At 47.5% G+C, this 54405-nt stretch overlaps 3 protein-coding genes and 1 long non-coding RNA gene across 12 annotated transcripts in view; 3 read left to right on the top strand and 1 right to left on the bottom strand.

Moving 5' to 3' along the window:
• Positions 1-2426: 2426 nt before the first annotated feature.
• AURKC (aurora kinase C) lies at positions 2427-7376 on the top strand. The gene is made up of 7 exons (XM_035287005.3): positions 2427-2664; positions 3453-3498; positions 3708-3899; positions 4302-4440; positions 5418-5566; positions 6715-6889; positions 7075-7376. Exons 1-7 carry the CDS (start codon positions 2607-2609, stop codon positions 7243-7245), a joined length of 930 nt encoding a protein of 309 aa, XP_035142896.2. The 5' UTR covers positions 2427-2606; the 3' UTR covers positions 7246-7376.
• A 2952-nt stretch (positions 7377-10328) lies between these two features.
• On the top strand, positions 10329-32449 carry ZNF805 (zinc finger protein 805). 8 transcript variants are annotated; one of them, XM_078358893.1, is made up of 4 exons: positions 10329-10598; positions 14209-14335; positions 18554-18649; positions 23296-32083. In XM_078358893.1, exons 3-4 carry the CDS (start codon positions 18596-18598, stop codon positions 24952-24954), a joined length of 1713 nt encoding a protein of 570 aa, XP_078215019.1. In that variant the 5' UTR covers positions 10329-10598; positions 14209-14335; positions 18554-18595; the 3' UTR covers positions 24955-32083.
• A 10417-nt stretch (positions 32450-42866) lies between these two features.
• LOC144580873 (uncharacterized) lies at positions 42867-49866 on the bottom strand. Its single transcript, XR_013531153.1, has 4 exons — positions 49803-49866; positions 48185-48268; positions 45293-45451; positions 42867-44063 (listed from the first exon to the last, which is right to left on the bottom strand). It is a non-coding gene; the product is annotated as an uncharacterized LOC144580873 (long non-coding RNA).
• The window catches only part of ZNF460 (zinc finger protein 460), a 13828-nt gene continuing 8875 nt past the window's right edge, over positions 49453-54405 (top strand). Inside the window, exons 1-2 of one of the 2 annotated variants that reach the window (XM_008988742.5) lie at positions 49453-49645; positions 53332-53458. In XM_008988742.5, the coding sequence (XP_008986990.1) occupies positions 53425-53458 (34 nt within the window). In that variant the 5' untranslated portion in view covers positions 49453-49645; positions 53332-53424. 2 annotated transcript variants of the gene reach the window in all.

A 54405-nucleotide genomic window follows, 5' to 3' on the forward strand; every position in this document is an offset into this window, starting at 1 on the left:
GATGGGGTTTCACCGTGTTGGCCACGCTGATCTCAAATGTCTGACCTCAAGTGATCCACCCACCTCAGCCTCCCAAAGTGCTGGGATTACAGCGTGAGCCACTGCACCCAGACGGGACTTGTTTCAAATACTACAGATTTGCTGTTCTCAAAGAGTTACATTCATTTCTTGAATAAATGTTTCTTAATTTGCTATATAACTCTAGCACCATTTCCAGAGACATTAAATGTTTGCATTTGTGTTGGTTAGCATATTTGTTAGCTTTTTTCAAGGGGTATCACTACCTGGTTCATGTATGTTTTTAATAATTTATTTTTCTAATAGAGATGGAATCTCACTTTGTTGCCCAGGTTGGTCTTGAACTCCCGGGCTCAGGAGATCTTCCTGCCTTGGCCTCCCAAAGTGCTGAAGTTACAGGAGTGCCACCATGCCCGGCCTTTTAAGTATTTTCACCACTTTCACTGGGGAATCTACAGGGCACTTCTCACTATAATCATGCAAGTCCCTCCTTGTTATTGCTCAAACTTTTAACTTTATTATTCATTTGAATAAATAAATAAATACACGGGGTCTTGCTCTGTTGCCCAGGCTGGAGTGCAGTGATGTGATCATGAGTCACTGCAGCCTCAACCTCCTGCACTCAAGTGCTTCTCCCACTTTGGCCTCCCAAGTAGCTGGGACGACAGGCATGTGCCACAACGCCCCCCTAGTTTTTTTACTTTTTATAGAGACAAAGTTTCTCACCATGTTGCCCAGGCCGGTCTCGAACTTCTGAGTTCAAGTGATCCACCTGCCTTGGCCTCCCAACGTCTTGGGATCACAGGCCTGAGCCACCACACCTGGTGACTGTAGGACTAATATTGTTTACTTTGAGGACATGTATGTAATGGGTTTTATCTGATAGAGAATATCAAAAAGTGAGATTTATTTTTCCCTGTCTTTGCTTTTTTTGTTGTTGTTTTATATTTTCTGTTTTTCTGTCTCTGCAATGTCTTGCCATATTTCCTGTAATGCACATGACATTCCGGTTTGATGTTTATTCAATAAAGGGCTTTCCGGGTTGGGAACAGATTTTGTTTTGAATTCTGTTTTCCCAGATGAGTGATGACACCCAAGCACATTCTCTTACCACTTTCTTCTCTATCTATTCCACTGAGCACTTAGTATTACCCTAAATCATCTTGCTATATATGGTGAGGTTTTCTGGATTCAGATTCTGTTTTCAATTACATATATATCTTATTTATTATTTATTATTGAGCAGAGTCTCACTCTGTAATACAGGGTGGAGTGCAGTGCCATGATCTCAGCTCACTGCAACCTCTGCTCCCTTCAGGTTCAAGTGACTCTCCTGCCTCAGCCTCTCGAACAGGTGAGATGACAGGCATGCGCTACCACACCTGGCTAGTTTTTGTATTTTCAGTAAAGATGTGGTTTTGCCCTGTTGGCCGGGCTGGTCTCGAACTGCTGACCTCAAGTGATCTGCCCCCCTTAGGCCTCCCAAAGTGCTGGAATTAGAGGCGTGAGCCACCACGCCAGGCCATCTATTGCAAGATCTGTTCCCTGTCTAAAATAATTCAATTCTAAATGTTTTCGAAACTTCTGTGCTTGCTAAACAAATAAATACGTGGGCTGATGTTACGATCTGAGGCAAAAACCACAATTGATGTAAGGGTCCAACAAATATTCAGCAAGTAGGAGGAGAGGGGTAAGTGAGCTGGGCTCCTGGCGCCCTGGCTGTGAGCAGGCACAGCCACGGGCTTCAGTTTAAAAAAACATTTAAATTTGAATTCTTATAGACAGGAAACAAGTGTTGCGGAAATATAATTGAAAACCTGGCGTGGTGGCTCACGCCTGTAATCCCAGCAATTTGGGAGGCGGAGGCAGGCAGATCACTTGAGGTCAGCAGTTCAAGACCAGCCTGACCAACAGGGCGAAACCCCGTCTCTACTAAAAATACACCCAGCGGTGACCCTGGAGAGTGGCTGGAATCAGCAGTGACCTTGAAGCAGGGTGGGTTAGGGTCGCAGGCTGCACCGGGCTCCACCGCATCAGGAGTGGCGTGTATGTTCATTACCACGTGCATCGCGGGTCCTTCCTAGTTCACGCATGCGCACCCCGTGGATGTTTGCGATGTTCATTCCCTCTGGTCCGCTCCCATCACCGCCTCTCTGCACCCTCTGTATCCTTCCTTCTCGGGACTCACCCCTAGAACTCGCTTTCAGCCTCCCGCCCCTGTCGCGGCAACGCTCCACTTCCGGCCCGGTCCTGACCCAGACCTTGAGCGGAGGTTCCCATTTCTGTCTTTTCTATTGGGCGTGCTTGCGATGACGTCAGGAATTTCAGCCAATGGGAGCCAAGCAGGAAGTACCGCTCTGCGCGGGAGGCGCCAGGTATAAAAGGAGGCCGCGCAGCCCGTGCTGCTCACTCTCGACGCCGCGGATCCAGGAGACTGTTTACGTTGGTGCCTCGGTGAGGCCGCTGGACGAGCGGGCCTGGGGGCGCCCCTGCTGGAAGGTGACCCCCAAGCCCTTTCAGGACCCTGTGAACGGGAACAGCCATCCAGAGAGCTCAGGAAGGCGTCCGCGCCCTCACCTCTGATCCCCATGAGCTCCCAGGGAGCTGCGGTCCCGCCGGGCAGAGCTCAGCCTGCAGGCGAAGCGGGTGAGAGCCGGAGCCCGAGAAAGGACGCGGAGCAGGCGGGGGGGGGGGGGGGGGGGGAGAGGAGCCGGGGTCGGGGGCACAGAAGGCACCTCTGCTGACTCCTCACCTCCCTCTCCTCCTCCCCAATCCTCTCCGTTCCTCCCCACTGTTCCCTTCCTCCCTCTCCCTCTCCCTCCTTCCCACTCCCATTCTTCTCTCACCCCTCCCTCTCCTCCCCTTCCTTTCTCTCTGCCTCTTCCTCACCTCCCCCTCCCCCTCCCTCCCTTACCTCCCCTCCCCCCTCCCTCACTTACCTTCCCCTCCCCCTCTCTCTCCCCCACTCTCTCCTCTCCCCCCTCCCCTCCCCGTTACCTTCCCCTCCCCCCTTACCTTCCCCTCCCCTCTCCCACTCTCTCCCTTCTGCCTCCCTGTCTTCCTCCTCTCTCTCTCCCCCTTTTCTTCCCCTCCCTTCCCCTCTCCGTCCCTTACCTTAATATATTTCCTCTTCCCCTCACCTCCCCTTCCCCTCTCCCTCCCTCGCCGCTTCCTCCCCGTCTCCCACTCTCTCCCTCTCTCCCTTCTGCCTCCCTGTCTTCCCCTCCCCCCTCTTTCTCTCCTCCTCTTCTCACCTCTCCCTCCTCTACTCTTTCCCTCTACTGTTCTTCCTCTTCCTCCCTTCCACTGTATCTCTCTCTCTTCTTCTCACCTCTGTCTCTCCCCCTCCTCTTCTACTGTTCGCCCCCCCTTTCTCTCTCCTTTTCCTTCCCTTCCCTCCCCTTCCCTCTCTCCCTCCCACTCCCCTCTTTCAGTGACTGCAGCAAGCCAGACAGCCCAGCAGCCCCGCAACCCAACCGTGTGAGCGCCTTGGGTTTGGTATCCGGATAAGGAAGGGAGGTGGGATGCGGGGATGAAGGACAGGCGTGCTAGCTCCTGCGACCCAGAACTGTCCTGAGGAATGTAGGGTACGGATGCAGTGAAACAGGGACGGGAGCATTGGGGTCCCTGGCTTTCCCTCCACCTCCCCTACCTCCCAAGCTGAGGCTCTTTTCTTCGTCTTCTGTCAGGCGGCGCCTCACAATCGATGACTTTGAAATCGGGCGTCCCCTGGGCAAGGGGAAATTTGGGAATGTGTACCTGGCTCGGCTCAAGGAAAGCCACTTCATCGTGGCCCTGAAGGTTCTTTTCAAGTCGCAGTTAGAGAAGGAGGGACTGGAGCACCAGCTGCGCCGGGAAATTGAGATCCAGGCGCATCTACAGTAAGGACAATCCGTGCTTCCTCTTTCATCTTTGACGTCTGAGCCCCGCATTTGCCCCGAACTCTAACCCCAACTAAACCCTTCACGTCTACCTCCAAGACTTTTTTCTGCAGTTCGTTCCATTTACGCTACCTAGAGCTCCCACCCTGGGGCAGACACCCGAATCCTGGTTCCTGTCCTCTGTTCTCCCCTCACTCGCTCCCAGATAGGGCTGTGGTGATTCTCGTCCCAGCATAATTTGCCGTTTGTGTGACCAAGCAGTGACAGTGGCATCACGTGATAGGGAGAGATCTCTCATCCATTCGTCCTTCAGACACCCCAATATCCTACGCCTGTATAACTACTTCCATGATGCGCGCCGCGTGGATAGGGAGAAATCTCACTCTTCCATTCGTCCTTCAGACACCCCAATATCCTACGCCTGTATAACTACTTCCATGACGCGCGCCGCGTGTTCCTGATTCTGGAATATGCTCCGAGGGGTGAGCTGTACAAGGAGCTGCAGAAAAGCGAGAAATTAGATGAACAGCGCACAGTCACGGTGAGATGGGGGACTGCAGGCTCTGGGGTGTAAGAGTTTATTGTGGGCTGGCTGGCATGAGGGGCCAGATTGCCCTTTGTATTTTTATTTTTTATTTATTTATCATTATTTTTTTTTTTTTTTTTTGAGAAGGAGTTTCGCTTTTGTTACCCAGGCTGGAGTGCAATGGCGCGATCTCGGCTCACCGCAACCTCCGCCTCCTGGGTTCAGGCAATTCTCCTGCCTCAGCCTCCTGAGTAGCTGGGATTACAGGCGCGCACCACCATGCCCAGCTGATTTTTTGTATCTTTAGTAGAGACGGGGTTTCACCATGTTGACCAGGATGGTCTCGATCTGTTGACCTCGTGATCCACCCGCCTCGGCCTCCCAAAGTGCTGGGATTACAGGCGTGAGCCGCCGCGCCCGGCCATAGGTTTGGATTCTTGGGTTGTAAGCAGCAGAATCTAAGTCCGCTGCCTTATGTAAAGAAACGTATTGAAAGACTCTGAAGGAGTTCACTGAATACGTGGATACAGCCGGCTTAGAGATAGGTACAAAGAGATTTCTAGAGGGTTCCAGAAAGGGAAGCACTGCAGTGATCTTCCCAGCAGTAATGGTCCACTTAGCTTGTTCTGTCAGGTTGGATGGCCTTCTGTCTTTCCTCCCATTTCTGTGTTCATTTCCTCGGGCCTCAAGTCCTGTGAGAGATCATCTGAGTGGCTCAGGGTGGGTTCTGTGTCTGGCTCCTTGCTGTACTAGGACAATAGGGAGGATCTGTGTCCATTTTACCATCGTCCTCTAAGACCACACAAAAAGGAGAGGAAATCCACCCCCCACGCCCCACACACCAGGATCTATAGTACAATTTTAAAAGGAGGAAATAGAGTTCATGGGTTGTATGAGTCCAGTGCAGTCGTACAATTCATGATGAGTTTTCCACCCCAGACCGAAACTGTGGCAGGCTTCACTTCCAGGTTGCCCTTTCTGTGCACCCACAGATAATAGAGGAGTTGGCAGATGCCCTGACCTACTGCCATGAGAAGAAAGTGATTCACAGAGATATTAAGCCAGAGAACCTGCTGCTGGGGTTCAGGGGTGAGGTGAAGATCGCAGATTTTGGCTGGTCTGTGCACACCCCCTCCCTGAGGTAGGTCAGGTAGTGGTGGGGGAGGGGAGTTCTCAGTAACAGTTAAGAATGATTCAATGTATTGTATTTCACATGTCCTCATGCAAAACTTAGATACAAACGTGGGGGTTGTATTGGAATACTGCCTTTTTCTTTTTTTTCTTTTTGAGACAGAGTCTCTTTCACCCAGGCTGGAGTGCAGTGGTGCAATCTAAGCCTCCCAGGTTAAAGCAGTTCTCCTGCCTCAGCCTCCCAAGTAGCTGGGATTATGGGCATGTGCTGCCACACCCAGGTAATTTTTGTAATTTTAGTAGAGACAGGGTTTTGCCATGTTAACCAGGCTGGTCTCGAACTCCTAACCTCAGGTGATCGATCCACCTCGGCCTCCCAGAGTGCTGGGATTACAGGCGTGAGCCACCACCACGCCTGGTTGGAATACTGCCTTTTTCTTCTCTTTTTTTGAGACGGAGTTTTGCTCTTGTTGCCAAGGCTGGAGTGCAGTGGTGCAGTCTCAACTCACTGCAACCTCTACCTCCCGGGTTCAAGCGATTCTCCCACTTCAACCTTCCAAGTAGCTGGGATTACAGGCAGGGGCCACCACACCCGGCTAATTTAGTGTTTTTAGTAAAGACAGGGTTTCACCGTGTTGGTCAGGCTGGTGTCGAACTCCTGACCTCAGGTGATCCACCCACCTTGGCCTCCCAAAATGCTGGGATTACAGGCGTGAGCCGCCGCACCTGGCCAGTAGGTAACTATATCAGTAGGTTTGCATGTAAATAAAGTCATCGCTCCATAATTCCAGGAGTGTATTTTTCCACATGAATAATTTTCATACAGAAATTTTCTTAACATAATTACTTGGTTCGTGTTGATACAACATCAGTTTGTTCTAGATCTTTCTTAACGCTGAGACTGTTCTTGTGAAAACATTCTAGAGCATGAGCTAAATCACTGTATGAATAATCCAGAATAGGGATTCATTAACAGTAGGTCCCAGTACTCAGCTTCTACACACCATGGTCCATGTTAAAAATTTGTCTCTCAAAACCCCTGTGCTTGGGGGAGACTTTGCAGGATGTCCTAGGGTCTCTATGTCTCAGTGAAAGCTGGGGAAGGAGTTCCCTCACCCTGGGCCTCTGCTTAATGCTCCCTTTTCTGCCTTCCTCCAGGAGAAAGACAATGTGTGGGACACTGGACTACTTGCCCCCGGAAATGATTGAGGGGAGAACGTACGACGAAAAGGTGGATTTGTGGTGCATGGGGGTGCTTTGCTATGAGCTGCTCGTCGGATACCCACCTTTTGAGAGCACCTCCCACAGTGAGACTTACAGACGCATCCTCAAGGTGGGACAGTCACCTTTGGGCATTCATGGGGGAGTCGGCCAGTGATGCCTGCCGGGCTGTGGGAACTGGAGCACACACACAGGTTGTCTACTGTGGTCCAGAACGGTGTCTTAAAAAGACTCAAGAGGGAGAACACTGACCAAAGAAATTAACCAGATTTCTCTCTTTTTTCCTGGCCTCATCAGGTGGATGTGAGGTTTCCACCGTCAATGCCTGTGGGGGCCCAGGACTTGATTTCCAAGCTTCTCAGATACCAGCCCTTGGAGCGACTGCCCCTGGCTCAGATCCTGAAGCATCCCTGGGTTCAGGCCTACTCCCGAAGGGTGCTGCCTCCTTGTGCTCAGGTGGCTTCCTGAGCCCTGTCTGCTTCTGTTTGTGTTTGCTCAGGGAGATCTCCTAGCTCTGCCACCTCCTTTGTCTTTATTCTTTTCTCTTTTAAGATGTAAGATGCTAGTTAGTTAATAAAAGCTGAATCATTTTGTACCAGCTCCTCATAGTTGTGAACAAATACCCAGTATGTGACTGGGTAGAATCTTTTTTTTTTGTGGGAAATCTTTCCCATGAGAACTGCCCAAGGTTGTTCTCCCTGCTGCCCCCCTCCTTCCACCCTGGAAATGCTAACTTGATTCTCCTTGAAAACTCTTGCCTACTTTCAGGTCAGGCACGGTGGCTCACGTCTGTAATTGTAGCACTTTGGAAGCCCGAGGCAGGTAGAACACTTGAGGTCAGGAGTTCAAGACCAGCCTGGCCAACATGGTAAAACCCTGTCTCTACTAAAAATAGAAAAATTGGCCAGGCATCGTGGCAGGTGCCTATAACCATAGCTACTCAGGAGGCAGAGGCTACGGTGAGCTGAGACCGTGCCATTGCACTCCAGCCTGGGAGACAGAATGAGACAGTATCTCAGACAACAAAAACCCTCTTGTCTTCTTTCTACACATAAATGCCCTGAGGGTATATAACCTGCTATGTATCACAGTGGCTCCTCGATCCAACGTATTTCTCCAAGTTTTCAGCAGTACGCCATTTGTAAAGTGACTGTCATCAACCCAAAAGTCCACTCTCTTTTTATGGACATCAGTATGCTGCTGTCTTAGAAGTACAGTGTTTCTCTGCATTGACAATGAAGGCTCTGTAACAACAGAACACGGTGTCCACTGCACCTCAGTGCAACCAATTCTCACATGAACACTGGCAACTCTGTGTGTGTCACACACTGATCACATTCGAGGAAGTCATCCCTCATAATAAATACCACGTCACCTCTTTTTAAATCATCCCATGCTGCAGTTTGGGGAGTGGCCTTCCAGCCTTCTGTAACTTCCGTGCCAGCTGCCCCCTGTGCCCATTATAAACTGTACCACAGCAAGCATCTAGACCCCTCAGCTGTAAGCTCAAATATGTTTTTGGATCAATGCAGTCAGTTACAGCAGGATTTCTTCGGACTTTACTTGTCAAGCACTTTATATGGAGTTTGTCTTGTTAATGCTACTTCTGTCACTGTGTTCCACACAAGCTCCCCATTGTGAAATGTCCAGCAGTCGCAGGAATGATTTCTGTTAGGACCAGACCGACGACTCAGGTATAAATGATTCAGCCACTTCACTCAGATGAACAGCTCCCATTATGGCAGACCTGCCAGTTAAATACTCCAGGACATCGGTTCATGGTTTTTAAGCTGCACATTCGGTATTTACGTGTCTTTTGGTTTGTTTTTTCTTCCTTTTACCTGCGTGAGGAGACATAGTGCTTGCTTCTACATGCTTTTCTTCATCCTATCGGTTTTCCTGAGTTAACATTTCAAAAACTTGGCAATTTCTGATGAATTAACCAGTTCATACATATAAACTCTGCTATTTACACACTTGAGTTGCTGGAAAAGGACATCACTGGGCAATTTTTTGGCAATTAAGTAAGGACAGAAAAATCACTAGGGCCTCAGCACTGATCACCAGATGATATATGTTTAAATAATGAAAACTCTCTGACATAGTTTACACGAGGGATTTAAAAGTGTCTCCAGGCCAGGTGTGGTGGTTTATACTTGTAATCCCAGCACTCTGGGAGGCGGAGGCAGGCAGATCATTTGAGATCAGGAGTTCGAGACCAGCCTGACCAATATGGTGAAAACCCATCTCGAAAAAATAACAAAACTTAACTGGGCATGGTAGCTTGTGCCTGTAATCCCAGCTACTCATGAGACAGGCAGGAGAATCGCTTGAACCTGGGAGGCAGAGGTTGCAGTGAGCTGAGACTGCACCACTGCACTCCAGCTTGCGTGACAGAGTGAAACTCTGTCTCAAAAAAAAAAAAGTGTCTCCAGTATCTATATAGCTTTCCTCACCTGGACTGATTCCAGACATTCTGGTCTCCTGTGATGGAATATAAACATACTAACTTTAATATCTGTTTTGCGGCCGGGCGCGGTGGCTCAAGCCTGTAATCCCAGCACTTTGGGAGGCTGAGGCAGGTGGATCGTGAGGTCGAGAGATCAAGACCATCCAGGTCAACATGGTGAAACCCCATCTCTACTAAAAATACAAAAAATTAGCTGGGCATGGTGGCACATGCCTGTAATCCGAGCTACTCGGGAGGCTGAAGCAGGAGAATTGCCTGAACCCAGGGGGCGGAGGTTGCGGTGAGCCGAGATTGCGCCATTGCACTCCAGCCTGGGTAACAAGAGCAAAACTCTGTCTCAAAAAAAAAAAAAAAGAAAAGAAAACATGATGCTAAGTAAAAGAAGCCAGACATGGCTAGGTGCAGTGGCTCATGCCTGAAATCTCAGCACTTTGGGAGGCCGAGGCAGGTGGATCACGAGGTCAAGAGATCGAGACCATCCTGGCCAACATGGTGAAACACCGTCTCTACCAAAAATACAAAAAATTAGCTGGGCGTGGTGGCGCGTGCCTGTAATCCGAGCTATTCGGGAGGCTGAAGCAGGAGAATTGCCTGAACCCAGGAGGCGGAGGTTGCGGTGAGCCCAGATCGCGCCATTGCACTCCAGCCTGGGTAACAAGAGCGAAACTCCGTCTCAAAAAAAAAATGAGGATCGGGAGGGGAGATAACACAAGGTGGAAATCAGGGTCCGGAGCCTGCTCCAGAGTCTCTGTAGTGGCCCTGACCGTGGCACACGTCGCTGCCTTCTCCTGGGGCTCGATTTCCCCCGGCGAAGAATGGACGGTTTCAAGCTTGCCCCCTGGCCTCCGACTTGTGCCCCCGGGACAGAGGCAGGCGTCTTTTACGCCGAGGCCTACGGGCTCAGGATGAGTCCCCTCTGCAAGTGTTTTTGTAGAGAAAAACTACATTAACCAGAAGGCATTGCCCGATACGTGGCGGGCTCTGGAGCCAATGATGGTCCAGGACAGGGGCGTTTTCTGTGGGCCGCGAAGCTTGGGGCGGGATTTCCGGCATTTGGGTGGTGGCGTCATTTGAGCGCGACGGTTCTGTCCACGCCGGCTCTAGAGAGGGGGCGGTGGAACGCCGCCCCCTCCCGGGCGGCTCTGGGGAAATGAGCAGGTAGGAGGCAGACAGCGACCTCTGCGTCTCGGAGTGAACGGTGAGCCTCCCCATCACGGGGTAGTTCGACTGTCAGCCAAGGTCACCGCGCCCTGCGCAGGGAAGGGGTGGGGCTCGGCCGAGCCCGCGGGACCCGCCCCGCTAGGGCTGCAGGGTCCCAGTAATGGCGACGGCATTGACGGACCCGGCGCAGGTGAGTGGACTAGGTTTCGGCTTCACTGCTTTTCTCCTAGTTCGGAGAAGCCTCCAGGGCAGGCTGGCAGCCAACACAGTCACAGGATTCCTCTCTGTAGTCTTGTCTGTTTACGAAACGTGGAGCAGGCTCGTCACTTGGTTGTCCCCTGTCGCGGTGGCACCTGAGAGACGGAATAGTCAAGTCAACGGTAGCGAAACCATACGTAGAAATAGGGCGGCGACGTACAGTCGGTAGCAACGTTCCCGGGAAACCAGCCTCCTTTTCCGCAGTAGACAACCCTGGGAGCCCGTCTGCCCTAAGTTAGGCTTGCAAGGAGCTAGGTTGCTCTCCGGTGACACTTCAGGAAGCTAAGCGCTGACTTGTGGACGGTAGGCCCCAAATAGGACTTGATTGAGAACTGACTGTGCCCCTGATTTTTGCCTCCGCTTCCAACAGAGGACCAAGAGCAGAGAACGCCGATCACATGACACGCGCCACTTGTAGTTTAGCCCTTCTGTAGCTTTCCACCGCCGGAAGTGTCAGGCCTCTGACAGGTGCTCAATCATCGGTTGAAGGATAGATGAAGCTCCACTCCAGGGACTCCCATCACACACATAAGCCGAATTCTCGGCCGGGCGCGGTGGCTCACGCGCCTATAATCCCAGAACTTTGGGAGGCCGAGGCGGGTGGGTCACGAGGTCAAGAGATCGAGACCATCCTGGTCAACATGTTGAAACCCCGTCTCTACTAAAAATACAAAAAATTAGCTGGGCATGGTGGCGCGTGCCTGTAATCCCAGCTACTCGGGAGGCTGAGGCAGGAGAATTGCCTGAACCCAGGAGGCGGAGGTTGCGGGGAGCCGAGATCGCGCCATTGCGGTCCAGCCTGGGTAACAAGAGCGAAACTCCATCTCAAAAAAAAAAAAAAAAAAGCCGAATCCTCAGCCATGGGCTGCCCAAGTCCCTACCCGGTCCTCTGGCTGACCACCTCCGTCCTTGTTTCATTCCTTTCCTCCCTGGCTCAGCTGTTCAGACACACCAATCTGATCACGCGGAATTCTTTTTCATCCCTCAGCCTTCACCCTTACAGTTCATTCAGCTTCACACATTGTCCTCAGATCTCTGCAAGACCCTTTCACATCTTGTTGGCTCTGCTCACATGTCACTTCTTTGAAGACGCCTCTCATGGCAGTTCAGACTAAAAGTAGTCCCTTTGTCACCTGCCCCAGGTCTGGCGTTTTTGTATAGAGAATCTGGCAAAAGTTTTAGACAGCTACTGAGTTGAGGTCTTAAAGACTTTGTGGGGACAAAGAGCATGAATAATGAGGTGGCTCACGCCTGTAATCTCAGCACTTTGGGAGGCCGAGGTGGGTGGATCACGAGGTCAAGAGATACAGACCATCCTGGTCAACATGGCGAAACCCCGTCTCTACTAAAAATACAAAAAATTAGCTGGGCATGGTGGCGTGTGCCTGTAATCCCAGCTACTCGGGAGGCTGAGGCAGGAGAATTGCCTGAACCCAGGAGGCAGAGGTTGCGGTGAGCCGAGATCGCGCCATTGCACTCCAGCCTGGGTAACAAGCGAAACTCCGTCTCAAAAAAAAAACAAACAAAAATAACACAAGAACTGTAACGGCCTTCGTTAAGTCCTTGATGTGAACTGAGAGGTGGGCGTTATTTATCATCTCATTTAATCCTGATCTCCTTAAAGGGACATTCTGTCATCAGCACTGCTTTACACAAGAAGAGGTCAAGACTCCAACCTGTTCCGTTGCCTGCCGAAAGTCACAGTACTTAAGTAACAGAAACTCGTATTTCGTATGTCGGCCACCAGAGCCTTTGTTTTTACAGACAGCTGGCTGAGAAGCCCTGTAGGTGAAATTCGCAGTTTTCCTCCAGCAAGTCACAGGGGCCATTGGAAGCGAAAGGCAGGTGCTCAGGTAGAGAGGACTGTGTAGACCAAGGCAAAGTGTGTTGGTTGTTTAAGGAGGTCCAAGAGGACTTGTGAGGTTACCGTGGTTTCCCCCATCCCCACCAGCCGAGACGTGGCCTGGAAGAGCAACACCCCGTGGTCCTTTGTTGGACATTCCTCCTACCTCAGCCCATACGGCATTTTGGCCAGATTCTCATAACCACAGCCTGCGTTGTCCTCAGCCACTTGAGTTTCCCGGTCCTGAAGTACACTGGCATTAGGGATCCCTGCCGGCAGCACTCAAGGAGGGAAAAGGCTGATGGTTCACTGTGCAGTCTCCCTGGGGTCCAGGGGAGAGAGTGAGCTGGTCCGGGCACTGCCACTCCTCAGGCATTTGGCACTCCTAAGTTTGGTGATGAGGGCTTTGCCCATGTCTTGGGAATAGTTTCAGTAGCTGCTAAAATAGATTAAACAGCAAAAATATGTAGAAATGCTAGCTACTCAGGAGGCTGAGGCAGGAGAATTGCCTGAACCCGGGAGGCGGAGGTTGCGGTGAGCCGAGATCGCGCCATTGCACTCCAGCCTGGGTGACAAGAGCAAACTCCGTCTCAAAAAAAAAAGAAATGCTTCACAACTTTATTATCGTAGATTCACGTTGGTGATGGAGGATTGTTGGGGTCACAGTATTAAACCCCGAAGCAGAGGGACCTGGGTTGAAATCCTGTGTCTGCTTATAAGATATGAAACTCTGGCTGGGTCTGGTGCTCACACCTGAAGTCCCAATGATGTGGGAGGCTGAGGTGAGAGGATCACTTGAGGCTAGGAGTTCGAGACCAGCCTGGGCAACATAGCAAGATCCCAGCTCCACCAAAAAAAATAATAATAATAGTTGGACACAGTGGCACGTGCCTATAGTCCAGCTATTTGGGCTGAGGCAGAAGGATTGCTTGAGCCCAGGAGATTGAGGTTACAGTGAGCTCTGAGCATGCCATTGCTCTGCAGTCTGGGCAATAGAGTGAGACCCTGTTTCTTAAAAAACAAAAATACAAAAAAAAAAAAAAACACTGGGAGAATCTGTGGAGCTCCCTTAGCCTTAGGTCAGTGACTGCGACATGGAGGTGATGGGTGGTGGTGTTTAGTAATACTTCAGGGGCTGTGGGAGGATTAATAAGATCTCATAAGCCCATCAAGCTCTGAGGAACTCATGTCTGTTACTGGGAGATGTGGGAATTCTGGAAATTGAAGCAGAAATGAATGAGGTGCCTAAGATCACAAAAACTGGCAAGTGTCAGTTTCAGGAGCTTAGATTAAAACTGGAGGATTCTGACTTCAGAGTTGGGGACTTGTAGTTGCTTTAAAACAGAACGTGAAGGCTTCAGCATGAGCCGGACCAGTGAGGCTCAGGCACTGTCGTGGTCAGCATTATTGCTGTTCTTATTGTCATTGTCATGATTTTCTCATTCCTCTGCTGCTCTTGAACTCTAATTGTCTGCATCTCACAGTCTGCAAGTTATTGCCATTGTCTGCTGTCATTCTCTGGTAGCTCCTGTGTAGGAGGCTTTAATCTGTCCAAAGCAGTGGCCACCTTCCGCCTGGTACAAAGTTGGGCCCTCAGGAGGTCCTCAGTGAGTTGGGCCTTGATCTTGCTTCACCTTTTCCAGCAACGCACATATGACAGTCCCGGGGCAAACTCTACTCCCTCTATTTGACATTTCAGGTGTCTGTGACCTTTGATGATGTGGCTGTGACTTTCACCCAGGAGGAGTGGGGGCAGCTGGACCTAGCTCAGCGGACCCTGTACCAGGAGGTGATGCTGGAAAACTGTGGGCTCCTGGTATCTCTGGGTAAGGCCTTCCCTCTCCACGATGCAAGGGACCTGCCACCTCCTTCATTCCATCCTCTGACTCCACGCCTGACGGGTCAAGAAGGCCTCTTGAACCTGCTTTGCCTCATTCCCACACTTCAGTCATTTTCTACACTCACCTCTTTTTTTTTTCTTTCTTTTTTTTTTCCTTTTGAGACAGAGTTTAGCTCTTGTTACCCAGGCTGGAGTACAATGGCGCAATCTCAGCTCACCGCAACCTCCGCCTCCTGGGTTCAGGCCATTCTCCTGACTCAGCCTCCTGAGTAGCTGGGATTACAGGCACGCGCCACCATGCCCAGCTAATTTTCTGTATCTTTAGTAGAGATGGGGTTTCACCATGTTGACCAGGATGGTCTCGATATCTTGACCTCATGATCCACCCGCCTCGGCCTCCCAAAGTGCTGGGATTACAGACGTGAGCCACCGCGCCCGGCCTACACTCACTTCTTATACAGTCTCCCTGTATCTCTTTGGCTCCCAGCCAAAGGAGAAGGGGTTGGGAGGAAACAGGGTGTTTTGCAGACCCCAACGGTAGGCTTTCCACCTGTGCATTACAAGGGGCTGGTGTAGGAACTGAGAACCACCACAGTAATGTCCTGGCTTCTCTGTCTGCTCATGTCTCTGTCTATTCTGTATGGTTCTTTTCTACCTCAGCGAGTTCAAAGGAAGAATAGCCACCCGAGGCTTTATTCTTCGTGATCTCTCCTTCCCCTCCAGATTTCTTGTCTGTTTCTCTGGCCTCGACGAGGTGTGCTTGAGGCAGCAGAGGCTGCTCCATCTCCAGCTCGTGCTTCCCTCCATCTCTCACCCACTGCCCAGCATAGATGGCCTCTGTCTGCAGTTCTTTTTTTGAGTTCCAGAGCAGGATCTGCCTGGGTGTGGTGCCTGGTTGCTCATGTATCTGCTCCACAGCCCAGTTAGTGGCGTGGCAGTGGGATGTTTTCCAAGAAGGGTTGAGTCAGGCAGGTCCCCAGGAGACATTTACCTTCAGTACCACCAGGTATTATTCTAAACAACCCTTCGATCGCCATCACGTTCTCCGATTCTAAAGTCACTCTGCTGCAGCCTTGCTGGGCTTCATGCTGTTTCCACAAGTGCCCACCCATCTCAGGCCATCGCATTTGCTGTTCTCTCTGATGCGTGTTCTCAGGGTAATGCAGCATTTCACATGGCTGCTCCTTTTCAGCACCATTGGCGCCTCCTCACGCAGCTCTTCCCTGACCACTAAATCTCAGGGAGGCCCCTTTCTCACCATACTCTCTTACCTTTACCTTGTTCATGTCTTTCTAAGCTAGTGGTTCTCAAGCAGGGACGATGTTGATCTTCAGTGGATGCTGGGGTGTGCGTGGAGACATTTTGGTCGTTAAAACTGGAAGATGACGTTGGCATGTAGTGGGTGGAGACCTGGAATGCCGCTAAACATCCTTATTGTTTTTTGAGACGGAGTTTCGCTCTTGTTACCCAGGCTGGAGTGCAATGGCGCGATCTCGGCTCACCGCAACCTCCGCCTCCTGGGTTCAGGCAATTCTCCCGCCTCAGCCTCCCGAGTAGCTGGGATTACAGGCATGCGCCACCATGCCCAGCTAATTTTTCGTATTTTTAGTAGAGACGGGGTTTCACCATGTTGACCACGATGGTCTCAATCTGTTGAATTCGTGATCCACCCGCCTCGGCCTCCCAAAGTGCTGGGATTACAGGCGTGAGCCACCGCGCCCGGCCAAACATCCTTACAATGCACAGGACAGATCCTTTCTCCTCCTCTTCCCCGCCATTTCCCAAACAAAGCATTCTCTGGACCTAAATGTCAGTTGTGCTCAGGTTGAGAAACTGTTTTTCGGAGAGTGCTTGGACAGACACTTTCTGAGCTGGTAGTGAGAGACACCCCGAGGAAGTCGTTCTTTTATTTCTTCTCTTCTTGCCTCCTTCACATTTGAGGCGAAGTCTGGTTTAGGGCCAGGTCTTCACATCCTGTAAACTGCTGGTAATTTCCCCTTTTCTACAGAGGGAGCAGCCTGAGGCTCACAGCCCTGAACAAGCAGCGTGAGCTCACAGGGACCAAACAACATTGTTTGTTTGTTTGTTTTGAGACAGAGTCTCGCTGTTGCCTAGGCTGGAGTGCAGTGGTGTGGTCTTGGCTCACTGCAACCTCTGCCTCCTGGGTTCAAGTGATTCTCCTGCCTTAGCTTCCTGAGTAGCTGGGATTACAGGCACGCGCCACCAAGCCTGGCTAATTTTTATATTTTTAGTAGAGATGGGGTTTCACCATATTGGCCAGACGGGTCTCGAACTCCTGACCTCAGGTGATCCGCCCACCTCGGCCTCTCAAGGTGCTGTGATTACAGGCGTGAGCCACCACACCCAGCCTTCTTTTGTAAAATATTGATGAAAGTAGGTACTACTCGTTATTTCTGTATATTAGAGACAGAGTCTCACCCTGTCACCCAGGCTGAAGTACAACAGTGCAAGATCATAGCTCACTGTGACCCTCAGACCCTCTCCAGTAGCTGGGACTACAGATGTGAGCCACTGTGCTGCTATATGAAGTTTCTGTAAATATCCTCATGTCATATCACAGTAGGATGTTCAGTTTTTGCGTATTTTAATGGTTCATGAAATGCTGGGTCTGGAGTCACTGCACCTGCCCCTTGCTCTGGTCGCTGGTCCTTAAGGGTGAATCCTCCCGCTCACGTCTCTGCATCAGCACCACCCTCTGCCACCCGCCGTGGTGCTCGTGGTTTCCTCCTTAGTGTGGTGCTTGGGAGACCAGGGTTTGGAGCCAGAACCCTGGTGTCCAGTCTCCGCTGTGTTCTTTAAAAACGGTGGCCTTGGGCAAGCTACCGAACTTGTCTGTGCCTCAGTGTTCTCCTTGTTCAAATGAGGACTTACCGTATTTGCATCCCAGGGCCATTGTCAGGGTCAAGGGTCATTATATGAAAAGGGCTCAGAACAGCACCTGGGAGACCAGGCTGTGGGCAGGGAGCCATTGCAGTCTCTGTTGCCACCAGTACTGTTACTGTCATCCCATCACAATTATTGTCGTCAGCATGCCTGGACCTGGCACTTTCTGGGCAGCGTTGTGGAGCTTTGTGGTTAAACAGCACAGACAGAGATGGCAGGAGCAGGTCCTTACTGACTCAGCCATTCCCGGTTCTGTGCTCTTCAGCAAATCACTTTACCTCCTGAGCCTGGGTTTCTTTGTCAACAAAAGGGTGTTGATTATGATATGGACTTCCTGGGGATGCTGTGGGGTAATCCTCAACTAGAACCCTCATTTAATGGCTGGGCACCATGGCTCAGGCCTGTAATCCCAGCACTTTGGGAGGCCGAGGCGGGTGGATCACCTGAGGTCAGGAGTTCAAGACCAATCTGGCCAACATAGTGAAACCTCATTTCTACTAAAAATACAAAACAAATTAGCCAGGCATGCTGGCGCACACCTGTAATCCCAGCCACTTGGGAGGCTGAGTGAGCCGAGATCATGCCACTGCACTCCCGCCTAGGTGACAGACTCATTGAGTCTGTGGTTTAGAGAGAGAACATTATAAAACCTTGCTTAGGATGTTAAAAAAAATAAAAGACTTAGACCAATGAAGACACATACCTTGTTTTGAATGAAAAGAGTCATTATTTAATATGTAAACACATCAGTTTTTCTCTAAGGTATTCCATAAATACTCACTTTTGGAATGACATAATGCAGTTAACTTGTGTGGCCCAGTCCCCCAGACATGGTTACAGCCTGTAAGTCCTCGTTCTTGACTTACTGTCAGGGGTAGAGATCCCACGGCAGCATGGCATGGCCTGCTCTTGTTTCCAGGTCACACGCCAGCTTTTCGTTCCCCTGGACATGGTTACAGCCTATAAGTCCTCGTTCTTGACTTACTGTCTGGGGTAGAGATCCCACGGCAGCATGGCATGGCCTGCTCTTGTTTCCAGGTCACACGCCAGCTTTTTGTTCCCCTGGACATGGTTACAGCCTATAAGTCCTCGTTCTTGACTTACTGTCTGGGGTAGAGATCCCACGGCAGCATGGCATGGCCTGCTCTTGTTTCCAGGTCACATGCCAGCTTTTCGTCCCCATGCACAGGAGCAGCTTCATTCCAAGGTCTGGTCCCCATCCTGAAGTCCCAGACTAGATTGTACGTCTGTATGTCCTTTCACCAACATGCATGTGTCCACTTTCTTTCTCCATAAACAGGGTGTCCTGTTCCCAGACCAGAGCTGATCTGCCACCTAGATCATGGGCAGGAGCCATGGACCGGGAAGGAAGACCTCTCCCAAGGCACCCGTCCAGGTAGGAGCCAAGATCTGGGCAAGTGGGAATCCCTGCAGGTTTGAGACTGAGGAGACCACTGGCCCTGGGATCTCTTGGGAAGCTTCTCAGTGTGGCCTGTCTATGTATAACTCTTACAGTAGATCACAGTAGAATGCTCCATTTGAAGAGCCATGGAGCCGTTTGACCTGTGGTTTCTCTGTCCTCACACTTGTCACCACTCCTGGGGAGGAGTGAGGTGTATGAACTGAGATTGTCCTGGGGCTTCAGCCTTGCGGGCCTGGAACCTGGTTTCCCAGCCACCTACTCTGTGCCCCTAGTGAAGTTTGCATATGAGTTCGGCTGAGTTAACACCGGCTGCTGTATCCAGCAAACTCCAAAATTTAAATGGCTCACATGTGAAAATTCTTTCACTCAGACTGAGGTCTGTGGGCCAGCAGGGAATTCTCCACCGACTCAGGGCCCTTCTGTCATTAACCTGTTGCTTTCAGGTTGTCCTGACATCCTCTTGCTGGTAGAGAATTAAAGGAATAAGGGAAGTCACACCCACTTCCAGAAATACCATCTCCCCCGATATTTCATGCAGGGGAACTGGGCATTTGGCTGTACGTGGGCTCGTGAGTCTCCGAATTGTGGCCGAGTTGCCTGCCCAAGGAGAAGAGCAGATGTTTGGTGAGCACCTGCTCAGTCCACTGCACTCAGTCTGCTCCTGAAACATGCTATTAGAAATTATTTTTATTTAGAAAAAGAAAAAAATATTGTTATGCCATTGGGCAGTTTGAAGATGTAGTTATTTGATACATTAATGCATAAAGCTTCATAGTTTCGGGTAGTAAGTGACTCATCACAAAGTCCTTATTAACCCTGAAGAGTGATGCTGTGGCACATTTCCTTCTGAACTCTGGGGAATAGGGCCTTTCTTACCCTCCCAATTTCTCTTTCCAGTTATATTCTGCCTACCAGCCTTTCCCACCTTCTCCTTCCACCCATCCCCTGAGCATCAGTCAGACACCCAGAAGCAGCTTTTTTTCCATATCTTCCTATATCTCCTGTTTTCCAAAAACCTCATGGTAACATATGACCTTTCTGTCCCACACCTAGGCTGCTAAGGGCACTGAGACCGTCTGTCAGGCGTGTGGATTGGTGCGATTGCAGAGCCATGGTCTCTGCCTGCAAAGGTCCCTTGAGACATTCATCCAGTCCACGAATGTCTGTGCAGTCCCTTTTTAGCCTTTCAGAGTCTGTTCCAGGTCATTCCCTCCTCAGTGCCACATCTCCACTTGAAAATTTGAAAGGCACAAAACTCAACATGCCTAAGAAGGAACCCATGACCATGCTCGTTCCCACCACCTGCCAAGTTCCAGTGAATGGTTCTGCCACCCAGAAGGATTATTAGGGGACTGGACGCAGCCTCAGACAGGTCAACCACTCCACCTCCTACGTGAGTCCCTGCATCCAGCCATCTCTAGATCCTTTTGATTTCACATAATACATGTCTCCTGAATTCATCCCTCTACCACCTCCATCAGACCTATCCTTCTGCTTTCTTTTTTCTTTTACATGGAGTTTCACTCTTGTTGCCCAGGCTGGAGTGCAGTGGCACAATCTTGGCTCACCAGAACTTCCTCCACCTCCCAGGTTCAAGCGATTCTCCCGCCTCAGCCTCCCGAGTAGCTGGGATTACAGACATGCGCCACCACGCCCAGCTAATTTTGTATTTTTAGTTGAGAAGGGGTTTCTCCATGTTGGCCAGGCTGGTCGTGAACTCCTGACCTCAGGTAAGCCACCTGCCTTAGTCTTACAAAGTGCTGGGATTACAGGCGTGAGCCACCACACCTGCCCTCCTTGTGCTCTTCTAAGTTCTTACCATCTTTTTTTCTAGGGGATGTTAATAGATTCCCAAAACCTAATATTTGTATCTGCTTTATGCCTCTGGTCAGCTCTTTTTCCTGCATGGGGTACTCCAGCATTCAGGATATTAGTATCTGCTTTATGCCTCTGGTCTGCTCTTTTTCCTGCATGGGGTACTCCAGCATTCAGGATATTAGTATCTGCTTTATGCCTCTGGTCAGCTCTTTTTCCTGCATGGGGTACTCCAGCATTCAGGATATTAGTATCTGCTTTATGCCTCTGGTCTGCTCTTTTTCCTGCATGGGGTACTCCAGCATTCAGGATATTAGTATCTGCTTTATGCCTCTGGTCTGCTCTTTTTCCTGCATGGGGTACTCCAGCATTCAGGATATTAGTATCTGCTTTATGCCTCTGGTCTGCTCTTTTTCCTGCATGGGGTACTCCAGCATTCAGGATATTAGTATCTGCTTTATGCCTCTGGTCAGCTCTTTTTACTGCATTCAGACCTTTCTTCCCCACCCACCAGTGTCTCAGCATGACTGCCGCTGGCGTATCAGCAGGTTTTCATGTTGGCAGCATCATCTACTTACACTGCTTCGTCAGCAACCCTTACTCATTCATCTCAACCTCCCCCATCAGTAGCTTTCCTTTCCCCTGGTGGAAGAGGTCTTGCCCTTGGCCACGGTCCGTTTTTTCAAGAGTTTACATCACGCCTTTTCATGGACATGTTTTCTTCACGTATATTCTGCCTGTTTTGTAACTTGATCCTTTCTGTACTCAACATAAAAACATGCTCAACTTCCTCACCTTTGAAGAAAATAAAACAAATAAATGTCCATGATTCACTATGTATTCCTATATTCATTCCCTGCCTGAGGATTAATTGTTTACATGTTTTTATCCTCCATAGTCAGTGATGCTGTGGACATTCATATATGTTGTTCATCTTTCACATGTGTAGGGGCACATTTCTCATGTTTCTGGAGTGAAATAATTGGATTATGGACTATGCAAATGTTGTAGTTTGCAAGATCATTTCCACTGTTTTCTAAAGGACCTATGTCAAAAAATTTCTCTCAGGAATTTTTAGATGTTTCCATTGCTCGGTGTCCTATGTAGTACTTGAAACTAGAAGGCCCCTCCATTTTTGCTGATCAGATGGATCTCTTGTGCTCTTGATTTGCATTTTCCTCATTGGTAAGGTGCTTTAGTGTCTCACGTGATTCTTGGTCAATCTGAATTTTCTTCTGTGGGGTGTTATTTGGTGATAAATGCCTATTTTTCCGCTAAGCGGTTTGGCTTTCTCTTTTTGATTTGATTTGTATACATTCTGCGTACCTATCGCTTATCGGTTATATTTGCTGCAGGTGTATTTGTCTAGTTTTTAATTTTGTCCTTCCACTCTCTGAAAGTATCCTTTGTTCACTAGAGTTTCTAGTTTCTTACATAGTGCAGTCTGATGTATGGTTTATTTACCTGATTATTTTGTGCCATGTGGAAAACATGTTGCCCTCCCCAGTATCAGAAAGGTATTCTTGCTTGTTTTATTGTAAGGTGTAAAACCTGCCATTTGGCCTTTGAGTCTGTATCCGTCTGAAGTTGGTCTTCAGCATGGAATGTGGTAGAGTGCAGTATTCCATTCCTCACGTGGGCAGCCATTGTCTCTAGCTCTGTGTCCTCAGTGCTCTCTCACCACTGAGGTGCCTCCTTGCCGTGTACCAAAGCCCCAGCCGTGTGTAAGAGGATTTCCGAAGTCTCTCTTTTCCTCTATTCCCAGTTTGCATTACGTCTGTGCCAGTACCACACGGCCTTAGGAGCCCTTTCCTGGGAGTGGCACTGCTCTTCACAGCTGTCACCTAGTCAGAATCTTGGGAATCAGCTCCCCTCTGCCTCTCACCAACACCATCCACTCGTGTGCTGTAGCTCCTTTGTACGTTCTGTCTGTCCCACTTTGTCTTGTGACCAGTAGGACTTACTGCATTGGGTACCTTCTACTGGAAAGCTGTCTTGATGTTCTTCCCAGGATCAGCCAAACTCAAGATTGAGGACACAGTCCTCCGGGACTTTCAGGTCTACCCAAATCCTCTCACTGCAACTGCAAATTCAGGGACTTCCTGAAACCACCCTCAGCTTTCATAACTTGCTAAAAAGACTCACAAAATTCTCTAAAACCTATTATGCTCACAGTTATGTTTATTACAGACAAAGCATACAGATTAGAAGAGACAGGATGTGGAGCTGACACAAAACTTCCTCAGTGACATGTCACCCACCCAGCAGTGATGTGTGAAAAGATGTGCACAGAGTATTGTGAGCCCCCGAAGCCCACTGAAGCTCTGCTTTTTAGGGTTTATTGAGCTTTATTACGTAAGCACAGTTTATCAAATCATTGCCCACGTGGCATTGCCCACGTGGCATTGCCCACATTGCCCTGTGAAGTTCCCAGCCTTCATTCCTTTTCTAGAGTTCAGCTGGTATCTTGTGGCTCAGAGGCCTAACCTTTCTGGTGCCACCAGACGTCAGCCAGAGTCGTCTATTTAGGTTAAACTATTTAGGAGCCCATAATGAGTTACCTTTATATAAATATTCAGTCTCTAATTGAGGCGACAGCTCCACTCTAGTCCCTGTTCCCTCACCTGATCTCTCTGCTTGGTCTCTTTTTCAAGGAGTCAGAAATCCAAGGAAAAGAGAAGAAACAAATTATATATCTGGGGTTCAATATGGCAAAGTATAACAGACATAAAGGCACCGTTTATAACTTCATTTTCTTTCCTGAAGTGGTGATTTTGTTTCTTCTCTTTTTACATTCCTAACAGGCCCTCCTGTGTGTTGGATTTCTTTCAGGTGACAAAGGAAAAGCCGAGAACACAGAACCTACCACTCGCGAGCCCGGCTTGTCTGGAGGAAACCCATTCTGGGGCCGACTTGGACAAGGTGCTTCCGGAGACTTCCAGTTGGGGCAGCCCAAGGATCAGGATGGGTTTTCAGAAATGCAGGGAGAACACCTGCAACCAGGGACAGATTCCCAAAAGGAGACACTTCCTAGAAAAATGAGCCCCAAACTTGATGGTTTAGGGACAGCTGAGAGTGCGTGTCCAAGGATTACACAGGATCAAGTCTCCTTAGGAGATGATGTCCATGACTGTGACTCACATGGATCAGGTAAAAATCCAGTTATTCAAGAAGAGGAAAATACTTTTAAATGCAATGAATGTGAAAAAGTGTTTAACAAGAAACGCCTGCTTGCTCGGCATGAGAGGATTCACTCTGGAGTGAAGCCCTATGAATGCACAGAGTGTGGAAAAACTTTTAGCAAGAGTACATACCTCCTGCAGCACCACATGGTCCACACTGGGGAGAAGCCCTATAAGTGCATGGAGTGTGGGAAGGCTTTTAACCGCAAATCACACCTCACACAGCACCAGCGGATTCACAGTGGAGAGAAGCCTTACAAGTGCAGTGAATGCGGAAAGGCCTTCACCCACCGCTCCACTTTTGTCCTGCATAACAGGAGCCACACTGGGGAAAAACCCTTTGTGTGCAAAGAGTGTGGCAAAGCCTTTCGAGATAGGCCAGGCTTCATTCGACACTACATCATCCACAGTGGTGAGAATCCCTACGAGTGCTTCGAATGTGGCAAGGTCTTCAAACACAGGTCATACCTCATGTGGCACCAGCAGACTCATACAGGGGAGAAGCCCTATGAGTGCAGTGAATGTGGGAAGGCCTTCTGTGAGAGCGCAGCCCTCATTCACCACTATGTCATCCACACTGGGGAGAAGCCCTTTGAGTGCCTCGAGTGTGGGAAGGCTTTCAACCACCGGTCATACCTCAAGAGGCACCAGCGGATTCACACTGGGGAGAAGCCTTATGTGTGCAGTGAGTGTGGAAAGGCCTTCACCCACTGCTCTACTTTTATCTTGCATAAAAGGGCCCACACTGGAGAAAAACCCTTCGAGTGCAAAGAATGTGGGAAAGCTTTTAGCAATCGGGCAGACCTCATTCGACATTTCAGCATCCACACTGGGGAGAAGCCCTATGAGTGCATGGAGTGTGGAAAGGCTTTCAACCGCAGGTCAGGCCTCACAAGGCACCAGCGGATTCACAGTGGAGAGAAGCCCTATGAATGCATCGAGTGTGGGAAGACATTCTGCTGGAGCACAAACCTCATTCGACACTCCATCATCCACACCGGGGAGAAGCCGTATGAGTGCAGTGAATGTGGAAAGGCCTTCAGTCGCAGCTCATCCCTCACTCAGCATCAAAGGATGCACACTGGGAGGAATCCTATCAGTGTAACAGATGTGGGAAGACCTTTCACAAGTGGGCAGACCTCAGTCAACATCGAAGAACTTTTACTGGGGAAAAACTTTTTGAATGTCACCACTGAGGAAAATCTTTTGCAAGAGGAAGCATCTTACATGGCTTCTGATCAGCCATACCAAAGAGAAACCCCACAGGTGTCTTCACTGTGAGAAAACCTGTTGCAGAATATGATCTGTCACCTAAGGAGTCATATTAGAAAATCACACAGCTGAGAGCCTTATTCTCCGTCTGAATTCTTCCTGGAAAAACACCCAGTGGTTACGATGCACTTAGGAAAACCTTCAGCTCCATCTTTCTCAGTAGTTTACAGGGCAGCGTTATCTCAGGAATTTTTATAAAAAGAGGTGACATAGAAAAGAATGAAATGCAAACACTGCTTCTTTGATACTGTCGTCTTGTGTGTACACTTCTGTCCTATGTCAGGAAAGTAAGGGAAGGTCTGGGAACACGATGTCTTTGTTCTACCACACTGTCTCTTGGGAAGCACTTGTTTTGATGACAAACATGAAGGCTCGAGTTATGAAATACTTTTATACTTAACGATAAAAGGAAACATGAATGCGCACATTTTATCGCACCAGTTAAGACGGTTTAGGTCTTTGATTTTTAAAATCCTTTTTTAATGGGGTTTAAGCACTGACACTCAGAATTTTCCTTGATTCCTATCTTTTGGTTCACTTGATTGCTGTAGCTGTACGGTAAATCTCAAAAGGGTAATGTGATTTCTTTCTTACTATTTTTACTTAAAATTCATTTAGCATTCCTAGTTTCTTTGGCTCTCCGTATATGCTTTAGGATTGGTTTTTCTGTTTTTTACATATTCTTGCTTGGATTTTGATAGAAATTGAGTTCAGTCTGCAGATCAGTATGTTGAGAATCGGCATCTTTATTAGCCTTTCAGTTCATGAACATGTCATACCTTTTCATTTATTTAAATATTCTTTGATATATTTCATTACTGTTTTACGGTTTACACAATATAGCTCCTGTACATTTTAAATAAGATTTATAGCTTCATAGTTTTTTGAGTGATTATCAATAGCATTGATACTCAAAATTTCAATTTCACGTGATACTGAAACAGAAACATAATTATTTTTTCAGTCTTATTTTACTGTCTTGCAACCTTCCTAAACTCATTGTTTCTTTCATTTCTTTTGGGAGAATCCTTAGGATTTTAAACATAGAAATGTCATTTGCAATTTGGGACAGTTTTTTCTTACTCCGCATCTGTAAACCTTTTATTTGCTCTTCTCATGTTATTGTAGTAGGTCGGCTTTCCAGTGTGATGCTGAATATGAAGAGTGACAAGTCATCCATGCCTTGTTCCTGATATTAGGGGGGAAATGTTCAGTTTCTCTATTTTATTTTTTTCCTTTTTTTTTCCTACCCAAATCAAAAGGACACTTTCCTATTAGTATGATGTTCAGAGTTTCTTCCAAAAAGTTTCCCTGTTGAGTTTAGAAAGTTTCCCTCTATTCCTAATTTGATTTTTTTTTTATTAAGAAGCATTTAATTTTGTCATATGCTTTTTCTCCATCAGTTGATTTAATTATATGCTGTTACTTCCGTAGTCAGTTGATAGGATGTATTACATTGATTGAGTTTTGAGTATTGAACCAGCCTCACGTCCTTGTGATAAGCCCTACTTGGTCATGGGTATAATTGTCTATATATACCATGCTGCAGTATTTCATTTGCTAGTATTTTGTTGAGGAAGTTTTCCTGTAATTTCATGAGTGATAATGATAGATGTTACTTGGTTCCGATGTCTAGATGATAAATAGCCTCTCAACATGAATTGGAAGGAATTCTCTTCTGCTTTTTTGGAAGATAGTATGTAGAATCAGTGTTATTTGTCTAATGTTCGATAGCATTCTCCAGTGAACAAGTGGGACCGGAGATTTACTTCTAGATGCTTTTTAATTACGTATTTATTTTATTTAATAGCTATAGAACTATTCAGAGTATTTCATATTGAATGAATTTTTATAGATTTTCTTAGGGAATTGTTCATTTTATGTAAATTTTCTAATTTGTCGCGTTCTTTTAAATACTACCTTTTATCCTTTTGATGGCAGCCGGATCTGTACTCATGTTCCTTGTATTCTTGATACTGGAAATGTATCACTTATCATTGTCAGTCTTTGTAGACATACGTCAGTTTCACTGATCATTTCAAAGAAACAGCACTTTCTGTCTCTGATTTTTCTCCACTCTCTGTTCTTCATTTCACTGATACCTGCTCTGATCTGTATCGTGTCCTTTCGTCTACTTGGCTTTGATTGTGTCCGACTCAGTGGTTTCTTGAGGTGGATGTTTAGGTTATGGATTTAAGGCTTTTTTCTTTTTTAATATAAGCTTTAGGTTCTATACGTTTTCTTTATACTGCTGTTAGTTTCATCCCACAAGTTTTAATATGTTTTTGATTATCTTAGTTCTAAGTTTTCCTGATTCCTTTTGAGACATCTTCTCTAAACCATGGATTATTTAGAAGTGTCTGGAGTATTCCATGCTGTTTATTTGTTACTGATATCTAATTTGTTTTACATTTGATGTTACTGTTTGAATTTGTTGACTTTTTCCTTGTGACCCAGGATATAGGCTGTCTTGTTTTACACAGCTGCTTGAAAAGAATGTGTGTTCTGCTGCCACTGGGTAAAGTGTCTCTAAATGTTTGTATGAGCCTGTTAGTTTGTGGTGTTACTTAGGTCTCCTGCGTCCTTGCTGATTTTTTGTGTAGTATTTCTGTCAATTGCTGAGAGAGGGATGTTGCAGTCCTGAACTGTAATTGTGGAATTATCTATTCCTCCCTTAAGTTCTATCAGTTTTTGCTCCGCATAATTTAAAGCTCTGTTGTTTGGTACATACACGCGTAGGTTTGCTTGGTATTCTTGGTATATTGACCCTGTTGTAATTATGCAGTGTCCTTTATTGCTCCGGTTAATACTCTTATCATTTCTTTATCTAATACTTACATGGTCCCTCTTACATTTCTGGTTAATGATTGCATGATTTATACTTTTTTAAACCTGATCTCTATCACTATATTTGGAGTAAGTTTCTTGTGAAGAGCATATATTCAGGTTGTGATTTTATATCTAGTTTTTTTGTTTTTGTTTTTTGTTTTGTTTTGTTTTTTGAGACAGAGTCTTGCTTTGTGGTCCTGGTTGGAGTATAGTGGCGCAGTCTGCAACCTCCGCCTCCCAGGTTCAGGCGATTCTCCTGCCTCCGCCTCCCAAGTAGCTGGGACTACAGGTGCCCGCCACCACACCCAGCTAATTTTTGTATTTTAAGTAAAGAGGAGGTCTCACCATGTTGGCTAGGCTGGTCTTGAACTCCTGATGACCTCAGGTGATCTGCCTGCCTCAGCCTCCCAGAGTGCTGGGATTACAGGTCTGAGTCACTCTGCCTGACCCCAGCTTGCATACTTCTGTCTGTTATTGGTGTATTTGGACCCTTTAAGTTTACGGTAATTATGTTAGTGTTATGTCTGCTATTTTATGATTTTGTGTGTGTGTGTGTTCTGCTGTTTTTTTCCTTGGGTTTTTTGGGTTTTTTTTTTTTTTTTTTTTGGTCTTTTAACAGTTTTTTAGAATTCCATTTGATATATTTGTAGTGTTTTAAATATATTTCTTTGTATTAATTTTTTAGTGGTTGCTTTGGGTAGTCCACTGTACATATGTAACATAATTACAGTTAATGGTATGGAAAGTTTAGCACTTAGATGTATAGAAACCTTACTTCCATCGGTCCCTTTACCTTGCCTGTTAATATAATTGTCTAAAGTAGTTCCTCTTCAAAATTGAGCACCATGTTGGAAAATGTAATTTTTGCTTCAACTGTCGAGTATATCTTACAGAAGCCACAGGGAGTATTGCTTGTTGATCTCTTTACCCATTCCATTGTTCTTTCTTGAAATTGTAAGCCACCTTCTATTAACATTTTCTGTTTGGTGAACTTGTAGCCTTTTTCCTAGGCTCCGTCTGCTGGTGACGGGTGTTCTTTGGTTCCCTTTCTCTAAAAGGGTCTTTATGTTCCCTGCATTCCTGAGGGATATTTTTGTGGGATATAGGATTTAAGGTCTGCAGTTCTTTCAGTACTTGAGAAACACGTTGCTTCCTTCTGCCCACTGTGCTTTCAGATGGGAAGTCTGTTACCATTTGAACCTTGTTCCCTAGTTCCTAAGCGTGTCGTTTTTATCAGCCTGCGTTCACAGTGGGGTTTTTCTGTTTGTTTTGTTTTTTGTAGTGTTCACAAGTTTGGTTATGAGATTTGTGACGTGGAATTTTTTTGAGTTTTTCTTCAGCTTTTTGATCTGTTGGTTTATGCCTTTTGCCAAATTTGGGAATTTTCAACCATTAATTTCTTGAAGTATTTTTTCACCTCTATTCTTTCTCCTCTCTGGCACTCCAGTGATTTGTTACTGTCTTACAGGTCTCTTGTGCTTTCATTTTTACCCCCTTTTTCTGGTCTCTTTTTCCCCTTTTCTCATGTTGGTTAATTTCTGTCGACTTTTTTCAGCTCACTGATTCTTTTTTCTGCCATATGTAGTCTGTTGAGCTTGTCCATGACTTTTCATTTTGGGTTTTGTATTTTTTAGTTGTTTAATTTGGTTCTTTTGTACATCTTTTATTTCTTTGCTTAGTTGTTAATACTAAAGGACTCAGAAAACAGACAAAACTCAGTTGCAAAGTCATGGTTTTCTGGTGGTTTGTCTCAGTATTTGAATAGAAATCCTGAATTATTTGGAGTAGAAGTCCTGTCGTCTTTTATACTGGGCTCCTTTAACATTTCTGTTAACAGATCTTATAACGGAGGGTGATCTGCATACCATTCAGAGCTGTGTATTCCAGGGGAAGGCTGTATGTAACATTCTCCAGCTCTGTAAGCCTCGTCATAGCCTCAGTGGAGAAGGAATCATTCCTCTTCTAAGATTGCTTGAACCCTTTGTTATCAGACCCACATACCCCTCCCCAACCAAACTTGTCTAGATCCTCTGTTTTTCTTTTTCTTTTTTTTTTTTAAAGACGGGGTTTCACCATGTTGGTCAGGCTGGTCTTGAACTCCCAACCTCAGGTGATCCACCCGCCTTGGCCTCCAAAGTGCTTGGATTACAGGCGTGAGCCACCACGCCCGGCCTGATCCTCTTTTCTTCATACTCTGTTGTTTAGGCTTCTCCTTATTAAGCAGCTTCTTTCCCATAATCTATAGCTTTCCTATTTCAAGCCTCATTTCCAACCTGTTTCATCCTTCCTTGCCTGTCAAGCTCTGCTTATTCCTTCTTTTTCTCACACACACGCCCTGAGTAACTATTCTGTGCACTACCTGTCCCCACCCCTTTACATTTTCTTTTACTCCCCAGATACTGCTACTAAATGGCAACTTCCACCCCTGTTGCCTGACTTAAGCAGGTCTCGCAAAAGTCCCTTTTGACCCCCTCTCCCTCCCCCGGCTCTCTTTTTGGGCCTCTCTACTGCTAAATCTCTGACTTGAAGGTCCTTTCCTGGCCTCTGTGAATCCCTTTTGTTTTCCTTTCTAGGGTCTGTGTCTTTCTTCCGTCTATAAAACAGGTTTACTTCCCACCATCTGTCGTGATCCTTGCTGTTGTCTAACTTGTCATTCACCCTAAGTTAATTTGCGCTGAAGACACTTTACTCTCAGTGATGCACAGTTTCCCCAAATCCATGTCTCCAGGTTGGATGTTTCTCATGTCATCGCCCACTGGTCACCATTCCACGCCTTTTCTGTATTTATACTCACTGAGCCTATATGCATGTATCATGTGGCCATGACCTTGGCCATGGAGATGCACCCGTAATCGTCATAAGAAAAACTACAGTATTACTGTGTATCAGACGTTGTTTTGAACGTTTTACACGCATCAGCTCTTTTCACCTTTATGACAGCTCCATGTGGTCCACAGTGTTATTTTCTCCCTTTAACAAATGACAAAACTGAGGTACAGAAAGATTAAGGAATTTGTCAAAGGTCTCACAGTTATGAAATGAGGGTTTTGGAAGCCACTACGCCGATTTCAGAATCCATGTCCTTATCTCTTTATTGCTTCTAATTAGGTGGGTTTTTGTTTCCTGGTCACCACTTATTTTTACTAAAATGGGTCAAACTGTGCTCATTTATTTATAATATATTCTCATTTGATAGTACATCTTGTCCATTCTTTCAAGCAAATGAGATAAACCAGACTCACTCTTCAATGCCTGCATAAGCTGGTGTGACTAGAAAAGACAGAGAATCTCTGTCTGGGTTTGAGGAAATGTGGGAGCGGGTGGGGAGAAGGAGTAGAGAAGGGCTAAGGCATGCATGTGGTTTTAGGTGGTTTGAGCTGCCTGGAGAACATCAGCTAGTCCCCGTAATTTCTGTCTTGTTACTCAAACCAGACACATTGTGGCCATTTCCTTTTCCTTTATCATCCACACACCCAACTGCTGCCCCATTCCTTTTTGTTCCTTAATAGACCCTCAGTGTATATGTGTGTTTTGGTGTACGGCCATACACAGCAGAGTACTTTTATTATTAGAATTTTCAGTTTCCCTGCCATGTTTACCACAGAGCTGTGCATATAGGTGGCACCATATATGGCATACCTTGACCCCAAAGAGAAACTACATGGACGTTTATGGACCTATGTACACAATTTTAGAAATCAGAATGAATGACTGCTGGAGTCCTCAAGGCCCCGTCCAGATTCGATGATTTGCTAGAAAGACTCACAGGACGCAGCATTTTGTCATACTCAGTGGCTGTGATGTACCACACTGAAAGAATCCAAAGCAAACTCGGTAAAAGGTAAAGGCTCAGACTGAAGTCCCGAAGAAACCAGGCACCATCTTCGATGATCTTACCTCAATATAAATCACACAGGATGTGCTTGATTGAAGCTCCATCTGGGACTTAGAACAACATGTGAGAGAAAGTCTTACAGGGCACCCTTTGCTCAGAGTTAGTATTGGACTCATTTCCTAGCACACACCATAACTCTCGACCTCCAGAAGAACAGGAGGTGTCCAGCAGAAGCCACATGGTTTACACAGGCAATTTCGGCACAGGGAGCTACTTCTCATTACTGGGAACAACGGGAAACCTCCCAAAACCTAAGTCCCAGACTGCAGCCAAGGGTAAACCTTGCAAGATCAAACAATAGCAGTCTCTGGCCTGCTGCGTTGTCTCTTTCACAGTGACTTAAGTGGGAAAATGCTGAGTCAGCTTACATTTCTGTAACATTACGCAAATAAAATTTTCTATAACAAAAATAAACTATAGCTTTGAAACGAAGGCTTATATACCTGTAAACCACTGTAACCAAGAAAAAAAAATCAATCACAGTGAAAATACTAAACAAACTAGCCAGGATTGAATTCAGTGGTGAGTCTTGTGAGAAAGGGTCTTTCACAGATACGCTTCAGGTGGTTTGACTTGCAAATGCACCTTTGTTGGCTTTTATTTCGGCAAAGATGTGATGGGTAGGTAAATGCTGTGTCCTTTCAGTAGCACGTGTCAGTTCCTCATCCACTGTTTGTTCTTGCTGTCTCTGTTGTTCTGGCCACAACAGAGATAGTTGAAGAATATGGGGTTGATAATAATTCCTGTATCACTAGATGTGGATAATTTGAGATTAAAGAATATGTTCTGTAATTCCAGCACTTTGGGAGGCCGAGGCGGGTGGATCACGAGGTCAAGAGATCGAGACCATCCTGGTCAACATGGTGAAATCACGTCTCTACTAAAAATACAAAAAATTAGCTGGGCATGGTGGCACGTGCCTGTAATCCCAGCTTCTCAGGAGGCTGAGGCAGGAGAATTGCCTGAACCCAGGAGGCGGAGGTTGCGGTGAGCCGAGATTGCGCCATTGCACTCCAGTCTGGGTAACAAGAGCGAAACTCCGTCTCAAAAAAAAAATATGTTGTTCCAGGCTTAGTCACTTCCATGGATCTATCTGTGAGTTTCACTTGGAGGAAGTGGGAGCAGTTGGCGCCAGCTGAGAGGGCCCTTACAGAGACATGGTGCTAGAGACCTTGAGGAATCTGGTCTCTCGTATGTGTAGCTCCTCTTTGTACTCAACTCTGGCCCACAGCCAGCCTTTCCATTGTGGGAAGCTGAGGAGGCTCCACAATGCTCAGTGATGTATTTTAATTTTGAGGACTGAAGATTTTTAATGATTGATAAGAAATGGGTTATTTTTGCTTGTAGCAAAATCTGTGTTTCATATCACAGTTGAATGTTCTCAGCTAAGTTGTAAATGGACAGTTTCTTTTGCCTCTTGCAGCAGTGTCAAGTGTGGACCTGGGAGACAGACGACCTGCTTATACTTTCTGTCCTTGCTCTTACCTGCGGGAAAGGACATTCATAGCTACTCTGCCTCATTTTAATTGGAGATCCAGGTATTCACATGTGTTATTATGCTGGCTTTGTTTGTTTAGAGAGGGGTCTCACTGTCACTCAGGCTGGAGTGCAGTGGTGCCATCATAATTCACGGCAGCCTCAAACTCCTGGGCTGAAGTAAAACCCCCACCTCAGGCTTAAAGTGCTGAGATTATAGGCATGAGCCACTGTACTAGCTATTCAGTTGTTTGGCAAGTGGGGCCTTGCTGATCCTGACCGACTGCCCATCCCAGGACTAGATAATTTTATGTGGTAGCAAAGATCTCACCTGGGTATGTGCCTTTCATATGCAACCAAACAATTGAGTGCCCATTCCCTCCTACCACCCCCTTTATCAAGGCCTCACACATGGAGCCACTATCTTCCTGTCGTAACCACTTCAGGGTCAAATATTAAGCAAATGGGGACAGTCCCTAATGAAATTCAGGCCTGTAATCTCAGCCCTCTGGGAAGCTTAAGTGGGAGGATCGCTTGAATCCAGGAATTTGAGAACAGCCTGGGCAACATAGTGAGACCCCATCTCTATAAAATATGTAATAATCAGGCATGGTGGTGTATGCCTATACTTGGGAGGCTGAGGTGAGAGTATTAAATGATCCAGGGGTTGAGGCTGCAGTGAGCTACAACGGTACCACTGTACTCCAGCCTAGGTGACAGAATGAGAACCTGTCTCAAAAAAAAAAAAAAAAATCAGAAAGCCCAGCCTAAGCCTGCTTAGCTTGCTGACCCTGTCTTGACCATCCTTACTTGGTAGAAGCACAGTGAAGGCTCTTGCCCGTGCTTCCCCCTACTCCCGCTTTTCCGGTCCTGCTGCTTCCCCATGTGGTCCTACAGTGCCTCATGTGTGCCCCTTTCTTGGGAACTCTGTGTAGCTAAGTATTTCTTTCTCTTTTTGTTTTTTTTGAGGTGGAGTCTCACTCTGTTGCCAGACAGGAGTGCAGTGGTGCCATCTCGGCTCACTGCAACCTCCAGCTCCCTAGCTCAAGCGATTCTTCCGTCTCAGCCTCCCAAATAGCTGGGATTATAGGCACACGCCACCACACCCAGCTAATTTGTGTATTTTTAGTAGAGACGGGGTTTCACCATGTTGGCCAGGATGGTCTTGATCTCCTGACTTCGTGATCTGCCTGCCTTGACCTCCCAAAGTGCTGGGATTACAGGCGTGAGCCATTGTGCCTGGCCAATAGCCAAGTATTTTAATGGCAGTATCTCCTGATCTGTTGGCCTCACCATATCTGAATAATAAAATTGGCCTTTCAAAATGCCTACTCAGTCCATTACATGGAAGTCACATTTCCCTGTGATTTCTAGAGTACTGAGTCAAGATGGTATGGAACCATGGATTGGGGGATGGGTCAATGCCAAGGAGGGACTGTTTACGTGAATTACTAGCAACCAGGCATTCAAGGGACCACTGCGCTGATGGGATCCCAGTGATCTCAGTAGTCAAGACTTCAGAAAAATAGTTCCAGATGCCCTTCCTACTGCTGGACTTCTGAAGAAGGCAAAGCACAACTAGCTGGGGGCCCGACATACAGACACTCTTGTCTCATTTCTCCAAACTGTTTGAGGTTTGAAGGAAGAAGCGTCTGTTTATTACTTTTCAGCCCTCCCGACATCATGTTTTCTTGATACCCTCAGGCATCTGCATTGACTCTCTTACGACCTACAGCGTTAACAGTTGTGCAGCCTTTTCAGCGTGTCTGTTTGCTGCTTTTGCTCTTCCCAGTGCCACTCCACATCCCTGCTCCGGGGTAAAATGACACGTTTGACGTGCTCCCTTCTCACTTCGTCTCCCGCCAATCCCTCAATCACACGTAAGCAGTGATCGCCTCCTCTGCAATCTTGAGTTTCCTCCTGAGATCTGCCTTAGATGTCACGGCCACCTACAAGCCTGTTTTCCATCTGCATGTTCTTGTGTCCCTCTGAGCCTTCCTAGGTCATCTCTGCATAACCGACTTCCGCACTCTCATCTTTCCGGGTGGGTGTGGGCTTCTCCAGCTGGATTATTTGTCCTCTCCTCCCCCTGCTCCTCTGACGGAGGAGCCTCTTGGAGCTGTTTTCCTCCTTGTGTCATATTTTTACTTCTCCATTACCTCTTTATCGCTTTACTTGTCTCCACTTCCCAAACCTCTACTCTTGGTGAAACTCCTTGCTACAGTGCCACCTTCTCCGAAACTGTGACTAAGGTCAGAAGTGACTTCATGCTTCTAAACCACAAGTCCTTGTCTTTCTTGGGCCATCAATAGAATTTCATTGTGTCTAATACTCAATTTTTGAAACATGTTCTCCTTCCTGGGCTCCGTCACATCTTTTTCGCCGTTCGTCCCCTCCTTCTCTCCCTCCTTTGTGCAGTCATCCATATCTAGCTGTCCACTTAGTGTTGAAATACCTGAAGGTTTTGTCCAAGGCTCTTTTGCCTCATATGGTCTCCCCGCAGGCCCCGTCTGTGCCCTTGGCTTCAGTTATCTTTCTTACTTTGAAGGCACTGAAAACATAATACCCCAGTCTTGAGCAATCCTCACAGCTCTCGACCTGAATTACCAGTTATCTTCTTGCTGTCATCACATAGGTGTTTCAAAGATACCTCATTCCTTACCCGATGTAAATGAGATCAGTGAAGTGCTTCTCCCTGACCCTGATCTACTTCAGTCCTCTCTCTTTACTGCATGGCACTGTTACCTGGGCCAGAAACTTCCAGCTCACCACGGTTATCTCAATCTCTTCTTCCCTCATATGCAACCAGAAAGTCGCCATTTTTAAGTATGAAATGTCTCTCAAGTATTTCCACTTCTCTCCTAGTCCATCCAGTCATCTATCATTTCAATTTACTGAGTTTCCTTTTACCCACATTTTCTCTTCAATCCATTCTCTAAGCTGAAACCAGAGAACCATCTCAGATTTAATAGTGCTCTACTTCCCCCTCGCTGTGCCCCACTACATTTCCTTAAAACGTTTTACAGCTTCCTTTAACTCTTGGGATAAAAACCAAATCACGGCCAGGTATGGTAGTTCACACCTGTAATCCCAGCACTTTGGGAGGCCGAGGCGGTTGGATCACGAGGTCAAGAGATCGAGACCATCCTGGTCAACATGGTGAAACCCCGTCTCTACTAAAAATACAAAAATTAGCTGGGCATGGTGGCGCGTGCCTGTAATCCCAGCTACTCAGGAGGCTGAGGCAGGAGAATTGCCTGAACCCAGGAGGCGGAGGTTGCGGTGAGCTGAGATTGCGCCATTGCACTCCAGCCTGGGTAACAAGAGCAAAACTCCGTCTCAAAAAAAAAAAAAAAAAGAAAACCTCCCAAATATTACATGGCCAATCCTTTAGCCTTTATCTGGTCTGGGAGGTGCCTGGTTTACTATGTTTCATCTTGCATAACTCTTATGCCCAACTAGATTTTCAGCTTCAAAAGAGCAGAGATGTTAGAGATGTTAATAGGGATTTTACCCTAGTCGTTCCATGCACATAGTTCCTAGTCAGTAGTAGATATTCAGATATTTGCTGAATAGATAAGTGGATGAATGGCCTAAATCATTTTGACATTTTAGGTTATATATTCTTCAGGGTTTACTCACACTACCTGAGCTTTCATGATTTCCTAGAAGTACACACAAGACTCAGAAATAACTATTATAGGGTATAGACCAAGATCACCAAAGGGAAAAATCACATAGAATGAAGTCCACCGGAGACCAGGCACAAAACTCTGGGTGTTGTCTCCCATCACAGTCAGACAGGGACACACTTAATTCTCCCAGCAAAGATGTGTGACAACATGTTCACGGTATTATAAGCCAGGGAGGTTCACTCAAGCCTTTGTTCCTGGGGTTTTTATGGAGGGTCATTTACATAGCCAGAGCTATAGCAAACATAGACTGTGGCCCAGGGCCTTGGGCATGCCAAATCCAGCATTCACCATGAGGAATATTGTCAGAGGCACTGAACCAGAACAACTCCATCTTGAATAGGGGCTGGGTAAAATGAGGCTGAAACCCGTGCTGCATTCCCAGGAATTTAGGCATTCTAAGTCACAGGATGAGACAGGAGGTAGGCACAAAATACAGGTCGCCTTGCTGATAAAACAGCTTGTGGCAAAGAAGCTGCCAGAACCCACCAAAACCAAGTGACCTCTGGTCGCCCTCACTGTTCATCATATACCAGTTATAATGCATTAGCATGCTGAAAGTCACTCTCAGCAGCACCGTGACAGTTTACAAATGCCATGGCAACGTCAGGAAGTTACCTTATATGGTCTAAAAAGGGGAGGGACCCTCAGTTCTGAGAATTGCTCACCCCTTTCCTGGAAAACTCATGAATAATCCAACACTCATTTAGCATATTATCAAGAAGTACCTGTAAGTAGCCTTAGTCCAGCAGCCCAAACTACTGTTCTGCCTATGGAGCAGCCATTTTTATTCCTTTCTCAGTAAACCTGCTCTAACTTCATGGACTCGCCCCAAATTCCCTCTTGTGCGAGATCCAAGAACCCTCTTGAGGTCTGGATTCGGACCCCTTTTCAGTAACAATATTCTTAGAATAAATCATCTCATCAAATTGATACATCAAGGCCTGTGATCTCAGGCTTAATAACTACTCTTACCAGGCAAAATATTCCAGAAACTCAGAGACTGTCTTCCTGGAGCTGGTCGAGGGCCATTCCTTTCTTTAGAATGTATAGCACTGGAGCAACTGAGGCCTGATGAGTTCACACTTCCGTGTAGAACCCAAGCCCTGGCTTTGGCCTAGACTCTCTCACAGCAAAACAATCATATTTCCCGAGCATCGACGTTTAGGATAACGTTTATAGACGATACATCAACAGCCTCATCAAGAACACGCTGAGCCACTGGAGCAGCTCGTGTGGGGTGTGGACAGATGCAGAGACAGCAATCCATCCCATAAAGCCATTCATACTTTTCCATTTATTGGGATTGGGATCGATTCAACTACTTACCGTGCTCCTTGATCTGTTATTTGTACTTTGTGGCAAACCACCTCCCCTCTCGCTACACTGTATTAAGTTACCCTCCGCCTTGGACGCTAAGCAGCCAGAGCTCCCTAACATTGCCCCGCCCACATTCTAATCTCCATATCGTACCCAGAGTGAGCCTTTTAAAACGTAAATCAAAAGACATCACAGCTCAGCTCAGAACGCCGCGGTGACTACGCATCTCACAGCGTGTGAGCCGTATTTTCCTATTTTCCGCATCCTCGATGCTGTGGAATTTGGGACCTTCCCATTTAGAGTTAACTGATGATTGCAAATGACTCACTCTGAGCCATGCCTTTTATCTGAATACTGGCGAATCCAGACTCGCCTGGTATGAATCATCTCCTCTGTCTGGCTCTTACAGGAGGCAATTTCTTTTTGCCCTAATGACTCCAGGGCCAGGGAGTAGGCAGGCAGGGACAGCCCCTAGACCCCGAAGTCTACCAGCTTTATTCAAACTAGCAAATCCTTTTCTGTGTTCGCAGCCCTGCCTTTCTTTTCCTGTGGAAAACGCAATAAAGGATGTGGGCTCTGCTCTGCCTCTGTTTCTTCTTCCTGTACCACCCTGGTGCTTCTCACGTAGCCCTGCAGGATCTGTTTCGCCTACTGTTTCTGAGACCGTGAGTTTAAAGTTCTTCCTTCCTGGCAGTCATCTGCGTGTCTGAGTTGCTTACCAGACCACATTACAAAAACCCCCAGGTACGTTTTTGAACACAGAGGAACATATGACAACCTCTCTACACTGGCATAAAAGACTACACAGTCTGTTTCCGTTTCTCTCTCCAACTTCCATGCACGTTCAGTTCCAGCCGCACTAGGCTGCTTTTTCCTTTTTGACACAGTCTCACTGTCGCCCAGGCTGGAGTGCAGTGACGCGATCTCGACTCACTGTAACCTTCGCCTCCTGGGTTCAAGTGATTATCGTGCCTCGGCCTCCCGAGTAGCTGGGAGTACAGGCGACCACCACCATCCTGGCTAATCATTATATTTGTAATAGAGATGGGGTTTCACCACGTTGGCCAGGCTGGTCTCAAACTCCTGACTTCAGGTGACCCACCCGCCTCGGTCTCCCCTAGTGCTGGGATTACAAGTGTGAGCCACCGCACCCGGCCTGCACTAGGCTTCCTGGTGGTCCTCAAACACCCCAGGATGCTCTGCCAGTTCCATTGTCCTAGGTGTTCTCTCCATGTGATACACTGTTTCCTCAGATCTCCTCTAGGTGAGTCCTTAACTGCTCTAAGTCCATGCTAAAACGTAACTGGTTGTCTTAATAGACCTGTCCCAGCCGCTCTGTATTGCAGAAATGGTTGTATCCCACTCACTGATTCTTAACCTGCTCTATTGTCTTATCTCCACAACACTCCTAGCCTTCTATATTGTTTAGGCGTTTTGGATTGTGTGTGTGTGTGTGTGTGTGTGTGTGTGCGCGCGCACGCGCGTGCGCGTGCTATGTATGTATCTCCATTGTGACTTTTTGTTTGTTTGTTTAGAGACAGAGTTTCGCTATATAGCCCAGACCGGTCTCAAACTCCTGTTCAATAGCGATCCTCCTGTTTCAGCGTCCCGGGACTACAGGCACATACCACCAGGCCCAGCTCTGCATCTCCACTGTTCAGAACAGACCCTGTCACAAGACAGCCAAGTACTTGTTGACTTAATTGATTCAAAGCTAGCAAATATATAAAAATTTTTTTTCAAATGGCTATGAATGTCCTAAGGAAAACTAAAACAGAGTAATATTGGGGTGAGGGGCTACTTCAAAAATTTTTCGATTATTATTATTTTTTAAAGAGCCAGGTTCTCTCATTCTGCTGCCAGGGCTGGAATGCAGTGGCACAATCATGGCTCACTGTAGCCTACAACTCCATGGCTCAAGTGATCCTCCTGCCTCAGCCACCCAAGTAGCAGGGACGATAGGCACCCGTCATCCACAGATGGGTAATTTTTAAATTTTTCAGAGACAGGGTCTCACTACGCTGCCCAGGCTGGTCTTGAACTCCTGGGCTCAAGTGATCCTCCTACCTCGGCTTCTCCAAGTGCTGGGATTACAGGCCACCATACCTGGCCGGGGGGCTACGTTAGATTAAGAGATCTGCACCTGAGCCCAGGAGTTCTGAGACCAGCTGGGCAACATCATGAGACCCCATCTCTACAAAAAACAAAAAAGTTGGGGGCCGGGCGCGGTGGCTCACGCCTGTAATCCCAGCACTTTGGGAGGCTGAGGCAGGTGGATCACAAGGTCACGAGATCAAGACCATCCTGGTCAACACGGTGAAACCCTGTCTCTACTAAAAATACAAAAAATTAGCTGGGCATGATGGCGCGTGCCTGTAATCCCAGCTACTCAGGAGGCTGAGGCAGGAGAATTGCCTGAACCCAGGAGGCGGAGGTTGCGGTGAGCCGAGATCGCGCCATTGCACTCCAGCCTGGGTAACAAGAGCGAAACTCTGTCTCAAAATAAACAAAGTTAGTTGGGCATGGTGGTGTGGCCTGTGATCCCAGTTACTCAGGAGGCTGAGGTGGGAGGATCACACGAGCCTGGGAGGTCGAGGCTGCAGTGAGCTATGACCCTGCTAGTGTACTCCAGCCTGTGTTACAAAGCGAGACTCCAACTCAAAAAAAGATAGTAAGAGATCTGGAAAGGCCTCTATGAGAAGGGAATGGTTGATACAAGCTGAGGCTCATTTCCTGGACCACATGTCTACAATCCAGGTGGGACTGACTCAACAGTATACCTTTTACGTCATCTTGCAAAGTGCCTTCCCTCAGGTTCTCTAAGAAGTATTTGTAGAGTGAATGTTGAGTGGATTTTATAATGAGGCGGCTAAAGCCCCATGGTCTCCTGGCACCACTGTAGAACTGTTGGGTCACCCCTGGCTGTTACAGCCGTTTCCCAGCCAGGCACAGTGGCTCACGCCTGTCATCCCAGCACTTTGGGAGGCCGAGACGGGCAGATCACAAGCTCAGGAGTTCAAGACCAGACTGGCCAACATGGTGAAACCCCATCTCTACTAAAAAATACAGAAATTATCTGGGCATGGTGGCTCATGCCTGTAATCCCAGATACTTGGGTGGCTGAGGCAGGAGAATTGCTTGAACCAGGACCCGGGAGGTGGAGGTTGCAGTGAGCGGAGATCGTGCCAGTTCACTCCAGCCTGGGCTACAGAGCGAGACTCCATCTCAAAACAAAAACAAACAAACAAACAAAGCCATTTCCCTGTCTCTTAGCAACCAGCCTGTGACTTCAGGGGCAACTTCCAGTTCAAGACTGAAAGTCATGGTTTTGGCTCCAAGATACATTTCCGCTCCTGGCTCCATTAGAACAAGGCAGATTGTACAAGGAGTGAAAGGAGAAGCTGACGGGAGTAAACACTAGTTATGAAAGGATTCCCTGTGAAGTGAGACTTGAGATGAACAGGAAGCAGCAGGTTCCAGATGAGTTTTAGGGTTGGAACGCATTTACTACCTTCCTCACCAGACAGCCTGGGTATTGCAGATTCTTCCAGTGTAGACCACTGACACGGTTTGAGAAGAGAGTCCAGAATTACATCGCTGTCAATGATACCCAGAGGCATAAATTGCTCCAAAGCTTCAATCAAAAACCTCAGGCTTTTTGGGTTCCCAAACTGTGTGACGTTGTTCTACCTCGCGTGTTTCTTTCCAGGCTCCCTGCTTGTCTCCTCAGGCAGTACCTGTGGATCTGGGCTCTAAAGCTGAGTGGGAACAATGCCCCACTTCTGACATCCCTGCTTTGAGGGCTGGGTGCTGAGTGCCAGCAGGTGGCCAGTAGCCTCGTGTGTTCAGCCGCCCTCTCACGGTACACAACTGCAGACTCCCAGTGGGGCACGTGTGATGAATCCCAGTATCCCAGCATCATGGTGCATAAGGAAGAGGCTTCGTCTCACAAACATGCGATAGGTGCAGGAAGGGAGCTCCAGCCTTTAGGGCTGCGCTCACTAGGGATCTAGGCTCTGCGCGTTTCTGGTGGCAAGATAAGAAATGCTGACATCTACCCTGCTGGAAGACAGCCCTCTGACTCAAAGCTGGGAGAGAGAGAGCTGTGTTCTTGTCTGCAACACTGTGGAGTATGGTTTCCTTATCTCTGAATTGGGAGGGTTGGAGGAAAGAGATGGTCTTGCCTTTCAAATGCCATGGACTCTCAGTTCTTAGAGAAGGACAGATTTTCCTGAATAAATGTTTTCGGGCCGGGCGCTGTGGCTCAAGCCTGTAATCCCAGCACTTTGGGAGGCCAGGGCGGGTGGATCACGAGGTCAAAAGATTGAGACCATCTTGGTCAACCTGGTGAAACCCCGTCTCTACTAAAAATACAAAAAGCAGCTGGGCACGGTGGCACGTGCCTGTAATCCCAGCTACTCGGGAGGCTGAGGCAGGAGAATTGTCTGAACCCAGGAGGCAGAGGTTGCGGTGAGCCGAGATCGCGCCATTGCACTCCAGCCTGGGTAACAAGAGCGAAACTCCGACTCAAAAAATAATAATAATAAAAAATAAATAAATATGTTTCCATTTGACATACAGCCTTAGGACTATCTCCAGAGACGTGACTCTTTTTTTTTTCATTTTTGTTTATAATAATTTTCAACAGTTTTGTTGGGGAGTGGGCCCACAGAGCTCCTTATGGTGTCATGCCAGAAGGTTCTCCTTGCTTTTTTTGTTTTAAACTTTTTCTTTTATTGCATTTTAGGTTTTGGGGTACATGTGCAGAACATGCAAGATAGTTGCATAGGTACACACGTGGCAGTGTGTTTTGCTGCCTTCCTCCCCTTCACCCACATTTGGCATTTCTCCCCAGGCTATCCCTCCCCAGATCCCCCCCCGGCTGTCCCTCCCCTATTACCCCCAATAGACCCCAGTGTGTAGTGCTCCCTTCCCTGTGTCCATGTGTTCTCATTTTTCATCACCCGCCTAGGAGTGAGAATATGCGGTGTTTCATTTTCTGTTCTTGTGTCAGTTTGCTGAGAATGATGTTATTTTCTGACAGTTTTAGGCATAAAGAAGCAAAGATCTTATAGAGTTCCCATATGACTTCATGCAGCTCCACCTCACGTTAATATCTCACGAGTCTGTGACATATTTGTCAAAGCTAAGAAAAGAACATCGGTATAGGGCCGGGCGTGGTGGCTCAGGCCTGTAATCCCAGCACTTTGGGAGGCCGAGGCGGGTGGATCACCAGGTCAAGAGATCGAGACCATTCTGGTCAACATGGTGAAACCCGTCTCTACTAAAAATACAAAAAATTAGCTGGGCACGGTGGCGCGTGCCTGTAATCCCAGCTACTCGGGAGGCTGAGGCAGAATTGCCTGAACCCAGGAGGCGGAGGTTGCGGTGAGCTGAGATCGCGCCATTGCACTCCAGCCTGGGTAACAAGAGCTAAACTCCGTCTCAAAAAAAAAAAAAGAACGTCGGTATACTAGCACTAAGTAAACGACACGCTGTGCTTGGATTTCACCAGGTTTTCTTCATGTCTTCCAGTTGCAGGATCCAGTGCAGGACCCACATTTCATCCAACCTTCTCCTCGCTTTAGCCTCCTCCTGTCTGTGACAGTCGCTCTGCTTTTTCTAGTTTCTCGTGATCTACATACTTCTGGAGTCCTCATCATGCAATGTCCCTTAATTTGCATGTGTCCCATATTTGTTCATTATTAGTCTAGAATTGTGGGTTTGGGGGAAAGAACATCAGATTGGCAAACTGTCCTCCGTGTATCATCATAGCAGGTGTGACCTGATGTCAGGATGACTTGAGGGATGATCACCTTGATCAGTTGCCCAGGCGGTTGTCTGCCAGGTTTCTCCTGTCAAGTTACTGTTGTCACTTTCCACAGTTACTCTCCAAGTCCAGCAAACTGGAGGGGAGGAAAACAAAGCCCCACTGTGTGAAGCAGGGCGGTGGTATCTATAGTTTGCAATACTTTTTTAAAGACTGGTTCATTCTGCTTGTTTATTTATGGGTGAGCCTTATTAATTATTCGTTTTCATTTTTGGAAAATCAAGTAAGTGCTCACTTCGTAGGTACATATATTAAAAATCAAATAGGCCAGGCGTGGTGGCTCACACCTGTAATCCCAGCATTTTGGGAGGCCAAGGTAGGCTGATCACAAGGTAAGGAGATCGAGACCATCCTGGTCAACGTGGTAAAACCTCGCCTCTATGAAAAATACAAAAATTAGCTAGGTGTGGTGGTGGGCGCCTGTAATCCCAGCTACATGGGAGGCTGAGGCAAGAGAATTGCTTGAACCCGGGAGGTGGAGGTTGCAGTGAGCTGAGATGGCGCCACTGCACTCCAGTCTGGTGACAGAGTGAGACTCAGTCTCAAAAAAAAAAAAAAAAGAAAGAAAAAGAAAAATCAAATAAATATAAGTGCTCCTATGTGTGTTTTGTGACTCCCATCATACACACATAAGGTGAGGGAGATGCTATCATTTGGACACAGTTCGTCTCCACCAAAACTCATGTTGAAATTTGTTTTCCAAGCTGGGCATGGTGGTGCACATCTGTAGTGCCAGCTACTTGGGAGGCTGAGGCGGAGGATCACTTGAGCCTAGAAGTTCACAGATAACCTGGGTAACATAGTGAGATGCCCTATGATATGGTTTGGCTGTGTCCCCACCCAAATCTCATATTGAATTGTAACTCTCACAATTCCCATGTATCATGAGAGGGATCGGTGGGAGGTGGTTGAAATATGGGGGCAGGTCTTTTCCTGCGCTGTTCTCATGTTAGTGAATGAGTCTCACCAGATCTGATGCTTTTTAAAAAAGGAGTTTCTGGCTGGGTGTGGTGGCTCATGCCTGTAATCCCAGCACTTTGAGAGGTCAAGGCGAGTGGATCACCTAAGGTCAGGAGTTTGAGACCAGCCTGGCCAACATGGTGAAACCCCATCTCTACTAAAAACAGAAGAACTTAACCAGATATCTGTTTCATAAAGAAACTCTGATAAGACTTTTTTAAAGCCAAGCTCTGCCATGGGTTTGTACCCTCAAATACCTATGAGTTGGGTAAATCCCTCTCCTTTTGAGCTCCCAAGATAACTCAGAGCTCCTGGACGTGTGAGAAAGTGACATTCTTTACTTACCACAGGTCAGAAGCCCTGTACGAGGACTATAAGCAAGGTATGAGGGCAGTTCCCCAAAGGGCCTTTATTGCCTGTACAAGTCAAGTTTGGATTCCTTAAAGGAAAGCACACCATTCCAGTCAAAGCCTTGGTAAATTAATCCATTTCTCCAATTGTGTCCTGTTAACAAAAGAAAACAGATTCTTCTTGCACTTGTGCAAATAACGATATTGCCATCATACTCACAACTAGTTTCCAAATTCTGGAGAAATCAGGTAAGAGAAAAAAATATGTTCTAAATTGTATTCATAGGGTATATTCAACTGGTAAAAGCTGTAAATAGCTCCAAAGAAAAGTTTCCTTGACTCTGAAAAACAAAACAAAGGATCAGCAATGTTTTAAACAACGTTATAAAGATTAGACTTCTTCAGTTTAGTCCATGTAGGTAAACTACTGTTTGATACTTAGGAACATGTCAGTTCTCTATGAGAGTTCTGGAAGTTTTTTCCTCTATTCCTTTGTCACCATCTCTAAAGTTATCAGAAAACCTGCATTTAACAACACCCGCTAAGAGTTCTTTGTTTTTTTTTTTTTGAGATAAAGTCTTGCACTGTTTCCTGGGCTAAAGTGCAGTAGCGTGATCTCGGCTCACTGCAACCTCTGCTTCCCAGGTTCAAGCGATTCTCCTGTCTCAGCCTCCCACGTAGCTGGAATTACAGGTGCTCACCACGCCCGGCTAATTTTTTTGTATTTTCAGTAGAGATGGGGTTTCACCATGTTGGCCAGGCTGGTCTCAAACTCCTGACCTGATGATCCCCCTGCCTCAGCCTCCCAAAGTGCTGAGATTACAGGCTTGAGCCTCTGCACCCAGCCTAGAGTTCTATAGTTGATTATAAACCATCTTCTAAAGAGGATTAAACAAGACAATTGTCTATGGATGATAGAAAGTTTTAGGATAGTCACTATTAAAGCCACAATTGATAAAGGCATTTGGTTCCTTCTGTGGCACACAAAATTTCACATGACAATTGTAATTATTAATAACATATACTAAGTCATATTAGAATTATAGGAGTTTCCCATTACTTTGGAACATATACCAATCACACATTTATGCACATAGAGTCCAAAGAAAGCAAAACACCATTTCACAGTTGATAATGCTTCCTGTATACTTTTTATACCAAATAAGCCAAATTTCACCTTTACATTAATGTACTATTAATGTTAAACCCGATTTTTAATAAAACCTTATAGACTGCCAGGTGCAGTGGTTCAAGCCTGTAATCCCAGCATTTTGGGAGGCCAAGGCAGGTGGATCACGAGGTCAGGAGTTCAAGACAAGCCTGACCAGCATATTGAAACCCCGTTTCTACTAAAAATACAAAAATTAGCAAGGTGTGGTGGTGCATGCCTGCAGTCCCAGCTACTCGGGACACTGAGGCAGGAGAATCGCTTGAACCTGGGAGGCGGAGGGTGCAGTGGGCTGAGATTGTGCCACTGCACCCTAGCCTGGGCAACAGAGCAATACTCTGTCTGAAAACAAAAAACAAACCGCATAGACACATTTACCCAATTTTAATGTTTAGCCATAAAATTAGATTCTTATTCTGGGTTCAAGAAATTATCCTGTCTCAGCCTCCCAATAACTGGAATTGCAGGTGTATGCCACCACGCCCAGCTAATTTTTGCTTTAGAGAGGTGGGGTTTCACCATGTTGGTCAGGCTGGTCTTGAATTCCTGACCTCAGGTGATCTGCCCGCCTCCTCTTCCCAGAGTATTAGGATGATAGGTGTAAGCCACCACACCCGGCCTATCCTCTTTTAATTAAGCTGACTTTTAACTATAGTGCTCTTTAAAAAAGAAATCCTTTCAAATCTCTTATTACCCAACTGTAGCCACGCCCAGAAGCTAATATTTCTAGCCTCTGAACTTTACCAAAGGTAACCTCCTAGGTGCGTAGAGAAAGGAAAACGTAACACAGCCTGTGGAGAAGAAAGGAACAGGCAAATTCACACAGGCATTAAACCAGAAACGACTTACTTCCTAGCTGGGCACTCGAACCCCACTGACTGTGAAAGGGCAAAAACCTTAGGTACTGAGCTACAGCATGGGACAGTGCCCACTTCCTTTCTGAGCTAAAGTCTAGAGTAGTGAATTTTGAGCTTGCAAAGGCTTTTAACTATTTAATATGATTTTTAGAGCTGACTATGACATGAGCCCTAATATCCCTGTTCCCTGGAAGGCAGAGACCAAGAGAAGGTACCGCCACATGGTTAAAAGGTCAGGCTCCCAGGCCAGGCGCGGTGGCTCACGCCTGTAATTCCAGCACTTTGGGAGGCCGAGGTGGGTGGATCACGAGGTCAAGAGATCGAGACCATCCCGGTCAACATGGTGAAACCCCGTCTCTACTAAAAATACAAAAAATTAGCTGGGCGTGGTGGTGCGTGCCTGTAATCCCAGCTACTCAGGAGGCTGAGGCAGGAGAATTGCCTGAACCCAGGAAGCGGAGGTTGTGGTGAGCCGAGACTGTGCCATTGCACTCCAGCCTGGGTAACGAGAGCGAAACTCCGTCTCAAAAAAAAAAGGTCAGGCTCCCAAGGACATAAAACAAGGTGGAGACTTCACCCAGTTTGTTTGTTTCAAGGACCTGCAGCTGTTGGTTACTGACCAGCTTACTGGGTCGTCTCGAAAAACAGGCTGACAGGTGTTCTAAGTCCGTGTTTTATCCTACAGAAAAATGAATTCATAGCACAAAATATACCAGCTTAAGACTAGCCTTAGGATTCTTTTTCACACTAATCAAAACTTTACAGAGGAGATAAACACTGATTTATTTATTTTTTTACCATTCATTCGACCATTTGCACAGAGAGAAAGCATGCAGGAATCTGACTCATAACACATTCTTACCCTATTGCTGGCCTGCCAGGCTTCTGCGTTCTCTTTCTCTGAGTGGTCCTAGTGATCTGGCTTATGGCGCCATCATCCTGGGGGCTAAGCCACATTATAAAGGAAAATTACTTTGTTTTTCATTCTGACCAGAGCAGAATAAAACACAGACATTAGCCACTCTGCTAGGGAGACCAGGGAAAGACCCACCCATCGTAGTGACACTGAAAAGCTCAGAGGGCTGCAGCTTGCTGCTGAATGGATTTTTTTCCAGCAGTCCCGTCAGCTCTCAAGTTTCCCCTTTTTGGGGGAGGAAAAAGCTCCCCATGTCCCACGATCCTGTACATACCGAACCCTGTCACCCACAGCCATCAGCAAAGAGTGCAAGGCAGATTAATCCAAAGAGAATAGCAGTTAACATCCCATAGTGCCGAACTCCTTCTTAGCCGAGAGGGACTTTACTGAGAGGGGTCTCTAACCCCCCTAAAGCTTAGAAGGGACTCTAACCCTTTTAAGTTGAGCCTCTAACCCAAGGTCAAGCATCCTGGCCTTTTATTAAGAGGGGCCTGTAACCCACTCTGTCTTAGAGGAGAGACTCTAACTCCTGTAAGTTGGGCATCTAACCCAATCCCTTTTTTTTTTGAGACGGAGTTTCACTCTTGTTACCCAGGCTGGAGTGCAATGGTGCGATCTCGGCTCACCACAACCTCCGCCTCCTGGGTTCAGGCAATTCTCCTGCCTCAGCCTCCTGAGTACCTGGGATTACAGGCACGCGCCACCGTGCCCGGCTAATTTTTTGTATTTTTAGTAGAGACGGGCTTTCACCATGTTGACCAGGATGGTCTCGATCTCTTGACCTCGTGATCCGCCCGCCTCGGCTTCCCAAACTGCTGGGATTACAGGTGTGAGCCACCGCGCCCGGCCTTACGCTCATTCTTTTCATAGCCTCACCCAATATCGTGACTTGAAGTAAGTTTCCGGTAACAACTCCCAGATTTATATATCCACGCTCCAACCCTATGCTGAATCATAGGTGGTGTATGTGGCACTACGCTTTGTGGTCTTACAGACGTTTCAAGCTGATCACACTTGACATGGGAGTCTTTTTTTTTTTTTTTTTTTTTTTTTTTTTTAGCATTTTGGTTATTTTTAGTTAAAGAAAAACAGCCTTCTCCAAGGGCAACAGAATGAACCTCAAGCCTGCTGCACTAGCAGCCGCCCCACCTCGGGGCACGGGAAGTCCACACGTGGCGAACGCGGAGCGCATTACATCACTCGGAAGTCCCCGCATCCTGTGAAGCCTGAGCCGGGACAAAGGAGGCCCGCGAGAGGGCGGTCCGTCTTTGCCAGCAGCTTGGGGCCCACTGTCAGGCGTCCTCCTCTGAGTGGCTATTTTAACTGTTCATTTATCCTTTCCTTCTATGAAAAGATCCCGAAAAGAGGCAAAGTGAGCGAGAAGTCGCGGGCCCAGCCCACAGCGGGGTAAGCACCTTTGTTTGGGATCTGAATCAGGGCGAAATCCCCGTCTCCTGACCTCGATTTTCCTGAGCTAGAAGGGCCCCCATCGACCCTCCGACTTGTGCCCACAGTAGAGCGGCGGCCCAAAGACGACGTGGGGGGGTTCTTTGTGCGCACTTACGTGGAGTCGGATGCGCGTGGTGAGTTTCCACACCCAGTAGATGCAAAGAAAAACTGCATTACCCAGAAGGCACCGCCCCTTGCGTCGGCCGCGGACTCTGGGCCAATGACGGCCCAGGACAGGAGTTTTTCTGCGGATCACGCGGAGGCGGGACTTCCGCTTCTTCGCGTGACGTCATCTCCCCGAGCCGGATTGGCCCTGAAACGGTGTGGGGCCTGGAGAGCTGGGTGGGCGCGTTCAGCGGCCTTAGCAGCGGAGGGGAGTGAAGCGGTTACGCCCCTTCCCCGCATCTTGGCGGGAGCTTGACGCCCCGCTTCTTCCCTAACGGGGTGTCCCACCGGCGCCCGTCGGGGCCTAGGCCTCCGTAGCCGCCTTCGGCTCCGACGCTGCGCCCTGGGCCTTGTGCGCATTTTTTTTCGGGGGAAACTGAGGCTCGGAGTGCGAAAGTCAGCCGAGGTAGACCCGCCCAGGACAGAGGAGGGCTGTGGTCGGCTGATCCGCGGCATTCTTGGGATGGCGGCGGCGTGGATGGCTCCGACGCAGGTGAGTGGAGGTTTCGGCCTTGCTGGTGCGCTGCTATTTCTGGAGGTCCCGTGGGCAGGCTGGAAGCCAAGACAGCCACAGGATCCTCCTTTGTCGCCATCGCATGTGTAAGAGAAGTGGCCGTGGCTCGTCGTTTTCTTTATTCGCAGCCCCGCGGCAGCGTGGGCCGCTGATAGGTGTTCAGTCCGTGACTGAAAGAGGATTGTGGATTCCTCCTGGGGATCTCATCACGCTTCCCTAAATCCAGCCCTCCCTGCTGCCAGCTTACTGTGTTGCCAGCCTGCCAGCCCCTACGCCATCCACCTGGCCAGCCACCCCTGACCTTGTTGTCTCTCTGCGTTTTTTTCTGGTCCTTTGCCCGTCAGAGCCACCAGCCTGACGGTGCAGAGTCCTCTTCCCCTTCCCAGCCTTTCTCCTTGCGCTTCTTTTTACCTCGAACCCTGCCCCTATAACTTTTCAGGGCCTGCCTCTCGCAGCTTCCGGCCCCCTGCCCAGATGTCACATATTATGCCCTTGCCAAGAGTCTGGCATTTTTGTATTGAGAATCTGATGGTATTTAAAGAAGCTTGCGGATTTGAGTTTGCCCAGGATGTCATGGGAACAAAAATTATTATGAAGAATGATAGTAACTGACTGTCATTGAGCCCTTGCTGTGCGCTGATCGGTGGGGATTATTTAACCCTCAGCTCGGTTAATCCTGAATTTTTTTTTTTATTTATTTGTTTTTATTTTTTGAGACGGAGTCTTGCTCTGTCACTCAGGCTGGAGTGCAGTGGCACAACCTCGGCTCACTGCAGCCTCCGCCTTCTGGGTTCAAGCGATTCTCCTGCCTCAGCCTCTCGAGTAGCTGGCATTACAGGCACCCGCCACCACGCCCAGCTAATTTTTTTTTTTTTTTTTTTTTTTTTTTTTGAGATGGAGTCTCGCTCTTGTTGCCTTCGCAGGCTGGAAGAGTTCCTTAGAGTTCCTTGCTCCTGGAATATTCTGGCCTCAGGGATACCTGCTAGTAGGACTCAGGTAGAAAAATAAGTGAAGGCTCATTGTGAATTCTCCCTGGAAGCAGGACCAGGCCCTAACACCTGCTCAGGCGGTGGCAGGTGGCACCACCTCAGGGGACTCTTTGGTGAAGTGAATGATGATGACTATACTTCTCTGCCCTTGTCCATGGGAGTGGCCGAAGTGGATATATGGATTTGAAATGCTTCTCATCCTCATTAATTGTATTAACTTTACTAATGGAGAAATGTCACGTTACATAATTAGAATATAGACCAGAGGGCCCTGGGCTCAAATCCTGCCTCTGTTGATAAGACATGTGACTTTGGGCTGGGCATGGTGGCTTACACCTGTAATCCCTGAACTTTGGGAGGCCAAGGTGGGTAGACTGCTTGAGCCCAGGAGTTCAAGACCAGCTTCTGCAAAATGGGGAAACCCTGTCTCTATAAAAAAAAAAATAACAAAAAATTAGCTTGGTGTGGTGTCACGTGCCTTTAGTCCCAGCTGTTCAGGAGGCTGAGGTGGGAGGATCACTAGACCCCAGGAGTTTGGGGCTGCAGTGAGCCAAGACCGTCCCAGTAAACTGCAACCTGGATGACAGAGTAAAAGCCATCTTAAAAAAAGAAAAAAGATATAAAGACATATGACTTTGGGTAGACTGGCAGAACTTCCAGGCCTCAGGTCTCTGAGTGCAACATGGAGATGAGGATGGTAAAAGGGGCTGTGGCCCTTTGTTGTTTTCTTTTTTCTTCTTCTTTTTTATTTTTACAGTTTTTCTTTAGTTCTTTTGACTACTCTTTTTTTTTTTTTTTTTTTTTTTGAGACAGAGTCACTCTGTTGTCCAGGCTGGAGTACAGTGGCACAGTCCTGGCTCACTGCAACTTCCGCCTCCTGTGTTCAAGCGATTCTCCTGCCTCAGCCTCCCTAGTAGCTAGGATTGCAAGCTCACGCCACCACACCTGGCTAATTTTTTTATTTTTAGTAGAGACGGGGTCTCACACTCCGTCAGCCTGGCTGGTCTCGAACTCCTGACCTCAGGTGATCTGCCTGCCTCAGCCTCCCAAGGTGCTGGGATTACAGGTGTGAGCCACCATTCCTGACCTTGACTATTCTTTTTTTTTTTTTTTTCCTTGAGACAGAGTCTCACTCTGTTGCCCAGGCTGAAGTGCAGTGGTGCAATCTCAGCTCACTGCAACCTCTGCCTCCCGGGTTCAATCGATTCTCCTGCCTCAGCCTTCTGAGTAGCTGAGATTACAGGGACCACAAGGCCTGGCTAATTTTTGTATTTTTAGTAGAGATGGAGTTTCACCATGTTGGTCAAGCTGGTCTCAAACTCCTGACCTTGTGATCCACTCGCCTCAGCCTCCTAAAGTGGTGGGATTACAGGCGTGAGCCACTGCGCCCAGCTGACTATTCTTGATGCAGTGGGAAACACTGTTAGATTGACCTGGAAATCGAGGCTCAGCTAAATGAAATGAAGTCCCCAAGGTCACATAGCAGGCACATGTTGATTTTAGGAATTTGGTTTTAAACCTCAGAAGTCTGGCCCCTTAGCTGGGGACTTTGAGTCACTTTACCGTGGCTTGTAAAGCTGTCATCATAAGGCAGGCACAAGGGAGGATGGGTAAGACTCAGGTGCTGTTCCTGTTATTGTTGCTGGTGGTGGTGTTTTTATTATTATTCCTTCCAATTCCTCTGACATGTCATAGCAAATACTGTCTGTGCCTCTCAGTCCCCTTGGGATTGTCCTAACCTTATTTCTGTGTTAAGTGGCTTCCTGCATAGGAGCCTTCCGTCTCCTCTGCACTCTGTAATCCATGCAAGGCAGTGTCCACGTTCCCCTTGATCCTGGCACAGATCTTGGCCCTTTGAGGTGCTTGGTGATTTGGTCTTTGATTCTCTGGGCATCTTTTGCAGTGCTGGAGTGGCAGGTTCTAATCCTATTCCACAGTTCCAAAGGAAACATTACTGCCTTTGTTTGACTTTTCAGGAGTCTGTGACCTTTGAGGATGTGGCTGTGACATTCACCCAGGAGGAGTGGGGACAGTTGGATGTGACCCAGAGGGCCTTGTACGTGGAGGTGATGCTGGAGACCTGTGGGCTTCTGGTTGCACTGGGTAAGGCCTGTCCTCTCCTGTCCTTTCCTCTCCTCTCCTACATAAGGGGCACCTGAAAATAGCTTCGTTTTAGCCTCATTCATCTTCATTCGGGCTCCGGGCCTGGCTGGTGGAGTAGGTCAGGTCATGGGAGCCAACACTCCTGTTTCTGTTTCCCAAAGTTTCACTCTCTTTTTTTTATTTTTTTTTTTGAGATGGAGTTTCGGTCTTGTTGCCTAGGTTTGAGAGCAATGGCACAATCTCGGCTCACTGCAACCTCTGTCTTCCGGGTTTGAGTGATTCCACTGCCTCAGCCTCGTGAGTAGCTGGGATTACAGGCGTGTACCACCACACCCAGCTGATTTTGTATTTTTAGTAGAGGCAGGGTTTCTCAACGTTGATCAGGCTGGTCTTGAACTCCTGACCTCAAGTGATCCGCCTGCCTTGGCCTCCCAAAGTGCTGGTATTACAGGCATGAGCCATCACACCCGGCCTCATTTTTTTGACTCACCTGATTCTTCCTGATCTTTGTGTCTGTCTTAGGAAGGGTTGGCTAAGAAATATAGTTTGCTTTTGGTCATAGTCACAGGAGAGGGATGTGTTATTAGAAAATGGGGATGTTTCGCAGAACCCAAGGGCAAGATTTGTAGCCAGGCTCCTTGCGGTACTTAGACTGCATTGGGAAGGAAACGCGACTGTGCCCTGCCTTGTGGGTGTCTTGTGCTGGCCTCCCTCTGTGGGTCTGCTCCTGTACCTGTCTTTTCATAATGGCCTTTTCTGGCTTAGCTATTCTGTGGAACGAAGTGACCATCAGTTCCTGTTCTCTGAGGCTCACACATTCCTTGGCACCGCTACTTCCTGCATATGTTTGTTGTTTCTCTGTTGACGTTCTTCTCAATTATCCCAGCATCCCCATCCTCAGTGAGTAAGCGTAGGGCCACTGCAGCGAGCACCTCAGAAGCTTCATT

This window comes from Callithrix jacchus, chromosome 22, assembly GCF_049354715.1.
Source record: "Callithrix jacchus isolate 240 chromosome 22, calJac240_pri, whole genome shotgun sequence".
Classification (NCBI taxonomy): Eukaryota; Metazoa; Chordata; class Mammalia; order Primates; family Cebidae; genus Callithrix; species Callithrix jacchus.

Excerpts from the sequence above, each read along its gene's own strand:
- AURKC (XM_035287005.3), top strand. The coding sequence starts at position 2,607 with ATGAGCTCCCAGGGAGCTGCGGTCCCGCCGGGCAGAGCTCAGCCTGCA. Across the intron at positions 3,499-3,707 it reads CAGCCCCGCAACCCAACCGT|GCGGCGCCTCACAATCGATG; the intron begins GTGAGCGCCTTG and ends GTCTTCTGTCAG. Across the intron at positions 4,441-5,417 it reads ATGAACAGCGCACAGTCACG|ATAATAGAGGAGTTGGCAGA; the intron begins GTGAGATGGGGG and ends GTGCACCCACAG.
- ZNF805 (XM_008988743.6), top strand. The coding sequence starts at position 14,302 with ATGCTGGAAAACTGTGGGCTCCTGGTATCTCTGG. Across the intron at positions 14,336-18,553 it reads TGGGCTCCTGGTATCTCTGG|GGTGTCCTGTTCCCAGACCA; the intron begins GTAAGGCCTTCC and ends CTCCATAAACAG. Across the intron at positions 18,650-23,323 it reads CTCCCAAGGCACCCGTCCAG|GTGACAAAGGAAAAGCCGAG; the intron begins GTAGGAGCCAAG and ends GATTTCTTTCAG.